Below are 67,840 nucleotides of genomic sequence, written 5' to 3' on the forward strand. Positions count from 1 at the left end.
CCTAACCCCTGCTATTTAAGGAGCATTCTTAGGAGCATCTGCCTAATACTTCTGCTAACAGCTAACATTACCCCACACTGAGGGTGGGAGCCTGGGTTAGTGAGAAACAGAATCTGGGCATTTAAATCGTAAAAACAGGGCCGGCTGAGTGGTGCGTTGGTTAAGAGCTGGCTTGGGACACCAGAGGGCCCCGGTTCGGATCCCACATCAGAGGGCCCCGGTTCGGATCCCACATATGAGGGCCAGTGACACTGCCCTCCACAGCTAAGATGGTGTACAACAGCTCAACCTGGAGCTGGGCTGCCGTGAGGTGACGGCGTAGGCTGCAGCCATTGCTACAGTGGGTTGCCATGGGCTAGCATGTGTGGCCAGCAGCCAGTGTGAGCGGCCAGCCGCTGCTGTGCGCGGCAGTCCAGAGACCGGCGACTGATCTGCCTCGCCCGGGAAGAGTGCAACGATGGTGCCAACTTGGGCCAGTGAAGCAACGTCCTCCACAACTAGACTGAAGAACAAAAGGACAGCAACTTGTCTGTTTCCCTTCCCCCAATTCCCCAATGCTGTTCCCATCCCCCAATTCCCCAATTAAAAAAAAAATCTTTAAAAAAAATGGTAAAAAGAAACAAGACCCAAGGACAGTAAGCACCTTGCAAATATCTGTAATCAGAAGTTGCCTCTGAGGCAGTAGGAGACCCTAGTTCCCTGAACTACAGGTGCCTTGGAGCGGAGTGGGCTGGCCTAATGGATTGCATGGCCCCAACTTAGGAGCTACCTTCAAAGGGGGAGTGAAATAGGTTTGGCTTAATAATGGTGTTCTGACTCAATTTTGGAGTTTTTGTGTCAAACTCCATGGTACGATGATAAATGTAATATTAGCTACTGCCTCAGCTGTTATCTGAGCATAAGGTTGACAAAAGACTTGGTGAAGTGTGTTACTGGGAGCCTCCATGGGTTCAGCCTCCCTCTTCATTAGCTGAGTTGCCTCTTCTAGGATGATTCATGGTTTACTAGTGAAAGGATGGGAAATGTCTTGGATTTCCTTTTGATGGGACCCCCCCACCCCCCCACCCCTCTCTCCAAATCACCAGGAGAAGAGTTGAAACTTTCTGGACTACTTTTGTAAAATCTATTTTGTAATTTTCACTCTTAAATCTATACCTTGATTTTGCTCTGAGGGTCAGCAGACCAAATAACGTAAATTTAGCTTCAAAAATCAGAATTACTCAAATTGTCCTGCCTTCTACCAAACATACAAGGAAACTAAACCAAATGGTGAATATATTGGAGAAAAGGAAGAAAAAGGTTGTATGTGCCACTGATTTCACTTACAGCATTTGTTGCTGATGTAGGACATGTGTCTGCCTGTGAATGTGCACACACAGCACGTTTATGAAACCCTTCAGCTCCTGGAGTGCGCCTGGGCTTCCTGAAGGACTGAGGCGGCACGGTGATGAAACTCACAAACCAGATAGGAAAGATTCATGTATGACCGCGGGACAGCGGAAGGAGCAAGTCAGGAAAATGGGGGAGATTTGGCTAAAATTTGCCAGGAATCTTGGCATGGACACTGCCTTCACAGAATGTGTCTAACAGACTGACATTTCATTTTTCAGTAAGTGTCAGCACAGTGACACAATTCACTTAAGCGCACGCCACTGAAATGTATGTGGATTTCAAGTTTCTCCACCTAAAAATGGGTGTGACCAAAGGAGAATCAAGAAATGGGCGTGAGGGAGCAGGTGTGAAAGGTGACAAACCGCTGGCAACAAGGCCAGTATGGAGCCCAATTTAGGGACCTGGGTGATTCTGAGGGAGAGCGGTGTGTGCTGCGCCACCTGGAGGGAGGCTCCAGGCCGAGTCCAGGCTGTGCGCAGCCTCACTGCCCTCTCAGGTCACGTGTCGGGGCGGGGCGGGGCCTGGAAGAAGCTGGTAGGCCCCGCCTCTTGGGGGGTGGGGTCAGGGCTCGGAGGGGGCGAGGCTCTGCTAGGAGGCTGCGGAGGCCTCTTCACGTGAGGGGTGGGGCGTGCCCCGAGCAGGGGCGTGGCCTCGAGTGAGGAGGCGGGGTTCGTGCCCCCGAGCCTGCAGCTGCTGGGTGTCCAGCTCCGGACGTCAGGGCAGCTCCTTGCTGCTGCGGCCTCCGAGCGGAGCTGCCCTGTCTTCGAGAACTGCAGGCAGGTGAGCGTCCAGAACCCAGTCTGGAGAAGGATGTCTCTTTTCCCTCCAGCTTCCGCACAGTTTGGGGAGGGGTCTGTCTGGCGCACCTTGGGCAGCAGCCCCTTTAGTCCCTTTTCACTCCACAGACATAGAGGCTACCCCTCTGCTGCTTCTCACCGGCCTTTGCAGTCCTGTGCCCTTGGGGTGAGCATAGAGGCGATGTCCAATTTGCGAGGGGGGGGGCGGGGAAGGGCTGGGGGGCGTGGAGTTCACAGAGTTCGCGCTCATCCATCAGCCTCGGAGGAGGGGAGCTGAGTGGCAGGTTTCCTGGAGGAAACCAGACGGACTGCGCCTCCATCCCCCCTAGGAGAGTCAGAGAAGAAGCGCCTCTAGGCTCCAGGGCCAGCTCCGCTCCCGGAGGCACAAGAGGTGCTGAGGACTTGGCGTTCCCCTGGGGTGGGGGGACTTAGCCTTCCCCGCGTTATTCACAACACCCCTTAATGTCGCTAGCTCTCCATCCTCCAGCTTTCAGACGCAGGCTGTGCCCGTCTCCGCAGTCTGCTGAGGTGGGGGCGAGGGGGGTTCGCAACTGGAAAAGGAAGCGGAATAGATTCCTGAACTGGTAGGGTGAGAGTGGGGAACCGAGTTCCCACCACGCAGTATGTTTTCCAGTGTAGATCCTGCAGCTTTTGACGGTGGGTGGGAAGAGAGGTTGGTTTGGAGGACTTGGAAATGCGGTGTGGGTGGTTTTCTTGGAGAAGAAGGAGAAGGGGGAAGACAAGGTGCCACTAGGTTCTGACGTCACCCTTGAGAGACATGCTGGCGGTGTCCATCGGAGGGGCAGGGAAGTTGGGCTGGGGCTTTGCTGTATTCCCGGTGAGTGAGTGGTTGCAAAGGAGGCTGTGCTTGGCATGCATGTCCCCTCCTGCTGGGGGCATAAGGTGCCCTCCAGGAGCAGGTTTCAGGGACTCCCCTCAGTCTTTTCAGATGTGTTACACACGCAGCAAACATTGACTGGGCGCCTGCTATATGCCAGACACTGTGCTAGGTGCTGGGTCTTCTGAAGCAATTTAGGGCCATGGGGCAATTGAGAGGTACACAGTCACACAGCAGGCACTCTGTTAACAGACACCCCCCCCCATTTTGTTACATTGCTTTTGGATTAGAAAAGATGGAACCGTCTGACCTGGATTGCAACCCACCCATCCCCTACCACTATTAACAATCCAGGTCGTCCCAAAGGAACAGTTTGAATTACTTTCCTTGGCTATTTCCTAGGACTTTTTCCTGAGGCCTGAGGAGGCTGCCTGGGTAAATGGTATCTCAAAATGATGAGATGATGACTATTAAAGTGGTTACTGGGGGCTAAGAAGGCACTAGACACCTGGCACAGTGGGGGACTCCATCTCTGGAAGGCAGAAGAGTGCAGTGGCTCACTGTGGAAGGGACGTCTCACCCACTGACCATGTCATGATATCAGAGCTGGGGAGTATGTGTGGCCTGGCAGCTGGGCACTGGGAGGGACTGGAGGGGCAGGGCCGGCAGCCAGGCTTCTGGGTCTCCTCTCTGAGTTGATTGCTGAAATCGTAGCGTTGGAAAGAGTTGTCAGGGATTGCTGTGGTCCTTTCAGAGCCACTGAGGATAATGGGGTGAGAGCTCGGGGAGAGGACCAGGAGGCAGGCTGAAGGCTCAACTCAGGCCCGGGGAGCTGGGGCCAAGAGGGCTTTAGGATATGGGGGAGCTAGCTGAGGCTTTTTATGCCAGGGACACTCCCCCAGGGCTTTGGGCTGTTGGATGGGTTGCTATAGAAACATGGTCTGGTATGGAGTTGTGTGTAGTGTGTGCTGGAGAGGAGTTGTTGGTGTGGAGTCGGGAGGACCAAGGCAGTGAAAGCTGCCTCAGAGTCCAGGTCCCAGGTGGAGGACTGGGAAGGAGGGAGGGGCAGGAGTGTACTGCAGCCACAGGAAGTCGCCGTCTGTTCCCCCTCTGGCCTGCTGTCTCACTGACCTATAATTAGCTCCGGAAGGCATATGGCACTGGCTCACAGGAACGCGGCCCTTTGGGTGCTCATCAGAGTGGAAGTACTTGGAGGGGCCGTGGTGCTAGGCAGACTCTGAAGGGGCTGCTTCGAGGGCACCGTCAGCCTTTGCTGAACTGAGGGGCCCCTGGGAGCTGAGACTGTCCTGGGGAAGGAGTTCTGAGCTGGGGGATCTACCCGCAGGGCCCGGCAGAGCCTGAGGCCTGGCCCGGCTCTCCCAGTGCTTCTGCTCCCCAGACGAGGTCAGCTCCAGCCCCAAGCAGGGGCTGACAGGCCTTGGCTGGGGCTGGTTCATTCTGAGTGCTAGAGGAGTAAATCCGAGTGATGCTCGGGCCGCCCCCAGGCTGTGCCGGAGGCCGGGTATGTGGTCGGGCTGCTCACTCTGGGTGCCTCTCCAGCCATTACTGCGTATCTGTGTTCTCTCAAGGAGGCCGCACTTCTCGAGGGCTGAGCCCAAATCTGACCCGCCTCTGTGTCCATAACCATCCCTAGGTCAGCATTGGATTCACGGGAGCCTCCTCAGTAAGTAATTGTTGGATTAAATTGAAGAGGTCTGGCTTCTTATCCCCTGGGTTCAAAGAAGCAGGGCCTCTTTGCAGCCAGAAAGATTTGCACTGGAGCAGAGGAGTCTCTTGGGACCAGTGCAGGGGTTCTACATCTTGGGGGGATGAGATCCTATAAGCAGTAGGTAAAGTGAAAACCCCTAAATCTCCATGAAACATTGTATATGGGTTTAGGTTTATAACTGAACAAAATGTTAAGTCTAGATGTAGTTAGTATACATTATATATCAGCTACATAAACACATAACGTATTCCATGATTTTTTTTTTTAAAGATTTTTATTGGGGAATTGGGAGTATGGGAACAGTGCTGGGGAATTGGGGGAAGGGGAACAGACAAGTTGCTGTCGTTTTGTTCTTCAGTCTAGTTGTGGAGGACGTTGCTTCACTGGCCCAAGTTGGCACCATCATTGCGCTCTTCCCGGGCGAGGCAGATCAGTCGCCGGCTTCTGGACGGCCGCTCACTGCGGCTGCTGGCCGCTCACGCTGGCTGCTGGCTACACACGGTAGCCCATGGCAACCCACTGCCGCAGGGGCTGCAGCCTACGCCGTCGCCGGCGACTCACAGCATCCTAGCTCCAGGTTGAGCTGTTGTTCAGCATCTTAGCTGTAGAGGGCAGTGTCACTGGCCCTCATATGTGGGATCCGAACCCGGGCCCTCTGGCGTCCCAAGCCAGTTCTTAACCATCGCGCCACTCGGCCGGCCCTCCATGATTTTAAAGAGTGCTTATATGCACTATAATTTTGTAGTTAGTTGTCAGATGAAATAGCTGGTTTGCTTTGCAGGCCTTTATTCTTTTTTTTTTTTTTTTAATTGGGGAATTGGGGGAGGGGAACAGCGTTGGGGAATCGAAGAAGGGGAACAGACAAGTTGCTGTTGTTTTGTTCTTCAGTCTAGTTGTGGAGGACGTTGCTTCACTGGCCCATGTTGGTATTATCATTGTGGTCTTCCCGGGTGAGGCAGTTGCTCGCCGGCCATTGGACGGCCTCTCATGGTGGCTCATGGCCCCTCACGGCCACTCACGGCCACTCACAAAAGCTCATGCCCGCTGCTAGCCAGCCCCACTGCAGCCTACACAGTCACTGGCGACTCACAGCAGCCCAGCTCCAGGTCGAGCTGTTGTTCACCATCTTAGCTGTAGAGGGCAGTGTCATTGGCCCTCACATGTGATCCCAACCAGGGTCCTGCTGCTCAGAACTGGCGTCCCAAGCCAACTCCTAACCAATGTGCCACTTGGCCGGCCCTACAGGCCTTTATTCTTATTTTGCCAGTCAGCAGAGTGAAATTCTTGTACAGTAAGCATGTCTGAAGTACCGTCATGACGACTGTCTTCAGGTAACTCATTTCAGAGGGCTGATGAGCTTGTTCTTCATTTCAGAGAAAACCTCCTTAGGACTTGAGGGCTCCCTCCCTTAGAGCTGAGCTCCTTGGTCCCAAGGGGTAATAAGTAGACGGGGCTGTCCAGATCCTGCAGGGATCAGCACGCAGGACCTCAGGAAGCCCGTCCCAGGGAGGCAGGGGTGGGGTGAGCACTAATGGGCTGTGAGTGGAGGGCCCAGGGGTGGGCCAAGCCAGGGGCTTGGGTAGGGCTGGTCCCTGAGCACTGGACATTCTGGGAGAGCCTTCACTTGTGCATGTGGACCCTGGACCCTGGAGACCCCACAGGGAAGCTCTGATGGGGGCAGTAAGTAGAAGGCTGGGCTGAGCCCGGCTGTGTGACCGCTACTCACATTGGGTCCCAGGGGGAGGACCCGAAACGTTCGGCCCTCGTCAGGAGGAGCTTTTGGGACAAGCGGAATTGCCACTCCTCTATTATCATCTCCACTCTTCCTCCCTATCAGGTTCACACAGGCCAACACCACACGTCTTTCATGGTCATACATAGACTCCCACGGCACCCACGTGCTTTTAGGAGCATACGTGATTTTACGCATGTGCTTGTATGACCACACACGTGCACGCTCATGATGGAACACACAGTCTCTCTGAGGACCACACACTTGTGTACACACTCACTCACACTCTCTCTGTCAGGACCCCCCCACACACACACTCTCACACTCTTTCATAACCACACGCTCACCCTCCTCTGACGCCTGCGTTTCTCTGGGCCGTCCTGTGCACCCTGGCTCCTGACTGCTCCCTCCTCATGTTCCTGGTTCCTCCTGGGTGGCCTGTTTTCTGCTGAGTGAAGGCTCCCTGATCTGAAGGCTGATCTAATGCAGTAACTTCTGAGCGTTTTACTCCAACGCCAGAGGACCCATATATGTCCTGCAGAGGCCTCTATTTTGAAAGATTTTTATTCTCTGAGTACACCCCACTACTATTTCATTTCCTGCCTTGCAACATTATTTGAGGACCTGTCAGTGTTAACCAGCAGCTCTGGTTAGCAGGAGATGGCTAGGGTTACTCGATGACGTAAGCTCGGCCAAAGGCATGTGCTGTGCTCGGTGGTGCAGCGTGTGTGTACGCGTGATGTCTGTTTCACTTAGAATGTGGGACACGCTGGTGGGCCCCAGGGTCCCCTGAGCAGCCTTCCCAGGCTTCCTGCCCTGTCACACTGCGATGCTGCCTCTCTGAGGACCTGCACTCACTGAGTGGGGCCTCTGTAAACAACACTTAAACCAGGGGCTGCCTACCCACTCTTAGACTTGGAACCCTTTATGCAAAAGAAACCTCAATCAGATGTCCAGTAAACTTGGAGTTGATGAGTGTAAAGTGAGAAAGAGCTCAGAGTCTTTTGCATTTGTCTCCCTCCTGCCCTCTTCTCGTCCCAGGCTGCCCCTAAAGCTACTGTCACAAGCCCAGGTTGCGATGGCTGTGATTTGGGCTGTTTGAGAGGACAAGCTATTTTGGGGGTACGCAGAAACTTGTGGCCCTCCATGCCCCACTCTCCTGACGTTAGTCATCCTGGGTGGTGACAGTGGGTGTGACAGCCCCGGTGTCCACCTGTGTCCTGGTGCAATTGTCATGGTGCCTCCGTTCACTGTCCAGAGGCCCTGGGTATGCAGCAACTTGGATGCTCACCCCAGTGACAGGCTGTGTCTCTTGGCCCTTGACTAACTCCTGGGAGCAGCTGGAGAGATGGGCCTCCCAGATCGAGGCCCAGGGGCCGCCTGGTGACATGATGCCTGCTGCGCTGAGGCCTTTCCCCAGGCTGGAGGAGGAGGGCCGGGCTGAGCTGTGCCTAGGCTGCCATTAACCCGGATGAGGGTGAGAGAGGCTGTGGCCTGAAGGAGCTGTGTCCACTCCTGTCCCTCCATCCCTGCCCCTCTCTGGAGTCAGACAGACTGGAATCGAGCCCTGGTCCTTCCTTTTATTCGCTGTGCAAAGTTGGTTACGTGACTTTGAGTCCCAGTTCTCACAGCTGTGAATCGGGACAAAGAATCACGTCTTCTTTGCAGGGGACCAAGAGCATGAAAGGAAGCTGACAGACATCAACTGACAGCACAGTGCCTGGCATGTGCTAAGTACTGACCACACCGTCACCGTTACATTTTCCCTGGGCGACCACCTCCCTGCCCGTTTCCTGCAGCCATGTGGGTGCATGGCCCGTCCTCTTGCCTCTTGGCTCTGAGGGCCCCACCCTGAGGCTCCCTCTTTGCCCAGCTCACAGGCACTGAGACATGAGCACTCCGGCAGCTTGGCCCTGGCTGGTTACCTCGCAGGGGTGGGCCTGCCATCTGCTGGGGCCACGGGGCGCCAGCCTGCGTGTGACCAGTCAGAGCATCCAGCCCAAGTGCCCGCCCCTCCTGTTACTAGGGAAAGATGAGGGTAAATTTGGGGATGCCAAGGAGTTTTCCCTGGTTTTTGCCCAGCCCCTCCCTGTCACACGTGCCCCACTCACTCGAGCCTTCCCGCCCATACTCCTCAATGCAAAGCCCCCACTTGCTCTGGGGGCTGGTGGCTTTTGCCTGTGAATCAGGACCTACGCGTGTCACTGGGATGCTGTCCAGGGGTTGAAGAGGCTTTATTAGGCTGAGATGCTGCTGCTGCTCTTGAAAGCCAGCCCAGGTGCCAGGATGGGCCAGGTGTCCCCATCCCCAGTCCCTGTGCTCACCACGGTGCTGCACTCGACAGGTTACCTGGCCCCACATGGGGGCATTGTGCCAGGGGAAGTGGAGTTGCCACCTGGCACCTGGTGTGCAGGGAGGCTGGGAGAGGGCTGGTGGTACCAGTGCCAGCTTCTCAGTTGGCAGGAGGATACTGAGCAGGACGCATGTCACCCTGGGCAGCCTGAGAACTGCTGGCCCTTTCCTGTGAGAGCATTATAACCCCACCCACAGGCCACCTGCCCCTGCCGCCCCCTGGGCAGTTTATCGTCCCCGTCAGTCATGGTGCCTTCTGTTCTTTCTCCAAGGTGGGCAGAACAAGGGCCGTGGGGTCCATGGCACAGCAGAAGCCTCAGTGGTGGTGACACGGCCAAGGTCACCCAACTGGCCTTCCTTTACTCACTGTAGGCTACTGGGGATCTGTCGGACTGATGCCATTTCCAGGGTCCCTGATCTCCTGGGCACGCTTTCTGCCTTGGGGACCCTTTCCCGGCCTGGTCTCTTCATCTGCTCTCCCATTTCTTCTTGGGGGTGGCTGTGGGGAGTGGCTGTTGATGAGCCTGGAGAGGTGTTGGGGGCCATGGTGGCCTTTCTGCTCATAGATTGGAGCACTGTGGTGCGGGGTCCTGGGCACAGTGGGTGGGCTATGGGAGGAATGACTGTCATTAGCGTCAGTGACAGGGCAGCTCTGGCGCCTGCTGCTCTGGGGGGCCGGCCAGTGTACTACTTTTCACCTCTGTCGCCTCTTGGGACTCTGCCCTCCATGGCGGCTGTCCAGCTTGGGGACAGGACCCCCTGGGCCAGCATCTGTGTCCAGTTTTCATGTGTGGGAGCATGTGCATGGCCACGTGTGTATGTCCTTGGTTTCCATGCACCTGTGCCTACCTCTGTGCACGAGTGTACACACGAGGGTATGTGCACGCCTACCTGAAGCATGGGGCCCTTGGGGAATGGCTGTGGTGTGAGCACACGAGTTCTCAGGCTGATGCCCTGACTTCCGTCTGGTCCAGGCCCACATTCCTCCCCAGCATCCCTCTTGCTGCCCCCCATTTCTGCCTAGACTCCCCCCATTTCTGCCCAGACCGTCAGTACTCTGGTGGAGGGGATGACAGGTGGGTTCAGGTGGGAGAGGTTTGGCCCTTCCCTGGTCCCAATGCCGGGTTCAGCCCAGGGTCTGACTTCCCAGCTCACACTGGGTGGGTCCCCATGTCTCCCATCCTCCCCGACCTTCCCAGTCTGCCACCTAAGGGGTGCACAAGGAGCTGTTTCTGTGTCTCCCAAATGGGGAGGGGAAGGATAAGAAGGGAGGGGAGAAGTGTTCCTGTAGCATGGTCACGTGGGTGCCCGACATCTCACGTCAGGCTGCAGGAGCGGGCTGGGGGTGGGAGCCGGAGGCGGGCAGGGAAGTCCCCAGCTGCATGCTGCTTTCCTCATCACACATCCTTCGCTCTGACCACAGGGCATCCCTGTGCCAGGCTGTGCACATGCTAATGCCCAGCTGGTGAATTCCGGCAGTGCCAGCAATGGGCAGGTGCATGGAGGGAGAAGATTCCCAGCCATGAGCAGGGGCCCCCACCCCACATCGACCCTGGGGCCCCCACTCCAGCCAAGGCTAGTAGGCTGTGAATGCAGAACGCACCCCTGCTGCCCGCCGGGTTTCAGGAGTGGGGGGTGATTTGAGTCAGAGCATTGCCCCTGAGTGATGAGCCATGTTGTGCCAGTGGTTGGGGAGTAGCCCCTCTGCCCTGTATCCTGACCTCCAGTCAGCGCCTCCTGTGTGGGACCCCCACTTGCCGGGAGCCCTTTAGCCCCTTCTGTGCTTGCCTTGGCCTGCGTGTGGGGGGGGGAAGCTATGGGGCAGGGGCCAGAGACCCCATTCCCTCCTGCCCCCTCTCCCACCGCAGGTCCCACAGGAGTCTGGGCAGCTGGCTGCCTGAATCAGTTCTATATTTGGCCAGAGAGCACATGGGTGGGGGACCAGCCAGTGGCCGAACTCTGACAGCTGGAGGTGGGGCAGCTGGAGGCCTGGGCTCTGGCGGTGGGAGAACCTGGGAGGGCAGCATCCCAGTGGGGGTGCCAGCATCCCCCCGATGCTCAGGGCCAGCTTCTTACCCCCACCCACCATTTCCTACATGCCCTTCTCCATCCGGCTGGTCCTCACAGCAGTCTCTTCTCCCACAGACCGGTGTCCTCCAGAAACAATGGGTGTCGCTATATCCAGCGAGGACCCTCTCAGGCTCCAGTGCTCCGTCTAAGCAAGGGTCCCCTTCCAGCCCTGCTCTCCCCGTCTGTCATGGCCACACCTGGCTGCTGCCCACTTGCCTGGGGACGTAGGGCACCCAGCCCCAGCCCTGAGAGCTCAAGTCCAGTCCTCTGGCTCTGCCCCACAGGGGGGCTTCGGGCACCAGGCGCCTCTCAGAGCCAGAGAGACTGATGCCGTGGGACCAGCCCCGGCCCAGCTGTCGCCCGCCTGGCACTGCCCGTCTGGAGACCTGTGCTCTGGGTCTGCCTGGAGGTGCCAACCCTGCGAACCCCTCCCCTGTCCCCCGATGCTGAGAAGGCCCTGCCCGCCCCTACCATGTGTGAGGTGATGCCCACAATCAAGGAGGGGGACCCCCTGGGCCCCCCCCACGGCGCCGACGCTGACGCCAACTTTGAGCAGCTGATGGTGAACATGCTGGATGAACGGGAGAAGCTGCTGGAGTCCCTTCGTGAGAGTCAGGAGGCCTTGGCGGCCACGCAGAGCCAGCTCCAGGACGCCCTCCACGAGCGGGACCAGCTCCAGCGTCACCTGAACTCCGCGCTCCCCCAGGTGAGGCCCGAGCCCAGCGTCCTGGGGCCCTCAGCCCATCTGCGTCTAAGTTGCATGTCAGCAAACGGGGCTCACAGGCGTCACTGCCTTCGTGTCCCCGCCACTCCCAAGCATCTCAGTCTGCAGTTGGCTTCACCCGGAGAAGCGGCTGGACTCTGTGGGGAGAAACCCAACTGCAGCGAGCCCGTTCGGCCGGCAGGTGGCGCCACGGCGGGGAAAGGCCTCAGCGCGGCCGGCCCGCTCCTCCCCAGACCTGTTCTCGCGGGGGGTGGGCGGAGCCTCAGCGGTGCCCAGTCGCCTCCCTTAGTGCTCAGATGAGAAACCGGGAGGCGTCCCGTGCAGAACTGGAGGCGGAGCTGGACCCGGAAGCCCGGGGTCTGCACAGCCTCCAGGCCTCCTCAGCAGCACCATGGCCAGCAGCAAGGCCCCGCCGACGTGTCCTGTGCGCTCAGCTCCTCTCGAAGTTCTCACAGCTGTGAAGCTGGCACTGTTATCGCAGACGATGACACGAAAGCTCGAGCGCAGTGCTTAGTTGCTGGTGACCGCCCAGCCTGCGGGCTCGGTGGGGGCAGCCCAGGAGTTAGAGGCTGGGGGCTCAGCTCCAGGCCCTTTACCACCTGGGGAGGACCGCCTGGGCATGGGTGGCAGAGCCTCCTGCCCTGCTCAGGGTCTTGAGATGCTTTGTCAGTAGGCAGATGGGGTCCTGGTGAAGCACTGGGGTGGGAGGTGGGCCGTCCTACTCCACTGCAGGAGGTCCGAACGGGTCCTAGCGTGGCGGAGCCATCGCCGCCCCGCAGCTCATTAGCAGAACCCAAGTGACTGGAAGCGAGCAGTGCCCGTGACGGAGCACTGCCTTTGGTGGCCTTGTGCTGCGTGCTTTCCATTCATTGGCTCACTGGATCCTCCTGGTGACACCTGAGGGAGACACCTGTGTCTCGCAGATTAGAGGGTGCAGGTTCAAAGACATTAGGTGACTTGTCCTAGGAGTTTCTTGAGGACAGGGGCCACGCCTGCCTTGTCCCTGTGTTCCCAGAGAGCAGCACAGGACCCGGCGTGTGAGAGGTGCTCACGGTGTTTGTGAGTGAATGATGGGTTCCCAAGTGGCGCTGGTCACCTCTGCTCCCAACAGTGTCAGAGCAGGGAGCGCCTCCCCCGGGAGTCTGAGGAGTCCCACCCAGGCGCATCCTTTGAGATGGGCTTTGAAAGATGGCTGTGATTTCCTCAGGTGGTGACAGAGGGCTGGGCTCTTTCATTGAGCAAATGTGTGGCATTAGGAAGGCTTGCTGGTGACTGGAAACAGCAGGGGACCCAGGTCGACCAGGCCTTAGGGTGAACGAAGCTGGAAAGCGAGGATAAGAAGTTTGTGCTTGACGCTGTAGACGAGCTTTGGGACAGCATCTGGCAGAGGCGTCCTGGGGTGGGTGGGCCAGGCAGGGGCTGGGCGGGGAGGAGAGAGCACCCATCCTCTGCTGATGGTGCCCTGACGTGGGGCTGGGGTCTGCCATCGAGTCCTGTCTCTGGGTGCGAGTGTGTCACATGTACATGTGTGAAAGCTCGGGCACGACCCGGACCAGGGCCAGGCCTTCCAGGGCTGAGATGCTTGACGCCTTTGCCCATGGCCTTGGTAGAGAGGCAGTTATCAAGGAGCAGGGTCTGAGGGCCGTGGCTTCTCAGGCTCTGGCCTCTCTGGGTCCCTTGTCCCCTTCCCACAGCCTCTGTTCAGTCACTCCCAGACCCTGGGAAGCCACAGAATTTGGGCCACTTCTCTGAAAACCTTTCTGGAGTGAGGTGATATCTAATGAAATATATAGGATACGATGGGCCTGGATCTGTGGGGCCAGCCTGTCACCTCTGTGTGCTGTCCTAATAGAGAGGGTGGGCTGCAGAGGTCTCTGCAGTGCCCCTCAAAGGGATGCCAGCCTGGGTTTGGGTCAGGCCCAGCAAGTGGCTGGCATCACGGCCAGAGTGCAGCCTTATACCGAGTGAGCAGGGACCCCAGAAGCCAGAGCCGAAGCCACCTGGCTGGCTGGGTGGACCTGCACACTCTCCTTGTAGGTGGGTTCTTCAGTCCCATCTCACTGGCCACTGGCAGCTTGCAAAGCCCTGGGGAGGAGGGAAAGGCCCCTGGGCTCTCACTTCAGAGCCCCCTTCTCTTCCTTCTGTAATGTCCATTAGGCTCTGCCCGGACCTTACTGTGCCAAACCAAAAGCAAAACTCCCCTCCACCAGCTTCTAAAGGGACATGCCATTGGATTGCTGGGGAAAAAGACCCACAAAATGGCAGGGAGGACACCAGGTTACGCTGGTGGCTGGAGGGGGATGGAGCTGCAGAGCAGACGGACTTTCTGGCTCTTGTATTCATCCCTGTCCCCTCACACCCTTGCACCCTCCTGTGCACTTGGAGTGTGTGAGGACCCAGAGCTGTGGCCCCCTTGGGAAGCATGTGCTCACCGTGGGCCTGCCGCCATGCCAGATGGAGAGGGCTGCCTCTGGGCAGGTGGTGGGAGTAAGGGATGGGTGAGAGGGCCCCACCATTGCTTTGTGCATGCAGCACCCTGCTTGGGGCATGTCCCATGCACTGAGGGGCCTTGGGGTTTTCAGGAATTTGCCACCTTAACCCGGGAGCTGAGCATGTGTCGGGAGCAGCTTCTAGAGCGGGAGGAAGAGATATCAGAGCTGACAGCAGAGCGGAATAACACGAGGGTAAGGGGGGACCTGGAGTGTGTGTGTGGGGCTGTGGACCCCTTGGCCAGGTCGGCACATCCCTGCCCTGTGTGCTGGGGTAACGGTTGGAAGTCTCCATCGTTCACATGTAGTCGGGGTTCTAAGAGAGAGGCCAGGATAGCCGGCTTGGGGCGGTGTTCACCTGGAGCAGCAGCTGCTGGCCAGCATGGAAGTATTTGAGCACTTGAACAATGGCACAGACGGGGCACCCAGTCTACCCAGCGAGCCCGTGGGCACTCCGGTCACCCTGTACACAGGCCCACAGCCCTCCTCTCACCTCCCTGCTCCCTGCCAGCTGCTTCTAGAGCATCTGGAGTGTCTGGTGTCCCGCCATGAGCGGTCCCTGCGGATGACCGTGGTAAAGCGCCAGGCCCAGTCACCTTCCGGGGTCTCCAGTGAGGTGGAGGTGCTGAAAGCCCTCAAGTCGCTGTTTGAGCACCACAAGGCCTTGGATGAGAAGGTACCCAGCCTGCCCTGCAGCCAGGGTCCCTGCAGCCTCTGGTCCCTTCTCTGCGATGTCTGTGTCCTGTGTTTGGGGCAAACTGCCTTCTAGCTAGTCCTTCTCCTACTGGCCGTTTCCAGGGGCTCCTGTTAGGGTCCCTCAGTTTGTCTCTTGGCACATCCTGGTCCGCCTCACACCCAGCAGTGGTAGACCCAGCCCAGACTCCTCTAGCCAGAGCCCAGAGGAGCCTCCACGTCTCCCTCCATCTCCCCTTGCCTTCCTACCTCGGGCAGGTGCGAGAGCGGCTTCGGGCAGCCCTGGAGCGAGTCACCACCTTGGAGGAGCAGCTGGCAGGTGCCCACCAGCAGGTAAGCGGCCTGCCCATCCTCCATCTGCATACTGCGGCCCCTGGAGCCAAGGCTGGTGCTCCCCTTTGCCCCGCTCTGCTCCCCATCGGTTTCTCCCCACGGTCCTGGCTGCAGACTGCTGGCCGAGGGGAGGTGGGGCACCTGTCTGGGAGGCGGGGGACCCAAAAGGGTGTGGAACATATGACAGGTTCTCTTGTCTGTGACTCACTGCCCCGGGGGCTGTGCCCTGCAGCAGGGGGCAGGGGTTCAGGATGGAGTGGCAGGAGACGAGGGGACTGTGCAGCTGGGACCGAAACGCCTGTGGAAGGTGGGTCTTGGGGAGCCATGTAGTAGGGGGCATGCCTTCCCTGAGACAGGCTCAGAGGGCCCTGCCCACCTTATTCAGGAGCAGCTGCTTGAGTTAAATGTGGGGCTTTCGCCAGTATCCTCTCTCCTCTTTCTGCCTTCCCCCCGCCCTGCGGAGAAGTCTATAGATTGTTGGTTTAGTGACCAACTCACTGCTAGACATGTCATGTGCTTGTCCGCTCAAATTGTTAGGGGCCCTCTACCTGTGTGTCAGCTTCAGGTGAGGTCCCTTCTCTCTCTGAGCCTTTGTCCCCCTAGTCATGCCGTTCTCGGTTATAAGAGGCGGAGATGGCAGGTGAAACTACAGACTTGCTTTTCGAGAGATACACAGGAGAGCGAGGATGTCTGTCATTGTGTGGAGTGAGCTCTGAGGCTAGGGTAGAGCTGTCCCTGCCCCTACCTCCCTGGGTGGGGCAGGGAGTGGGATGTCCTGGGCTCCAACGGCCAACTGACAGCTCGCTGTCCCTGGAGGATGATGTGGGTCGGGTGCAGGAGCTGCAGGAGCTGCTGGAGAAGCAGAGCTTTGAGATGAGCCAGGCCCGGGAGAGACTGGTCACCCTGACTGCAGCTGTCGCTGAACTGGAGGAGGACCTGGACACGGCCCGCCGGGACCTCATCAAGTCAGAGGAGCTGAGCAGCCGGCACCAGCGGGACCTCCGGGAGGTGGGCAAAGGCCTGGCCTGCCCCCCGTGCCGGGTGCAGGCCTTCAGCCCTCAGGAGGGCAGCCACTTGGATGCCCTGGGTGGCGGGAGGGCCGGCTGAGGACTGGGAAGTGTGACTGAACACTTGGTAGGTTCAGATGGGGGCAGGAGTGGCGGGAGGGACAGGTCAAGGCCAGACACTGGCCGGGCAGTGTGGAGAAGATACAGCTGTTGGTGGGGAGGTGCAGACAGGACGGGGGCAGGGAGAAGGTGATGACCTCCCACCTGTCCCCTCGTCTCCCGCCCAGGCTCTGGCCCAGAAGGAGGACATGGAGGAGCGGATCACCACACTGGAGAAGCGCTACCTGGTGGCTCAGCGTGAGGCCACATCCATCCATGACCTCAACGACAAACTGGAAAACGAGCTGGCCAATAAGGCGTCCCTGCACCGCCAAGTAAGTCCTCCAGGTGGTGGTGGGAGGCCTTGTACTTGAACTTGGGGTCTTGGTCATGCTGGAATCTTCGCTTGGTGGCCCAGGAGCCACTGGGGTCCTGCAGGTCACCCTGGGAAAGGGGAAGTCAGGCCTCTGGGGCAGCCGAGAACCAAGCTTGTTTCTTGCTGCTTCCTGGCCTGGCGCCTGCTCTCTGCTGAAGCTGGGTGGGGCGGGGGGGAGGGCTTCCGTGCTCCCCCTTAGCTCTCCTCCCTGCCCCGCTTTGCCAGTGTGAGGAGAAGGCACGACACCTGCAGGAGCTGCTGGAGGTGGCAGAGCAGAAGCTGCAGCAGACGATGCGCAAGGCCGAGACGCTGCCCGAGGTGGAGGCCGAGCTGGCCCAGAGGGTCGCAGCACTCACCAAGGCACGTGGCCAGGGCCCGGGCTCTGCCTGTGCCCCCGCTTCCTGAGCTCTGTGGAGCCAGACCGTCAGTGCCGGGAGTGGGAGGCTCGTGGGCCACAGCCGGAAACCGCTTCTCATGGTGCGACTCCAGGAAGCTGTCTGTCAGTTGGAAGAGTAGTCCTTGCCCTCATGTTTTCCACCTCTTACATTCCGTAAGAAGGGGTGTAAAGCACTTTGAGAAGTAGAAGAGACTGTATGGATGCAAATTATTTTTATGATTATTTACATTTTGTGGTCAATACTTCCTTTGGTTTGGGTCTGGAGTGGAAAAGTTAGGACTTTCATCTCTGGAAGCATGAAATCTGAGAGGACATAGGATCAAAGTCTACACTTCCTGAAGAGGGTAGGGGTGGAATTTGACTGAACTTATCAAATTGAAGCATTCTACATCTAGGGACCACCCCTGGTTGCTTGAAGGCTGGAGCTTTAGGATGAATAAAAGGGAATATGATTTTACCCAATAGATAGTTAACTTTAAGGAGTAATAATTCGTTAGAGGTGTGCAGGCTGAAAGCTCAGGCTCTGGATGAGCTGGCTGAGGGCATGGATTAATGAAGAGAATTTAGGAGTGTTTGCAGCTGGGCAGAGGCTTTCAGGGGGGCCTCACTGGAATCACCATTGCTACCCTCCAACCCATGGAGAGAAGGAAACCAGTATAGTAAGCATCAGGCCCCAGCGCCTGTGTGGCAGCCTGGGGGCTTTGGGGATGGACCCCACAGCCTGGCTGTACCTTGATAGACCCAGGACCAAGTCTGCTTCTGCCACTGACTGGCCCTGTGACCTGGGAAAAGTCATTTCCTCCCTAGTTGGTGCCAGTGTCATCTCTATGATGTCACCATTGTCTCTATGATGACATCATTGTATCTATGACATCATGGCTATGATGACACCATTGGTTCTATGATGACATCGTCATCTCCATGATGATGGGGCTGGACTTGGTGGTCTCAAAGGACTTTCCAACCCCTACGAATGAAGGGCTGGGTTTAAAGTGTACCAGAGGATGTTACGATGCTGAGCAATTAGCTTTAGTGTGTCCCAAAACTGACAAGAAGGGATGGGCAGAAGTGATTAATTTGTTCCAGTGAGTCACAGTAGGAGGGCTTTCCTGATTGTAAGATGTGTGGTGGTCTGGAATGTCTTGTCAGCAGAAACAGTGGGGTCTCAGTGTCTGGAGACATGTGAATAGAAGGGGAGACCTGTCTGCCTAGGCTGGTATAACAGCAAAACTATTATATAATAATATAGTATAATATTATATAAATATATAATAATAACCATGGCTCATGCTTGTTGAGCGCTAATTGTGTCCTAAGCGTTGGCCATAGATTGTTTTATTTAGTGCTCGCAGTGGTATGAGGCATTGGTGCTGTCATTATCCACATTTTGCAGTTGACAAAACTAATTTCTTAAGAAACTTAAGTTCCTAAGCACATGAGTTACTAAGGGAACTGGCCCAGGGTCACAACTGGGAAGGGAGGGAGCCAGGATTAGAAGGCAGTTCAGCTTGAATCCACGCACTGAGGTGGAGGCCCAGCCATCTGGAGGCATAGATGCTTTCTTTCATGTGAAGTTTTTTTCTGGAAGTGTGTGGGGAATTTAGTCTCTTGAAATGCCAGCTCCATGATGTTTTAAGGCAGGCCCTGAGCAGGAAGAAGGGGTGGTGATGACAATTCTGCTCCAAGATGGCAGGGGAGGGCTGGGCTGTGTTGCTCCCTGAGGCTGTGATCCCCAAAGGCCACCCTGGAACCGGGGTGCATGAGACAGAAGGCCTGAGGGGGGGCAGATGTCTGCGGCTGCGCTGACCTGCCCCTGCCCGCAGGCTGCAGAACGGCACGGCAGCTTTGAGGAGCACGTCCGGCAGCTGGAGGACCAGCTGGAGGAGAAGAAGCAGGAGCTGGCACGGGTGAGGGCCTGGCTGGGCTCTGAGCGTCCTCCCCACCCCACCGCTGGCTTCCCAGGTGGCCTGTGGCTGGGGCTCGGAGGAAGTGGGAGCTGGGGAGGGACTGGCTGGCTGGCACAGAGACACAGGGGGCGGGAGGAGCAGGGCGGGCTCCCCAGGGTGAGCTTGGGAAAGGCGAGCAGGGTGACTCCCAGGGAGGGCAGCAGGATGGCCCTGCGGTGACTCGTGCGAGGCGGGCCGGCTGTGCAGGTGCGCCAGCGGGAGAAGATGAACGAGGACCACAACAAGCGGCTGTCAGATACGGTGGACCGGCTGCTCAGTGAGTCCAACGAGCGCCTGCAGCTGCACCTCAAAGAGCGCATGGCAGCCCTGGAGGAGAAGGTGCTGTGGGCGGGCCCATGGGCGGGGCTCTGTGGAGGGCGGGGCCAGACGGGCCCGGAGGGGCGGGACTTCTGGGAGGGTGGGGTCGGGACTTGAAGGGTCAGTCCCGGGGCCTGGTCTGGGACGGGACCAGTGAGCACTGGGTTGGAGAAGGGAGGAGCTGGCCGTCCTGGAGAGCCGACCCGAGGGACAGAGCCGGGCAGGGTCCGTGGCTCATGGCTGTTCTCCCCCAGAATACCTTGATGCAGGAGCTGGAGAGCTCCCAGCGGCAGATTGAGGAGCAGCAGCATCACAAGGTACCCAGCTGCTGGCAGCCCGCCAGCCTGGGAGGCACGGCCTCCTGGTCCCAGCCGCTGCCCTGGGGCCCGGCACAGAGCAAGCCCATTGCCAGTCCGCGCACACAGTCTCTCACTAACCCTCACTGGAGCGGGCACAGTAGATGCTTCCCCCCCCCCATAGAAAGAAGAGTCAGGCCGCAGCATAAGGCACAGCATAGGCAGCAGAGACCCAGTGAAGGACTCAGCAGAAGGATTTGGTGGTGCCCCAAAGTGGCTGAGGCAGGAGTCCAGTGATTCTGGGAGGGCCAGCCGCTGTGCCTGCCTCCGCAGTGTTAGCGAGGTCTGGAGGGCATGGGCCCTCTGCTGCCCAGCCCTGTGTCCCATGCGGGGTGTGCTGGTGAGGGACCTGCAGCCCTGCTCTGGGAGGGTCCTTCCCCAGGCAGACCCCTCTCCTGTCCTGCTCCCTGCCCGCCTGCTGCTGCCCTTGTGGTCACACTTCAGTTGGACCTCGTCTCTCCTGGTGTGATCCGTGGCCTGGCCTGGCGCCCCTGGCGTTGGACTTTGCAGGGCATTCTTCTGCCTCTCCCTGACTCTGCTGTCCTCTTTGTCCCCCTCTCCCCTCTCTGCCCCACCTGGCCCCTACTCCCACCTGGTCTGCCTGGCACAGGGCCGCTTGTCTGAAGAGATCGAGAAGCTGCGCCAAGAGGTGGACCAGCTGAAGGGTCGAGGGGGGCCGTTTGTGGACGGCATCCACTCCAGGTACTGGAGCGTGGGCGACTGGGCGTGCTGGGATGGGTCCTGGGTGGACCCTGAGGAGAGAGACTTCCTCCCACCAAAAGACCGCTCAGGACCTCAGGGTCCTCCTCCTTTTCAGGGGGAACATTGAGGGTCGGAGAGCTTGGTCGCTGGGCAGTTTGGAAGGGAGCGCCTGGGCTCCGTGGGGTGCTCAGAGGCATGCAGACACAGGAGCCCTCCGCGGAGGCCACGGACACAGGCCGTGCTTCCTGACCGAGGGCTCACCCGTGCCCCCGGCCTGCGCACGGAGAGTGTCTGGCTCACTCTCGTTCATCTGAGACAGCGTCTCAGGGGTCTATGGATGGCTGTTTCCTTGAGGACCACCTAGGTTCAGGAGGCAGGCAGAGATTGGAACGAGGCATCAAGGACGTCCTTACTGTCACCCGCATAGTTGCGACACCCCTTTTCCTGAAAACATTTTAAGAGATGGTGAGTGGAGCTTTCCACTTCATACTTGAATTAGGCTGGTGTTTCAGGAAACTTCTGGATTTTTCTCCGTATTTTTGGAGACATCGACACTGAACTCAGACCGCGAGGCTGCTCTCATTAAGTACCATCTTCATGTTTGTCAGGAATTGGGTACAGGAGTGTGGAGAAAAGCGGGGAACGAGACAGAAAACAGCAGCTAGCCTTCCTCCCACTTCTCCCTTCCCATAGGTTGCTCAGAAGAGACTAGCCACCCCCTCCTCCATGGATGAGATATGGTCCACAGCACACCAAACTTTCCTTAATGGTTGGGGATTCTTGGCTTTGACCATAGAGTCACTGGACTCGGCCTGGAATTGGTGCTGCGTTCCGGGGGGGTGGGGGGAGGTAAGGGAGGACAGGGAGAGGCAGGAGCTCGCCTTTCCCTCCAGCTGCCTTGTGTAACCCGTTGGAGGTTCCCCCCACCCCCGTCCCTTTGCTCTGGGCTTGCCCAAGGGTTCCAAGCTGGGAGGGCACCCAGACATCGCACAGGATCATTACTGGGACCCTAAAATCTCAAGGTTGGAATAAACCCCTGGGGCAGTGTATGTCCCTGGTGCAGTGTCAGGGCCTCCTGAGGCTTCCTGGGACTGGGGAGTGTGCCTGGGTGGAATGTTGGTCAGGGCGCCATCCAGATTATGGGGAGACCCAAGGAAAGTTGCTGGGAAGAAGACCAAGAAACAGACCCTCAGAGTTCAAGGCCCTGAAGAGATCACCCCTTCCGACCTCTCGGTGCCAGGAGCCCTTCCACACCATCTTGTCCGAGGGCCGGAGCGCCTCTGCTCGAATGCCTCTTCGATGGGAAGCTCGGCTTCCTCACAGCGCCCAGTTGCATCATGAGCCAGGCTCTGGCATTCGAAGGTGCTTCTTATGAATGGAAGGCTGGCTCCCTAGAACGTTCCCCCGGAGCACCAGGGAATAAATCAAGCTCTTGCTTACATGGCGGCCCCAGAACACATCACTCTCTGTCCTGCTAAGACTCCTCGAAGCTGAAGACCCTCCAGTGCGTGGGCCCAGGGGGTGTGAGCTGGGCCTCAGGCCTCAGGGCTGTCTTCTCTCTCCGTCCCTTCCACGCAAGGTCGCGCCCGGGCAGTGCGGTGGACGTGCGGTTCTCCCTGAGCACAACCAGCCATGTGCCCCCAGGCCTGCATCGCCACTACTCGGCACTGCGGCAGGAGCCTGCCAAGGTGAGTGGCGAGCGGTGGGCTGAGTGTGGGGGCGTCCCCCGGGGAGTGTGGGGTCAGTTCGGCCGTGTGCCTGGCTCCAGTTTCACAGACGGCTGGCGTGGGGTGCAGATCCTCTCCCGGCCCTCCCCTGTGTCAGCGACAGCTGCAGCCCTGGGGCTGGGGCCTTTGTCAGCTGCAACAGCTGTGTCCCCCTCGCCTCAGCCTCCTGGTGGGCGAGGTAGGGGCTGGCGGGCGGCCAGCCATCCTCGAGGCCCCACTGAAGCGTGTGCACGTGTGCCTGAGTGTGCGGGCGTGTGGTCGGGGCGGGGGATTCAGGGGCATGACAGAATCAGCAAGCTTTCTGGAACAAAAGCTGTGGTTGTGGTTGTGGGAGATGAGGGCCGGATGACAAGCTAAGTGGCCCTTGGGTGGCTCCTTACACGTCCTGAGAAGCAGCTGTGAGTCCCTGCTGGGCCTGCCTCAGGAGACAGAGGACCAGGAGTGATAGGGGCAGTTGGGTGCCTTCCTGGCCCTGTAACCGTTGGCCGTGCTGTGTCCTGAGCCTGTTCGTGCCCCAGGGCCCTCGAAGGTGCAGGAGTAGCAGGAAGGACACTGGGCTGGGGTTCACAGTCTGAAGGGGCCTCTTCTCTGTCCCCTCACTCCTTTCCTCTTCCTCTTCCTAAGAACACAGCAGCTGCCCAGGAGCCCCTCTGTCCCTGCCTCCTTCCTTTCCTGCCTCGTCCTTCTGCCTCTCCCAGCTTGGTTCTGTGTGCTCTCCTCTTCCGGGCCTTTGTCCACCGAAGAGGTTTGCAGGATGGTTTCTGAGACGCTCCCAGAGGGTCCTGCGAGGTGCTGGACCTGGGACAAGGACAGGCCTGCTGGGCCTTCTCTGTTCCCTGGGCCTTGTCTCTATGAACATATGAACATGCCAGCTTGTGCCAGGCCCTGTGCTGAGAGCTTCAGTCCTCACAGGTGCCCGAGCAGTAGGTACTGTGCCCCCATTTCACACATGAGAAGACTGAGGCTCGGGAGCCTAAACCACGTTTCCATACTTTTCCATGACTGCACGGCTGGTGTCTGGGGGAGCCAGGCTTAGGCGCAGCAGCCTGCCCAGCTCCCAGAGGCGATTCAGTAGCATTTCTTAGACTTTGATGTGCAGATAAATCACCCTGGATCTTGTTAAAATGCAGATTCTGCATGTTGGGTCTGGGGTGGGCCTGAGACTCTGCATTCCTAACATGCTCCCTGGAAGCCCCGCTGCTGCTGGCCTGGGTGGGGCGGGTCCTGCTCCTCAGCCGCGGGGACGTCTCATTGCCAGCCTTCTCCCCTCCTCCTTTGCCAAGGACTGGGAGCTGTCTCCACTGCCTGGAGCGCTGGCCCCCACGGCCACCCCTGCGTTTGACTGTGACCCTGAGATATCTGACGTGGAGGAGGGTGAGCCCGGGGGTCTGCGTGGCTCCCTGGACATGGCCTCCCCCAGCAGCCACTCTGACGCCCAGACCCTGGCCATGATGCTGCAGGAGCAGCTGGACGCCATCAACGAGGAGATCAGGTCAGGGCCGGTTGCTGCGGGAGGACGTCTGCGTGAGCTGGTTCGCCTCTCACAGTGGCTCCTTAGAGCGCCAATCTAGGGGGCCTGCATGGGGCCAGGCCGTCCTGGCCCAGGACTGGCCCTGAGGGGCAGGACTTCCGCTAGACCTCTCAGCTTCAGTCCCCTCCCTGTAGTCTCCCCCACTCAGGCCGCCTTGAGATGAGCACTTAAGATGCTGTTGTCACTCTAAGCACAGCTCCGGGGGGAGGGGGGGGGGAGGCAGCACTGTGTCCCTTTTACAGACAAAGGAGCACAAACTAGCGCCCTTAACTGATTTGCCTAAAGTGAGTGGCAGAGCCAGGCTTCAGGCTGGGGCCTCAACTCAGGGTCCGTCCCTACAGAAGCCTGTGGCAGGGAAAATTATTGATGGCATTCTGTAGAGAGTTTATTAATGTTTATGACCAACGATGAGGGAAAATCTGAGCAAGAGAACTTCAGCTTTTCAGGGCTGGAGGCGTCCGGGACGTTGGTTCCCACACCGTGGCTCTCACGGGCCACTTGAAAGAAAACGTTCCACACACAGAGAAGGGAACTGACACAGGACCGCCAGCTTTATTCCACCAAGTAAAACACGCACGATAAGTGCTATTTCCTGCCATAGCCATTCTGCACAAGCAGAGCATTTAACACCCTAAAGTTGGAAAGCCATACTCGTCATAAAGGCAAGTCCTGCTCCTCAGGTACAGCTGGCATTGCTACATCTGCGTGCGTGGCACATGTGTGTGTGAGACGGGCGTACACATACTCCTCTCCGAGTGCTCCCCCCCCATACCATGTTCTCATTATTCTCACTTTTCCTGAACTGGGAAAATGCCATTGGGTCAGCATCAGTTAAAGGTTCTGTGTTTGGGGACGTAGAGCACTGCTGACATTGGGACGCTGAGCCCAGGCAGCCCAGTGCCTGATGGGTCACCCCACAGGAATCTGCCTTCAGGGTGGTCTGTGCCGCCACTGCCTAGAAGGCACCCTCCTGGCACCCGCCCTGTTAAAGTGGGGAGTTTGTTGCCTAAGCCAGCCAGCGAGAAACGGGAGCGGAAGCTGCGGCGGCGCGGAGCCCGCTGTGCCTGCCGGCCTGCGTGCCCAGCGGGGTCAGGACCGCCTGCCTCCCGCTGGCCCCGGGGGCTGACGGTCCCGCCATCTCCAGGATGGTCCAGGAGGAGAAGGAATGCACGGAGCTGCGGGCAGAGGAGATCCAAACGCGCGTGACCAGCGGCAGCTCGGAGGCCCTCGACCTGATCCAGCTGCGCCAGCGCGGCCCCATCCCCACCTCTCTGACCGCCCTGTCTCTGGCCAGCATGTCCCCTGCACTGAGCGGCCGCTCCAGCCCGAAGCTCACCTCCCGCAGTGCTGCCCAGGACCTGGACCGCATGGGGGTCATGACCCTGGTGAGAGTCCTGGGACAGCAGAGGAGCAGCCCTGGCACTGCTGGGCTCTGCTTTGGGGGCTGGCACAGGGAGGTGATTGGCGTCCTCTGGGTGTGGGATAGGCCTGTGTCGCATCCTCCTGAGCCCGTCCTTTGGACAAGCACAGGACACTTAGGAAACCCAGCTGTTGCCCACACCCCTTCCTCTCTTCCCGAGCTAGCCCTGATTTACTTTCCAGGTCAACTTTTTTGAGCTGTGACATTGTCTTTAGGCCTGTGTGGGGCACTGGGTCCCCTCTTCTCATACCACTGGGCTCCCCTTGGGGTTCACTTTCGGGCTCCCAGAGGGGGAGTCCGAGTTCACCCTCCGCTCTCTCTTCCAGCCCAGTGACTTAAGAAAGCATAGGAGGAAGCTGCTGGTGAGTGCTGCCTGAGGCCAGGCCCGGCCCTGTGCCCCCCACCCTGGCCCCCAGGGACTCCCCACTGCATTTCCCACACCCCTCCGCCTCAGTCTGGGCTGGGTCGGCAGGCCCCAGCTCTCCCTCCACCCCTGATGGCTCCACTGTCTGTTCAGTCGCCAGTGTCTCGGGAAGAGAACCGAGAGGATAAAGCCACCATAAAATGTGAGACTTCTCCTCCTTCCTCACCCAGGACGCTGCGGCTCGAGAAGCTCGGCCACCCGGCCCGGAGCCAGGAAGAAGGCAAGAGGTAAGCGAGCGGCCCCACTGCTCCGCCCCCAGGGCCACCTCACCTGTCCCAGGTGTCTGACCGGCTTACTTCTTGAAGCACCGTCAGGGAAGGACAACCCCGTGTCTGTCTTGGTCACCCTCTCTGATCACACCCCCTCACCCCACCCCAGCCGTGGCGCTGTAAGTGCTGAGGTCTGCCTTCCGTGTCTCCTGCTGTGATTTAAGTGTGTGTCTCTGCCCTGCTCCTGGCTGTGCCGTGCAGTGCTGTGGAGGACCAGGCTAGCAACCCCAGCAGCAGCGGCAGCAGCCAGGACTCCTTGCACAGGGGCACCAAACGCAAAGGCATCAAGTCGTCCATCGGCCGCCTGTTCGGGAAGAAGGACAAGGGCCGGCCGGTGCAGCCGAGCCAGGACGGAGCCGCAGGCCACGGTCTCTGTCCCCTTCCTTGCACATGGGTGTGAGTAGAGGGGGGCCCGAAGCTGGAGGCTGCCCTCGGGCCGCTGTTTACAGTGGGAAGGGCTGCCTCCCACGGTGGCTCCTGCACTAGTGTCAGGCAGCAGGCGGAGGGCTGTTACCTGGTCCGCTGTGAAAGGGTCTCTGTGCCCAGTGGCAGTTGGACCCCTGAGGGCTGTTCTGATGTGCTGTGCTCAGGACCTTCCGGAGGGCCTTCTCGGCTTTCTCTTCAGGAGAATCAGGTCTGGATTAGAACTTAATTCTAGTCTGTCTGGCCTCCAGGACTCAAAATGCCACCCTGCCTCGTTATGGCTTAGTAGATGTTACATTCAAGTAAGTGCCTAGCTGGAATTGCACCCCCTGTGTGATAATGAAGTCCTCGTACGTGCTTGGCACGTGGTAGGTGCACGGTCAGTGCCAGCTGTCTTCCTTCCCTCCCTCCATCTATTTCCCTCATCTATTCAGTCATTTGTTTAACAGGCATTTATTGAGTAACCCGTGGACACAGGCTTAGTATTAGGTCCGTTCCTTCAGGGAGCTCTAATGAAAGGGAAAAATAAGTGATAAGTCCAAGACAGTGCAGTGACAGCAGTGTGCCCGGTGCTTCTGGGACTTAGAACTCAGCCATGGTGCTGGGGTGCCCACGCGCAGCCCTGGGGCTGAAGCTGAAGGAATTTGCCAAGAAGTGGTGTCTGTGGAAAGAGCGTGGGTCTGAGAAAGGCACAGACTCGAGAATGGCAGAGTCGTGTCTGCCGTTGAGTCTGTGTGAGTGGGGGAGGTGGGTTGAACCCTAGGCTAAGGCCAGCTCATAAGGTCTTTGCAAACTCAGTGGAAGAGGTTTACACGTCCCCAAGGTGGAGGAGCATCAGTGACCTCATGCAAGAGAGAAGCCTGATCAGGGAGAAAGGAACCTTGGACCCCAAGGCGTAATTGCATAATTATTCCTTCCTGCACCCAGGAAGGTGTGAATCAGAACACAGCTAGCTGAGCTGGGAGGAGGAGGAAGAGAGGACGGGCACCTGTGCTCAGGGCATGAGCCTCCGCCAGGGACCAGGTGGAGCCGCCGTCCTCTGCGCACAGCTGCTGAGAGGCGAGGTCTGCTTCCGGGAAGAGGCATCGAGTGAGGCCTTCTGATGCCTGTGTCTCCCGCAACGTCGGCACCTAAGACAGCATCTCAAAGTGGTTTCTGGGTGAAGCACACCCACTGCCCTCTGTGAATTCTAAGAGGGTCCCCTTGCCATGAGCTTTCTAGCATTCTGGCATCTGTTCAGGGGACCCTTAGCAAAAGAAGGCAGAGCCGTGCACTTTCCGTAGGCAGTTTTGTGCCCGTGAGACACCCTGAGAAAGACACCGTATCCCCAGCCCGAGCCAGGTCAGGAGAACCCTCTCTGAGCCTCGCAGCCCTTCGTGTACAGCTCTCGGGTCTCCTTGGCACCTTGGTTTGGAGGAGGGACAACTTCTGTCTAGGATTCTGATGCTGTTAGGGTGGCACATGTCACTCCATCCAGCTGGAAAATGCCCCAGGCTGACTCCCGGGGGGACTCTGGGCTGGAGCCACCCACTCAAAGCTACTCTGGGACCACTTAACTGCAGACACGCTGAGTGAGGCTCCAGGAATAATGGGTGGTCCCATCAGGCTCCTGGGTTGTCACGGCCTGCCCCCCAGTCCTGGCCCAGGCCAAGGGAGGAGAAGCAGAGGGTGTCACTGACATGTCATCGCTTCCCTTCCAGTTCTGCTGACAGACTCTGAGCTCGGTGTGCAGGAGCCCATGGTGCCCACCAAGCTGGGGACCCAGGCAGAGAAGGACCGGCGGCTGAAGAAAAAGTAAGCGCCACAGGCCAAGCTGGGCCCCACCCGCGGCCCTGCCCCTTGCTGCTGTGGGACTGAGCTCAGGCAGCCAGAGCCCAGCAAGGCCATCTCTGAACTGAGCTGGCCTGGTCTGTGTAGGCACAGTGGGGCCAGCAGCCCAGGGGGCTGAGGTGTCTGGCACAGCAGACTGAAATGCTGTCGGGTCCTGTCACACAGTGAGATCCCCTCACCCTCGGGGATACACAGGTGTTCCTTCCCTGTGTCTCATCGTCACCGCTCCAGGCACAGAGCAGAGGTGGCAGTCCAAGGGTGGGGAGCACAGGGAGAGGGAGGCCAGCGTTGGGCACAGCCAGGGTCCCGGGAGTCAGCTCGAGGACAAGGAAGGACTGGTGACTCTGTTCCTCTTCCTGCAAGACACCAGCTGCTTGAAGATGCGCGCAGAAAAGGAACACCCTTTGCCCAGTGGGACGGCCCTACTGTGGTCTCCTGGCTGGAGGTAACCGGGGTGGGGCGAGGACGCCTCGGCACGCTTGTCCCCTGCCAGGTGCACACATGCTCCCACACTTACCCGTCCCCCGCGCCCAGCAACACACTGATTACTTTGATGCCGCTGAGTTTGGATAAAGGGCACCCAGTCATCGCCGAGCCATGACTCTCACAGGCTGCTTGAGCCTTCCTGTAGGCTGCCCCCGGGGAGCTGGTCACCCCTGCGTTGCCGGGAAAGCCCTTCACCTGCCTTGGTCTCAGGTTTTTGTTGTAAAATGGGGAACAGGCGCTTGATGGTGGTCGTCTCCACATCTCTCAGTTCCTCTGCTCTGTGTCTGTCTGTTGTGACCGCGGGTGAGGCCTGGCCTCACCTGTCCAGAGGAAGCTGAGTGACTGTGTCCTGTGTGCAGCTCTGGGTGGGGATGCCGGCCTGGTACGTGGCTGCCTGCCGGGCCAACGTCAAGAGCGGTGCCATCATGTCGGCCCTGTCGGACACGGAGATCCAGCGGGAGATCGGGGTCAGCAACGCCCTGCATCGGCTCAAGCTGCGGCTGGCCATCCGGGAGATGGTGTCGCTGACCAGCCCCTCCGCCCCGCCCACCTCCAGGACCGTGAGTGGCCTCCCTCACCTGGGACGTTTTCAGAGGCCCTGGAGTAGTCTTCGCAAAGCCACTGTTGGTCTCTGGGAAAATGGTAGCAGAGTCCTGTCCCCGTTCTTCCCGTCCCCACAAAGGGCTTCACGTGGTTCCAGGAGGGGTGACACTGATGCTAGGACGGTCCCACATTCCACCCAGTGGCCCCACCTTTCCACCCCCTGCTCTGCCAACAGTTCAGATCTTGGCAGCATTCTTAGGATAGGATTTGCGGGGCTCTGTGTTGGTACCAGATTGGGGTGGCAGAGGGATGGGGCGTTGGGAGGTCTGTCTTGGTCCTCTGACCTCTCCCCGGACCCCAGGATGAGACCTCGCCGTCGTCCCAGGCTGCAGCCCTCATAGCCGAACATGCCGTGTGAGCTCTGAGCACCGGGCGCTGAGCTCAGCGGTGGCACACGGCAGTCAGAGTCGCTCAGAGCTGGACGGTGCAGAGCTGTGGGCTGGGCCTGTGGGAGGACTCGACAAGCTTTGTCCTTGTCCTTGGGGCTCCAAGCCTGATGGGGACTCCAGGGGCCCACATGGGGGACCAGCTAGGTTCCCTCTCTGCCTGCAGTCTTCCGGGAACGTCTGGGTCACCCACGAAGAGATGGAAACGCTGGCAACATCCACCAAAACAGTGAGTGTGGCTCTGTGCCTGGGTTAGGGCTGATGTCCTCCAAGCATTGAGGGGAAACTTGTGGGCAGTTGATTGAATATGAGATGGGTGACCCCGATGTGTGACTGGGTGGTTCTCAGGGTGGAGGGTTGGTGGGAAAAAAGCGAGACTAGCAACTGTGTGCACGCATATGTTTCCCTGTGTTATGTGTACGTGTGCACATGTGTATGTGTGAGTATGCATGCATGTGTGCGTGTGCGTGTACTTGCGTGTATGTGTGCATGTATGGGCATCCACAGCTCACCCCAGGAGGCTGCCGCTGGAGCCGGGGTGAACAGAGCCTTGTGGGGCTGGATGCCCGGAGCCGTCACCCTCAGCGTGTGCCTGGCTCCCACTGGAGACACAGGGCGGGTTGGGGCAGCCCGGCTCCCATGCCAGCCGGGGCGGTGTACAGGAGTGTTTTTTGCCACACGCACAACCTGCTCCCCTCTCAGTGCAAACACAGGCTGTCGCACCAGCATTCTGTTTGTCTTCACCACCTGCTGCACTTGCCCTGGTCACCCACCCTTCTGGGGGTGGTGACGCCCTCTGATGGCTTGTTTCCCTCACACGCTGCTTAGGACGGTGAGGAGGGCAGCTGGGCTCAGGTAAGACCCCTGCCCAGGACCCTTGGGGCAGTTTCTTCTCCCAACAGGTCTCCCCCTGCTGGCCCTGCCCCTCATTCATTTGTTGGGGTTTCTCAGGTGGGTGGGTGGCAGGGCTGTGGCCGCACGCCTGCCTCCTGGGGAGTAACTAGATGTAGAGCGGAAGAACCCCCTCCGCCTCCCAGGGGCCCCTGGGCTGAGCAAAGGCCCTTCCCTTCATCCACTCAGTGAGCGAACTTGTGCTGTGCAGCTGCTAGGCCGAGGCCTCAGGAGGCTTTGGATACAGACGTGAACAAGCCCAGCTCTCGGGGGCTAATATCCTCGGGGAGAGACAGGCAGAGGCTTGAGCACCTCACTGCAGTCAGATAAGTGCTGTGAGACCAGTGGAGCCGCACTGCTCACGCTCACAGGGGACCGTCTGCCGGACGGGACAGGTTGGTCACAGTGTGTTCCCACAGTGACACACGCAGCAGAGGAAGTGGATGGAATACAGTGTCAAGTGAAAAGGGTGACCCCCCCGGAAGATTTGCAGGATTTTACTCTAACACTCCAAAACAAGCAAAATGAATAGTATATTGCTGAGAGAATTCTACTTTGGTGATTGTGAACACTGTTAAAATGTTTTTCAGGCAAGGGACGAAAAGCTCGGCACAGCAGTCACCTCTAGAGGGGAGGGGACACTGTGTCTGGCTCCCTTTGGCATGATGCAGCCGTCATGCAGCCTGTCCCCTGGGCGCTGCGGGCGGGCCGTCGGGCGTGCCTGACAGGGAGGCAGGCCTGGCGCAACCACAGACGCAAAGGGAGGGGTCCCATTATCTGCTGCCTGGGTAGTTGCTTCTGTTGCTTCTGTCATTAGTGCAGATAATGGTACGGAAGTAGAACCATATCATTTCGAGATCCTAAAAAGTTCCATTTAAAACCCCTCCTCCCCCACCCCAGCCCCGAGGCAAAGAAGCTGGAACTTGATTGAGCTGATGGAGGATGCGGTCGTGTTTCCGCCCACGGCCAGGCCAGCTGCGACCTGGCACTGCCTGCCTCGCCACATCCCTCCACCTTGTTCCCCCAGACCCTGGCCTACGGGGACATGAACCATGAGTGGATCGGGAACGAGTGGCTGCCCAGCCTGGGGCTGCCGCAGTACCGCACGCACTTCATGGAGTGCCTGGTGGACGCACGCATGCTGGATCACCTGAGCAAGAAGGACCTGCGTGTCCACCTGAAGATGGTGGACAGCTTCCACCGGTGAGCAAGGTGGGCCGGGCCATCCCAGCAGGCCTGTTCCGCCAACATGGGGGCCCCACCGCCACCCATGGCCCGGTCTGGCCCCCTCCCTCTTGGGACAGCGGGAACCCCATGGTGCCCTGCAGCTTGAGGCCTGAATCCTCTCACCGCCAGCCCTCTCCATTTCTCTTTAGCGTCACTTTCTTGGAGTTCTCTCCCCAGGTCTGAATTCCATGACCTGTTGCTGGGCTCTCTGAATCCCGTGTTACTCGAGAAGACTAGGTTAGGTGACTGAATCCTTCCGCGTAGAGGGGAACGGTCCTTGTGGGCCTCTGCCTGGCTACTGTCCCCCATCTGAGCCTGTGTGCTTTGCACCCACATCCTTTGTGCAGGATGTCATCTAGTCCTTTCCTGTTTGCTGGACAGGTCCTCCGTTCAAAGGTGTCTGCGGTGGAGGTCCCCAATCCACAGCCCACGGGCTGAATTGGCCCACAGATCTGTTCTGTTTGGCACACGTGGTTCCAGCAGTGACAGTTTTTAGGAAGTTCTTTCTCACATCCAGCTTCAAGTCGCACAGGTTGCTAGTTCCCAGAAAGGGTGTCTGAGATACGGAGTGATTGTCCCAGGGAGATGGGCTGCCTGGGTAAGCTGAGGGGACAGGAGGAGGGGGACATCTGCGTGATGCAATGTTACAAAGCAGTGGCCTCGCTAATGAAGAGCAGCAGGTGTGGTGGGCAGGCACTGTCTCTGTTGTCCTCAGCTCTGTAGATGACAACGCCGGGAGAGGAGGGGTGACAGCCGCGTTCAGGCCTGGAGCAACAATGATGTAGAAAGCTGCCTCTAGAGGCAGTGCATCCGTCCAGCGGTGGGGAGGTGCAGGTGCTTGTGCTGCTCAGAGGAAACGCTCCAGGTGACTCCTGCTTTAGGCGGGACCCTGCGGGGGTGGCCTCGGGTGCCACCTAACCCATAGCCTGTGGCTCTCAGCTTGGTGCTCCTGGCACCATACAGCACCTGCAGTGCTTTACGTGAAAGGCTCCGTTTCATTGACCAGCACTGATGGCCATTGTGTGCTGGACACTGTTGGTGGGGTTTGAGATTCATCAGTGAGGAGGACAAAGTTCCCTGCCTCACGGAGCTTCTATGTTAACTGGGAGAGACAGACAGGGGTTAGGAAACGTGCGAGGAACCAAAAGTGGTAGGAAACAATTAGGGGGTTGGGAGTGTGGGCTGGGGGTGGTGACATTTGAGCAAAGACCGGGGAAGAGTGTTCCAGGCAGAGGGTGCAGCCAGTGCAAAGGCCCCGAGGCGTGTGGGCATAAGGGAGATCACTAGCGTCTTACAGGTCGTTGTGAAGATTCAGTGAAACGGGGATACAAAGGATTATCTTGTTTTTGCTTTTCCTGTGACTGGTAGGGTCTTTGGGTCTTTGTCGCTCCAGGGCCTGGAGAGGGAGGAACGTGCTGCTTTCTCTTTGCTGCTGCTTCTTCACCTTCTTCTTCTTTCCCCCCCCCCTTTCTTTGGGACATGCTGCGTTCATTCAAAGAGCTGCCTCCAACATCAGCCCACCCCCGGGCTGAGAGGGAGCACATGGGGCAGACTGAGAGGGAAGTGGCCTTGGGTGGGTCGCGTGAAGCCCTGTGGGCAGAGCAGAGGGGGAAGCTCTTTGTGCCGGATGTAGGTCTGCACATGGGCCAGTATGGCCAGAACGTGGGCCCTGAGGCTGTGTGTGCCCACAGAACTAGTCTTCAGTATGGCATCATGTGTCTGAAGAGGCTGAACTACGACCGGAAGGAGCTGGAGAAGAGGCGGGAGGAAAGCCAGCAGGAGATCAAGGGTAAGCGGTCAGTTCAGCAGCCTCTGAAAGGTGTGGGGGGCCTCAGGCACAGTGGACGCTCCAATCTCAGCGGAAGGTACAGCCCGACCTGAAGGAGTTGGGCCCTAGATCTGATGAGGGGGCCGTGTCCGTGCCCAAAGGACGCTGCCATTTGGTGGAAAAGAAATAGCCCCTGCTCCGCCGTCTCAGCTGTCACCGCCACACCAGACAGTGGCACCCGCGGGACGGATGCAGTGAGTCCCCAGGACGGTGCTCAGGGAACTTAGGGGTCCTAGTGGGAGGGTAGGAAAGAGACCTTGAAGGCAGGAAGAACAAGGAGGCCATTCCAGCTTGGGGGCAGGGAGGGGCCCGTGCCAGGGCTCCGGGGAGAGTCAGGAGCCCGCTGGCCTGACCCTCAGCCCCATGGCTGGCTGTCCAGGAGCCCAGGTGTCAGGGAGGATGGGCCCTGGGTCTCGGGAGCCCTTCTGTCCCGTGGGCCTGGGTGGGCCGCCTCCCTTCTGCCCTTCTCGCCCACCCGCAGATGTGCTGGTCTGGACCAACGAGCAGGTGGTTCACTGGGTGCAGTCCATCGGGCTCCGGGACTATGCAGGACACCTGCGTGAGAGTGGCGTGCACGGCGCCCTGCTCGCCCTGGACGAGAACTTCGACCACAGCACGCTGGCCCTGCTCCTGCAGATCCCCACGCAGAACACCCAGGTGGGCGTCCCTGTCAGCAGCTCCTGCCCTCACACACAGGCTTCTTCTGGGGCTTGTCCCCAGTGGACCACAGTGTCCCCGCACCTCTCGAGCGCCACGTCAGTCCCTCGCCCCCCCCCCATCTCCTCACACCCCATCTTTGCAGCTGAGGCTCCAGGTCCTCCTTTTCCTCAACCTGCTCCCCTGACCTGATTTTCTGAGGAGAACGGGCACTGGGTTCCCAGGAGACCACAGAGCACACGTCTCCTTTGTCTGCCACCCTCGGGTCTGCTCCTGGGCCCAGGCTTAGACTAAATGGACCCAATAACGCACCCCAGAGCCTCTCCATGCCAGGCACCGAAGAGTTCACATCCCTGTGAATTATGTCATCACTGAGGGGCTGTGGTCCAAGAATGGATCTAAATTCTCTCGAAGCTGTTTGTCTGGCCTCCCTCACTTCCTGTGGGTAATGGACTCTGGAAGTACTCAAGATGCCCCTGTGAGGCCCCCAGGGTGCCCGTCAGCCTCCCCCTCGTCGGGATGACTCCTGGGTGTGGGAATGGTGTTGTCTTCACCGGTTCTGCTCTTGTGGTTTCATGAACTCGTGGTGTTGCCTCCGGGCTCGAGCCTCTGTGTCTCTAGACAGCGTCTGCATCTTTCTGCCTTTTCTCATGGAGACGCGCCCAGAGCCCTCATTGTCTCAGCTGCCCTTGACTGGACTGTGCAGCTGTCGGGCCTCTGGCAATTCAGCCCCAGAACGGCACAGGCTATTCCAGTTCTGGCTGGTGTGAGGGTGGTGCTGTGCGGTCTCGTAATTCTGGTGGTGTGATGGCCCTTTGGGGTGACGGCCGCCCACAGGGCCAGGGTGTCCTGTAGGCTCTGTGCCGTGACCCCCACCAGCCCCTCAGCAGGGCCAGCACAGGCTCCTTCCTTTTGTAAGGGAGCTTAGATACTTGAAAATTTGCTCTGCTTCTCCTTGCTGGTCATTTATAAAAATGTTGTATTCCCGGGGCGGACAAGGACTGTCCTTGCTAGCAGTGGGGTGAGCGAGCTTGCTCTCTGCAGGTTCCGTTTCCTGCCCCTGAGTGCGTTCGTTTCTGTGGAGAGCAGCTGGTCCGTAGGCAGGGCAGGGTCCCTCTACAGCTGCCCAGCCTTCTTGGTTTCCTGACCCCTTCGTGTCGCCCAGCTATTAGCGGAAGTGGGATCTGAACCAATATGGAATCCGTCTTTTAAAATGGTGAAAAATATCTGGTGGCAGTTTTGAAAACTTTCTTATTTCTCCCAAATCTCCTGAGTTAAACTCCCAGGGGGCCTCTGTGCGCCAGTCAGCCCAAAGGCCCCCAAATCCACGACTGAGCAGTTTTCCGGGGCTAAATTTTCCATGCGCAGCCTTATGAAATGTGTTTCTTTAACCTAATAAGTTATATCCCTACTACCTATGGCATACATGCTTATTTATTCCCCCCCACTGAAAGGCAAGATTTTCCCTGAGACAAAGTGTGGGGTTTTTCCCCAAGAGGTGAAGCCTGTCCACCCATGTGTTCTGTGAGCCTCCTTTTTAAAAAGATACAGTTTTCTAATTTGCTTCATATGAGAGAATCCTAAGGTTTACAGTTGACTCAAGAGGACACAGAGATTTGCTTCAAGGAGCAGAGCAGTTAATGGGTTACATGCACTGAAACCGCGTCTCTGCCCTCGGACCCCTAGGAAACAGGTGACAGATGGCACGGCGGGCGCTAACTACAGCCTCTCCTGCCTCTCCCTCTCTTACCCTGTGGGCTGCAGGCACGCCAGCTGATGGAGAGAGAGTTCAACAACCTGTTGGCCTTGGGCACAGACCGGAAGCTGGATGATGTGAGTGTCCAGCCGTGAATTAGGGGCCCTGGGATTTGGTCATTGTTGGTTCAATGGATTGAAGTTCATGGGCTGATGTTGGCGCGGGGGTGGCCCAAGGTGGCCCAAGGGATGAGAGCCGTGGGGATGGAGATGACATCAGGGTTTGGGAGGTAGGGCCAGGCCTAGCCTCAGGCTGGAGAAGTGTCCGAGACTCTTCCTCGAACACAAGCTGAACACAAGCTGAAAGCCGCTGTGTGTTGTCCCTCCAGCACCTCCAGCTCTGTGCCCTGCCCCTGGCCACATGGGGCCATAGGTGCCCCCAGGGGCATCTCTGTCTCAGACCCCGTCTCCTCAGTGCCGTCAGCACAGCTCATTCAGGTTCCAGCCCGCCCTACAGCAGTGTGGTCTTTGGGAGGCAGACATGATGCTGAGGCATCCTCAGGTGGCAGCTGGACACGTGGCCCAGGCTTCGTCCGGCAGCTTTCCCTCCAGCTTCTGTCATGTCTGTCTTCTTACCAAGTCAGGGTTTCCTCTCTGTGCCTCCCACTGGGTTCCGTCAGGCCTGGTCTGAGTTTAGTTTATGCTGAACTCTCCACGAAGACCCTGAGATGCCTGAGGACACAGCCGCCCCGCCCTCTGCAGCCTCCCTGTCTGCTCTCACCCCACCCTTGTCTGTCAGGTCTGCCCTGGACCCTTGGCTCTGAACAAGTTCAGGAGAGCCCGACTGTGCAACTGCAGCTCCTCAGTGCGGTCGGGTTGCTTTCTGATCCCTGTCGCCTGTGCAGCTCCCCTCTTCCTCACCCCTGCCCCTCGCCGTCTCTGCTGAGACTTCTGGCCTCTTTGGGACACGATCAGTGCTCCCTTCTCAGAGCCCAGCTTTGTGGGGTGACTGCTTGGCCTCGGTAGAGAGGACATACTCAGGAACACACAGAATGTGGGGGGCTGTTTTCTCCACAGAGGTACCTTGAAATTTGGAATTCATCACACATGCGCGCGCACACACATCAAGGAGGTAAACTGCAGACCCACTCTCAGAGACTGGAGTTTTCCCAGCGGCCCTGCCGTGTGGGCCCCCCAGTCACTCCCCACACACCTGGGTCTTTGCTCCCTTTAATGCTGTCTGAGAAGTGACTTCCGGATATCTCAGTATGCTGCTTCCTCATTTAGGAAGATACTTACTCCTTCCACCCCTACAGCACGCTTGTCTGAAGGCCTCCTCTGGGCCAGGCCTGGTGGTACCATGGTGACAGCTCGTTCGTGCTGACAGTCATCCTGTGTGACAGGTCACGGTTGCACCTGGCACATGAGGAACTGGAGCTCAAAGAGGCAGCTTCGTGGTTGTCATAGGCTGTGTGGCGGCCAGGACTGGAGCGAGTGTGCATGACTTCTGTGCTCCCCCATGTGCCACTGCCGCCCTGTCACGCGTCAAGCTCTGGCAGAGTTGCCGCATCGGCGATGGTGGGCTGGCAGCACCGTGTGTTTCCGGGATGCATGTGGGGCGGGGCTGAAGGGGACTGGCTCCTGCCAGGAAGCTTCAAGCAGAAGGGCGGTCCCAGGAGGAGGGCGAGGAGCTGCTGCTGGGCACGTCGTCGGGCCTGGGGAGGCTGCCCTTGTCCAGCCACCCAGCACGTCACCAGCAGCCTGCAGCTGCCTCTAGCAGCCATTGCCTCTGTCAGGTGTGGCTCTCAGGTTTCCCTCTCAAGCTTCAAGGCCCTGGAGGGCTGTGTCCATTCCCCCCCTGCATGGAGATCAGATCAGGACGCAAGGGGGCTGAGGGGTGGGGCGGGAAGGTCATCTGACTCTTAGGGGATGAGGAAGGCAGAGGCAATCCTTAGGGCTGGCTGAAGGTGGGAGGGGGGCTGTGGGCTCAGCGAAGGGCAGGGTCCAGGAGGACGGAGGTGAGGAGGGGAGCTGGCTCACGGAGGAACGCCTGTGCAGGGAGCCACGGCCATCCACTGCGAGCAGTGTTTATTCAGTGCCTGCAGCGTCCCGGGCACTGCTCGGGCTGGGACAGAAAAGACCATGGTCTCTGTCCCATGGAGTACAGAATTTGAAAGGATGGAGAGATTAATGAAGTCGTCTCATACGTACACGTAACAATGCTGCCAGACCACGGCTATGACAAAGGAACTCGAGCTAGAACCAATAGGGCCACCTCCAGGCACGAGCAACAAACCCAAGGGGTTGGGGCTGAGTGGGGTTGTTGAGGTGAGGACAGGTGGCTTAGTGTCCCCTGTTCCTGCTGGTGGCACTCTGCCTGCCCCAGACCGGAGAACCCAGGGCGGAGGGTGACTGGGCTGCCAACAGGGCAGGGTGGGGAGGTCGGGGCTCAGGGATATCGTATGGGCTGCGGCCCTGGGCGTCCTTCGGCAGAGAAGGTTATTGTGGAGACTTGGCTGGCATCAGCGAGGGGGCATGTGGCAGGGGCTGCCTCTGCTGGGCCATCTGCCTGGCTGATCACTCAGCGTTGTCCCCTGATCCCATTAAGGTGGCAGCTAGAGTCAGAGGTGGGTTATGTTGTTCCTCCTTTACAGACAAGGAGCTGGAGGTCACACTGAAGCCAGGTCTCCCTTCTCCAGACCCATCCTGAGGCCCGAGAAGGGCAGGAGGGGTGGGTGGGGGCTGCGTGGTGACCACTCTCCACGGGTCAGTCTGAGACCGGTCACTGGGCCTCTGAGCTGGCTTTGAGATGACTGGGGCCTCCAGGAAACATTTCAGATGCCCTCAGAGGGACCCCTGCCACCGGAGACAGGACCTCTCAGAGTCGCAGGGGGTGGTGCCCACTTCAGCCCAATTCATTTTACAGATGGAAAGGCAGAGGGCCGATGTTTGCCCCCTTCTTTCCCGAGGGACGGGAGTGGTATCCCCGGAGCAGCCAGGGCTGCCCTCTCCCAGGCGGGGAGCTGGGTGGCATCTCGGCTGTGTCCCCCACGCAGGGGGAGGACAAGGTGTTCCGCCGCGCGCCCTCCTGGAGGAAGCGCTTCCGGCCGCGGGACATCCCCGGCGGCGTGCTCAACGTGTCCACCCTGGGGTCCCTGCAGCCTCCACCGGCCCCGCCGAAGAAGGTGGCGCCCGAAGGTGAGTGCTCGCTGCGCATCTGCGCGCTGACCCTGGGCCGCCCCGCGCGCGCACTCACCGCCGCCTGCGAACCCGGCTGCCGACTCCTCCGGCCGGGACGGCGGGGCGCCGAGCCCGGAGCCCTCCACGGCGCGGACCCGCTCCTGCTGACCCCCCTGCCTGGGTCTGCCGGGCGCGCCCGTGGCCGGGGTAAGAGGGCCAGGCCCAGCGCACGGCCTCCCGGGCCCTCCCGGCCCCACCTGGCCGCCCGCCGCGCCTGCTGCGCCCTCCGGGGCCGTCCACGCCCACGTGGGGCGCGAACCCGGCTCAGGCCGCTGTCTCTCTCCCCCAGCTCGCTCCCACTATCTCTACGGACACATGCTCTCCGCCTTCCGGGACTAGCCGGCCCTGGATCTCAGAATACACTCGTCCGCCCCTCGCATCGCATCCCCCCCGCAACCCCCGCGTGTCCTTTGTAAGTCTCGTGGACGTGGCTGGGTTTGTGCAGATTCTGGAGGACCGCAGCCCCCCGTGGGCGGGGGAGGGGGTGTGTGTGTGGCGCCACCCGCCCTCTCCTGGACCTGGTGGGTCTGGACGGCGATCTCCACTGGAGACCAGGACGCTGTGCCACGGGCTGGGGACGGCCCTTCTAAGGAAAGGACACTCAGACTCCGCCTTGCTTGGGCTGTTTGGCCCCTGGTCCCTGTCCGTCCCCTGGCGGTGCCAAGTGGCCCGCCACCTGGGTTGGGCACCCCTCAGCATTCGTCTTCCCTGAAGTCCTCTGCACAACACAGCCCCTGCCTCCAGGAGGCGCACTCTCGGGGTGGTGAGGCTGTGGATGGGAAGGCTAAGCGGAGCCCCCAGAGGTGAGCGGGAGGAATCTGAGGGAAACGGGCTCCTGCGCTGCGGGCCAAGGGCAGGCATGGGGAGCGCAGGCAGCCCACTGGAGGCGGAGCCGATGGCCTGTGGTGCCTTAAGCCCGAAGGCCTGTGGGTACGCCTTGTGGCCCAGCCGCGGGCTGGGGGCAGGGATGGTGTGGCTCAGCTTGGGGGCAGAACTGCCAGCTACGCTCCCAGCACCCTTCCCTTGTGGCTGGCTATGCCCATCGTGTGGTAACCCGAGCCCCATAACGATATGCCTGATGGGTGGCTACACTGACCTTAGATTCTGGGGAAAACATACCCTGAGACTCCCTTGCCCTGACCTGGGGAGAAAGTGAAGCTTCCTTGTCAGTGAGTCAGGCCCCAGGTCCAGGTTACTGAACGTTGGGGAAGGCTGTTGCTCTCCTGCTCACCCCCAAACCACCTACCCCTTGTTCCGGGCTCTCTTGGTGTGCAGGCACTGCCCCCTCCAGAAGCTTCTGAGATCTGCCCAGCCCCTACCAGTTTACTGCTGTCGCCACCATGCAGCATGGGGGCAGCTGAGGCTGGAGGATGCAGGTCCTGGCTTGGTAGGAATGTCATCTCCAAGAAATCCTCTTCCTCACCCACCTCCTCAGCCTGCCAAGGTGCCTGCAAGTGTTTAGGACCTGCGTTCAGGATGAGTGGATGGAACCCAGGGCTTCATCTAAGTGAGACGAGAGGAAAGTGTTTTCAGCATGTTTCCTGGAAAGGGGCCAGCGCGGTGCCATCCTACAGGTGGCTGAGCAGCTGGTTTGTAACCCGATCGACTCGGGTTCTGAGCAGGGCTGCACTAGCAGGTGGGGTGAGGGGTCAGAGCGCCCTGTCCAGGAGTAATGGAGCCTGAGGCAGTGCCAGGTCTCAGAGGCTTTGGCCACTTTTCAGTAGAGACCCACCATGGTGGGGCTAGCTGGCCCCGCAGCCCTGGGCAAAGCAACCACCTTTCCTGCTGTCCCTCATTATCCCCTGCACCCCCGGTCATCAGGCCACTGCAAAGGGAGCTGGAGGAGCTCATAAGCAGAAAATGAGTTGGCGGAGTGAAAAGGCCCCATCCTGCACGACAGATAGTAGATTAAGGAGAATCCCCAGATTTCTATGATTGGTGGAACTGGTATGTCAGGGGACTCGATGGGCTAGCCTGTCTTCTGCATCCTAACCCTACATGGTTGCCATGTCATAAGGCAGCAGCTGGTGGGACCCAGGTCCCTTGAGGACATCTTTGCAATATTGTTTGGAGCTGACGGAGCAGAGAACCCCAGAGGGAAGGCCGTTGTCTTGGGGCATCTGTTGCCTCACAGTCAGTGTACTTGTTTGGAGAGTCACCAGTGACCTGAGCCCCCTCACCAGCCTCCTGTACTTGTCAGGTCCCTTCTCAGTACTGTACTGTCTCAGTGCATCAGGAACGGGTGTGTGTGCGCGCGTGTGCGTGTGTGTGTACGTACCAATAAACAACCCGGTTTTAAGACAATTTACAAATGGCTCTGGTCATTTTAAACTTTGAGCTTGCCTGAGATGCCCACCTTCCTGCACAGTCCTAAGGGTTAATAAACACCAGGGTTTTAAAAACAACCTGTAGTCAGTAACCTGTTTACTCACACAAGCATGGGATTGATGTAGAGGCTGCTGTCTGGGCTGCTTGTGCCACGGGACTCAAGTGGCTGGGACGGAGGGGTGAGGAGCCCCGACTGCTGAGCTGGTGTCCTCATCTGCCCCCTGTCTACTCACCTGGTCCCAAGGTCCCTGCTCCTAGATGTCCTCTGGTTCCCCCACCTCTAGTTCAGGCCTAGTGCCTTGGTGTGGCATAGAAAACTGTCCATACTTGCTCCAGGGCCCTGTGTCTCCCCCCTCACCCCGCCTCCCCAGTGTCAAGTCCACCCAGCCTGTCACCAGAAGGCAGCATGGGCACTTCTGTCCTGCTTTTTGCAGCTGCGAACCCTCTGGGCCCACTGCAAGCACCACCTGGGAGGTGTCATTGGCCCTCCCAACAGGCAGACAGCACTCTGTCCCCCCCCACCCCCCCGCTTCGTGAGGCTGTCCACATCCCGCACTGGACTGTGAGGAAGCCCCTTTAGGTCAGTCTGTTGGTCCCTAGATGTGCATACTGGACAAATGAACCAGCCTTGTCTCAGGGTTTTTTCTAAGGATTATTAAGTAAGTCTCGACATTGTTGAGAACTACTTTGTGTCAGGTGCTGCTCTGAGCATGCTCGGCGTGTCTTCTCACCCTCACAACCCTGGGACGTGTTATCACCACCATTTTGCAGAACAGGACACTGTAAGCCGAAATGTACACAGCTGGTGAGAGACAGGTGTGGGTCCCAGAGCCAGGTCCTGACCGCACTATCTGTCCTCAGCGGCAACGAGTGTGTTGGAACGTCTGACCCAGTGCCAGGACTGCTCATCACGTCTAACCTGATTCTCTCTAAGGGAGGTCAAACGCTGCCCCTCAGCTGAGCCTCCCCGGCTTGCTGTCCCAAACCCCACGTCTGTACCACCCGTGCAGTGGCTCCTGTCACCTTCATGGGGCCGTGTTTCCTCTGCCTGCATAGTGAGCTCTCTGCAGGCAGCATAATACACTGTACATCCTTGTCTTCTCCAAGGCTGACAGTGTCCTAAACACTGACAGTCCAGGATGGCAGCGTCTGTGGCATGGAGCGAGACACGGCAGCCTGTGACCCAGGGAGAGCACATAGACGAGGGGAGGTGCTGGCCTGGTGCCTATTGGGTTGTCGGAAAAGTCATGACACATTTATCAACGAAAAACATGGAAAAAATACGTCATGACTTTTCCGACAACCCAATACAAGCCTCTGGGGCCCCTCCCATCCTCTCCATGATCAAAGGTAGAACTGACCAGCCGTGGTGACCAGCTGGCTACAGGAATGAGAGCTGAAGGGACCCAGAAAATCTTCAGTTTCCCATTGTTGCCACCCACTGACTGGGGGTTGTGTTAAGAGCAGACTTAGCGGTGATGTGAGTTTGATGTTGGACATGCTGAGCTTCAAAGGAGACCCCAGCATCACATTTCTGTTGGAATTTGTGCAAAAGAAAGAGAATGTAGGTTTCCTTTCCTTTGCCTCTCCTACGAATTTCCAAGCATCTGGTGGCCTGTGGCTGAGGGGAGGCCCGGCCAGCATCGCCGTGGGGTGAACATCGGGGGTTCCCACCTCAGCCTGGGCTGTGCCTCCTTAGGCAAGACTCCGGCCCAGAGCCTTAGCTCACCTCCAGGCACCTGGGGCCCACAAGCTAGGAATTCAGACAAGCAAGGGACGTGACATGTCAGGGATGGCGTTTTAGCCATGAAACACATCTGAACCAGGGGGCGCCACTATCGCCCTGCAGTGTCCCCCTCCACCCACCACCTACGACACCTGCCACACTTAGAAAGGTTTTCCAGCTGCCAAACAAGATCACTTTGAAAAGTTACAGATCCGAGAGCATTTATTGGGAGCTCGACAAATAGTGCTTTATGCACTCTGGAAGTCACACTCATTGTCTAAACGCTCCAAGAACTTCCTATGTGCACACTGGCAATTTATGTCAATTTCAAGTACTTCTTATGTTTTTCTCTAGGGAACCCCCGAAGTCTGTATCTGGCAGCATTTAATTTACCCAGTTTGATTTATTGCAGGTGCTCCCTCTGGAGACGGGAATTAAAGCTAATTTCCCTAAAGAACTCCTGCTCATTATTCATTAATCCTCATGTGTAATTTAATTGCCAAAGCGAAGCCTCTGTTAATTTAACAAAGTCCCTGTGCTTTGGTGACATTGGCCAGAAACTGTTGACCCAATAACTGTCACTTAGGACTGTTCATTCTCCAATGGGACCTCAGTTTACAACATGATAATTGAAGAGGAAGAAGCCTCAAAATATATCCTGCAGCCTGGAGCCTACCAGCTCCTTAACAAGGGGGAAGTGCGCTTGTTGACCAGCGCCAGCCCCCAGCGAGGGGGCAAATGAAGGCGGGGTGGCGGGGAGACTGTCACCATTGGAGCTTGGGAGGTACCGAGTAGAGGAAATGGACCTGAGTCTCCAAGGGCAGTGAGTCAGGGAGGACCGAGTGCTGTGGAGAGGACCTAGGCTTTTCCTGCAGCCCTTCAGGAAGGTGAGGCCGTAAACACAGAGACGCCAACTGGTAAGGAAACCCCACAAACGAGGCAGCTTGGGCCGGTGTGACTGGTGTTTGGGACAAGCGGCCGCCCCCATTTCTGAGTCTGCTCTGAGGCCTCCTCCTTTTCCTTACTCAGACTTTCTGGGGGAACCCTTGGAGCTGTGTGTTGAGCCCCCTGTTGAGGAGCAAACAGGAAGTCAGGTGTGGGGCACACGGCCCCGCGGAGCCCGTGGGCCCCAGAGCCTGCTCAGTAACCCTGGGTCAAGTCTGTTAAGGGCCTGAGAGCTGAGTGGGGGCTGGAACCTCCAGACTTCTGTAATGATTCTGAAACTTACAATTTGCATGAAATCAGACAAACTTAGCCTAAGGCAATTGGAGTTAATAAAGTTTTTAGTAGATGTTCATGCTCCATTCAGATTCTGGCTCCTGATATGGCCCCAGTTAGTCCTTATGTAATCGCTGTCCAAAATCTTTGTTCTCAATTCTCCACCCACCTTCTCCCCCCAGGAAGCCAGTCTTTGCAAAACAGCATCCCATCGGGAGAGAACCCAGTTTCTCTCCCTTTGACTGTCCCTTGTGGGCACCCCCCTCCCAACCCCAGCAAAACTGCCTCCGTCCTCTGAGCTGTAAGCAGGAGCCAGGCTCCCCTTATGCCTGCAGGATTGGCTAGTGTGGTGAGGGACATGATAGCTGGCCTGCGAGGAAGTGACAGTGTCTGACCCCACTTCCCTGCAGGACTCCCCCTGGTAGTGTCACACCAGAGGAGTGGCAGGGAGGCGAGGGGAAACCCACAAGTTCCAGCTCTGCCCCTGCGTGCTGGCTGAGGTCTGAGCATGGCACGTAAGCGTGTGTTCAGGTCCTTGGAGCACCTGTCGGGATGTAAGATGGAGTGACCAGGTCTGTGAGTTAGAGTGCAGCGGACACTCAGTGGACACCTACATGCCCCACACGCTTTCTGTGGGCCCGGATTCCTCTGTAGGGGCAGAAAGAGCAGGGGGCCCAGTGCCCCACCAGCTCCGGCTCTTGGATGCCTGCCCTGGGGGGCGCTGGACTGGGGGGAAGGCAACAGCAGCAGGCACCCCCTCCCTCTACATCATCATGAGACCCTTCTAGCACCCAGTCTTTATTCATTTTTTAAAAAAGGAAATCCAAATAAGTTAGCAAAAAACAAATTACAAAACAATGGCAAAACCACACTATGCTTAGTTAACAAAAGAAATCACCCCCAGACACCCCCACCCCACCCCGCCTGTCTCTGGCAACTTTGCACAGGACACCTTGGTCAGATGGCAGCTTTACAAACAACACACAAAACAAAACAAAACAAAACATAGACCACTGGAAGCTTCCCAGCAGTCACTGCAGAAGCTTGGCCCCCCAGGGACTTGGGAACAGAGGGTTGTCCCTTTCTTCTCTCTCACTCGAGGGCAGGCCCAGCCCAGCCACTGGCGTCAGGAAGAGATGGGGACAGGAGGTGCGCACAGCTCGTCCAGGGCAGGACACTGTCTTCATCGCTGAAATCTTTCTGGGGCAGTGGAGTTGGAGGCTGTGCTAGGATCAAAGCGAAGGTCCTGAGTTTGCCCCTGGCCGGGGCGTACACAAGGGGCGCTCTGGTCCCCTGTCTTATCTTCCTGGAAATGGGGTGCCTGTGCTCTGTGGCGTCAGCTAAGTGAGAGCAGCCATTCCCTCTCTGGGTGGTGAGCCTTCTATAGATGAGGGGGTAGGCTGGCATTTGGCGGCCCCACGGCTGGCTTCCTGGCAGCAGGATAGCCGGGCTTAGGAGGCCTCTGCTGCACAGGTGGTGGCATCTGTGGCCAGCTGGGGGGCCCTCCCGGACGCCCGGCCTGGCAGCAATCTCAGTTGGGCATGGTTTCGTCTGGGAAGGCCACGGAGACGTCCTCCACCGTGATGCCATCCACAATGGAGGTGAGGGAGTGCAGGCTGTGGGCATCTGTGGGGTCGGCTGTGAGCAGGTGGTCTGTAAGGAGAAGGTGGAGGCTGTTACCTGGGCAGTGCAGGGGGTCTCAAGACCCAGGACGGGATGAGCAAACATCAGGAGTCCCGCTGCCAGCCTGGGGGTGTGCGTGTGTGCCGTGCCCATTCCTGGACGCCCCTGGGGGTTGGGACATGGAAGCAACTGTTCCAACTGTGTGGCAGGTGGAGGTGGGGCCAGACGGGTGCGTCCGGGGAGACTGGCACTGCCTGTGCTGGCGCAGTTGTGCGGCACTGACTCAGCGATTCCCAGGGACCCCTGGGGCGGGGACAGTCTCCAGCTCTCCAGCTTATGGAGGTCAGCCACCAGGCACCCGCTGGGGAGCAGCAGGAGGCCGGGGCCGCTTCAGCCTGGTCAGGCCTTCGAGGAGGCACAGGGCCTCTCAGCCCACCATTTGGGGCCCTGGGCTCAGCAGATCCCTGGAGAGGCCAAGGGAGGAAGACTGGAGCAAGGAGCAAGGTAAGGGGACAGCTGTGCCTGGAGACAGGCTGAAGGGTTTGAGCCAAGGTCAGCAGGGTGCCCGCCTCACTTACCTCCTGTGTTGGGGCCGAACTCCAGTGCGCTGCCCCACTCCGGACTGCAGGAGGCGCTGTGGGAGCCGCATTCACTGGGCACCTGGGAGACAGCGAAGGCGCAAGGTCAGGCACCGTGGTGCCTGGTGGTGTCCTTTGTCCAGCCCCAGGGAGGTGGGAGGGAGGGGAAGGCCCCCGGGAGGCCCCCCTCCTCACCTGGAGTCTTCACAATCAGCTCCTTTCATGCCCCCACCTGGCCCCAGAGCCCCTGCTCCCTGGCCTCCACCCTGGGTGGGGATTCTGCCCTCACTGGACATCCGCTCGAGGGGTCTCTGGTTTTCATGTCCCTGGGACAGGGTGGAGGGGGCAGAGCATCCGGCCCAAGCAGGGCCACGCCTGTGCAGGTGCTGGGGCTTCTCTGTGCTCAGCCCCACCCAGGGCGGGGTGGGGTAGGGGCAGAGCCGCCCTCTCTGTCTGCTCTGTGTGCCTGGCCTGGCCTTTTGAGACCATCCCCAGGCACTGGGATTAATGCTAACCTCCACCCAGGCTGGCTCTGGACCCGTTCCTTCAGTCCTCTGCCACCCACCCCCCACATCGGCCTCTCCTCCCGCTGCCTCTGTCTCGTCTGGAAAGGACATGGGGACACAGGAGGTCAGCGGGACAGCCCAGCTCTGACAGAGCCTGCCTGGCACCTGCTCTCACAACCAACCCAGCCTCACCATGGGGTTCCCTCCCCGGGCAGGGAGCAGGGGGCAGGGGGTGGGAGCCACTTACCCCTGGTGGGGGCCCGCCCGCACCCCGGTAGCGCAGCTCACGCTCCTCCTGGTTGAGGGAGCTGAGCAGGGCCTGCAGGCGCTCGATGTACTGGATGGCGCCGCGCAGGATCTCCACCTTGGGGAGCCGCTGGTTGGGGTTCAGCAGGGTGCTCCTCTTCAGGGCCTCGAAGGCCTCATTCACCTTCTTGAGCCTGCGTTTCTCCCTCAGTGTGGCCGCCCGCCGCCGGTCCACGGACACCGACTTCCTCTTACACACCTTACACGCCCACGGCAGGCACTGGCCTGGGCAGTGATCTGGGGTCCCCAGCCCCTTGTCTTCGAGGGGCCCTCGAGCCTCGGGGCTCAGGCTGAGCTCAGTCCGCTCATAGCCCGGCGGCTCAAAACCCTGGAGGTGGACGGGCAGGTAGTTTTCCCCGTCGTAGAAGTGGGGTTCCTGGTAGAAATAGGGGGGTGTCTCATACAGCTCCATGGGGTCGGAAGAGACTTGTTCCTGCCACCAGCCCCCGAGCTCCTGCAGCCCCTCACGCCAACTGTTAGGTGCCATTTAAACCCTCCCCGCTGGCATGGAACCAGAGATAAATATAGCCAACGCCACGGAAACCCGAGCCCCTCTAAGCTGTTGCTGCACATCAAGAGTTCACAGCGGCTTAGATGTGATTCCCTTCCCTCGGCCCGGCCCCCACCCTGCCTGGCCAGCCTGCCCCAGCCCGGACGGCCAGCTCCTGTGCACGGGCAGGGAGGCCGTCCGCTGTAATTTGACTAGTTTTCATTTCTCAGCAGCCCCCATGGGGCAGGGGAGGTGGGGGGACACACATTCCCCTCTCATCTGCTCCTTTCAATTATTCCTGGTGGGGGGCTGCCTGCTGTCTCTTCGTGGTCCCAAAGAAGCTGGGTGGGGGGCAAGGAAGGGGTGGGTTTAGGCTGCAAGGGGTCTTAGGTCAACCTATCTGTCCCCCTGCCTCCTGACAGACTTGAACCAGACTCTAGCAGTGACATGACCCCTGCCAAAGGGCGAGTCTGCTGCAAATTTGGGGCACGTGCAGGATCACTGGCCAGGGGCAAGGGAGGTCAAAACTCAGAGGGCAAATGGACTCAACGTCTGGGTTTCCAACGCAGCTTTGACATCATATATCTCTTAGGTCTCATGTGACTCGAGGCAAGAGGACATTTTTGGTCTTGTTCTTCCTTGATGGCGGGGTCAGTGGCAGTCTTCTCTTTAATATGCCGGTCAGGGTCACAGTAGCCTACACGTCGCCACCATCCCCACCGTGGCGAGGTCAAGATCTAGGAAGCCCTCCGCCCCCTCCCTCTCCCTCTGGATCTCAATCTGTCCTCCTATGTTGCCTCCTCAACTGTTTCCTGCCTCATCCAGATGCCAGGATTTTCCTGACTGCTCCCTGTGCCTGGAGACAGAGCCCTTCAAACTCAGTACCTCTCCCCTCTTCTCGAGCACCGGGCTTGCTTCTGTGTCCTCCTGTCAGAGCCGTCCTGCATGTCTCACATCGGGTGGAGGAGGGATGACTTCATCTTTGGGCTTCTCGGTCTGTGGTCACCCATCAGCGAGGCTTTGGGGTCCAGGAGGACTAGTGCTCCCCACGCGGTGGGCAGGCCTCAGGAGCCAGCAGTGCACAAGGCTCGCCTGAGGGCAGAAGGGTTACTAGCGTGCCCAAGCCAGGGTTTTCCCCGCAATGACATTGTCACCTGGTAGACCTGCCAGTCGTCTACTGGGTTGTCGGAAAAGTCATGACGTGTTTTTTCTCTGTTTTTCGTCGCAAAAATGCGTCATGACTTTTCTGACAACAATAGTTCTACCCAACCCCAGTGCCAGAATCCCCGTCCCAGGTGGCCACTGTCCAGCTTCTACTGACCTCGCAGGGCAGCCCATTCCATGGATGTACTGGCCGAAGGGAGGCCTTCTGGATTTCGAACTGCAATCTGCCCCTTCTGCCCCTTTTTCCTTTGGTCCCAGTTTTTTTCTCTAGGACCCCGTGGACGAAGTCTGACCCCCCTTCTGTGACCGATGAGGCTGATGCCGTCAGTGTCAAAGAGTGGCCAGGGCAGTGGAGGAAGGGGAGCAGCGCAGGGGACTCGGGGACGATGTCACAGGGGAGGTGAGGTCTGAATGCAGCTAGAAGGGTCCGGCTTTCCTTCCTCTCGTTGTCTACAGGGAGGAGCCAGGAAAACGCTGGTGTCCTTTTGGGGCGGGGAGGGGGAGACATAGCTGGACAATAACAATCCCAGCATGCCGAGGGGACCAGTGAGGTCTTCATCTGGTTCTTGGCCTCACGAATGTGATAGAAAGTGGCAACATGGGAGCTGTGGGTTCTAACCCTTGTTTGGACCCCAACCAGCTGGACTTAAGATGCCCCCAAAAAAAAGAGAAAAAGAGAAGTTTGCCTCAGTTTATACCTTAATCCTGTGAGCCCTGAGATAGGAGCGATGTTGAAGTTACCATGGGAACCCAGAAACTGCATCGTTTTGTCCTTTGGGGACCCAATCTGCCTTACCTCCAAACTGCGTGTCCACATCCTCTAGAAGTGGGCAGGAGAACCGGGTGTGGACACAAACGTGAACGTGAAAGCACCAGGCAAGAGCGGGTGCTTCAGTCAGCAGCAAACATGGGGGCCATGGTCAGTTGCAAATGAGTGTGCAACTGACAGACACTCAGACAGGTGTGTCGGGAGCTTGTGGAGTCAGAAGCCCTGGAGGCCGGGCTCTGTGGAAGGTGAGCTGGGGAAGTCTGGGGCCTGCACTAGAGGAGGAGCGAGGGGAAGGGGGCACTGGGCCCCAGGTTGGTAGGGGCTCAGGGCTCAGGGCTCAGGACAGGCCTGCAGAGACAGGAGGAGGCCTGCGGGCCACGGGGGGACGTGACAGCTGAGGCGAGGCGGCCACACAGAGGCCATGGCAGCAGTTCGAGACCAGACACTGAATCCGAACGTACTCGGGCAGGAGGAGGGTTCTGTGTGAGGTGTGAGGTGTGAGGTGTGTGAGGTGTGTGGTGTGAGGTGTGTGAGGTGTGTGGTGTGGGGTGTGAGGTGTGTGGTGTGAGGTGTGTGAGGTGTGGGGTGTGAGGTGTGAGGTGTGAGGTGTGTGAGGTGTGTGGTATGGGGTGTGAGGTGTGGGGTGTGAGGTGTGAGGTGTGTGAGGTGTGTGGTATGGGGTGTGAGGTGTGGGGTGTGAGGTGTGTGTGGTGTGTGTGTCTGTATGTCTGTGTGTCAATTCATTCCCTCTTTCAACCCAGAAGCATGTATTGCTAAGAGCATGGCTGCGGGTCAGGGTCCTGCCTGAGGTGCTGGCTGTGAGAAGGGAAAGTGCTGGAAGGAGAGGCTGGGAGAGTGCAGGCGTGACCTGTGGACACCGTCATCCGTGGAGCCCTCTGCAGACCCTGGGCCCCACGAGCCCTGGGCACATCACCTGCCTCCACTCAGGTGACCGTGGTCTTCTGTCTGTGTGACCTTTGCCTCTGACCAAACAAGATGGCTGGAGGTCGGGGTGACCTTGTGTGTCTGGCTTTCAGAGATTTCTGTCTGTCCAGGTGTCTGTGTCCATGTGTCTGGGGACAATGTCAGGGTCTAGCTCTGGGGCACAGGCCCTCCCAGGACTGAGGCGATAGGGCAGCCAGGTGTCTCTGATCTCAGAACCCCGATGTGGGGACTGTCCCTTCACCCACTTTGTTCTTCTCTCAGAGCTGACTGTGGCGAAGCCGCACCTGGAGGCCCGGCCTTGGTCCCCCTGCACACTCCACCCCCCACAGGCCACCGTCTGATGGATGGGGACACATTGGTGCCGCACAGAGCGGCCTTTGTGCTCCCAGCAGCAGTGATCCATCAGCTCTAACCTGACAGCAGGGCGTCAGGCCCTAATCCCCACCCCACTGGCCTGGCACGCGGCCGGCCCCTCAAGCCGCCCCAGCAGTCCTGCCCCCTCCAGTGGAAGCCCCCACCCTGCGTGCGTGCGGGCTGATCTCATGTGCATGTCGGACTTCACGGTGCTGAACCCCTTCACCTGCACCCCGCTCCTTCCTTCTTCCTCGGGGCACACCCACTCTCGCTCTCTGACTGCCAGCACCTTCCAGTCCCTGCCGACCTCACAGGTGGGCTGACCTGGGCCACCAGGTGGCAGGGCTAACATCAAAGTAGTTTTCCATCCCAAAGAGGAGAAGGGGCTTCAGGTGGCCCCATGTCCGTTTTGCTGGGCTGCTCTCTGGCCGGGGGTGCGTGTGCGTTCCCCGTCCCCGTGCAAGAACACGGTTGCCATCAGTGTTCTTTGTGGGGTGGGAGTTCTGCAGCCGCGTGAGAATAGGCCACAGAATCATAGGCTGGCCGAGCAGGACGGCAGCCCGAGGATCAGCTGGTCCACATCTTCCTGGGAAACTGAGGCCCAGACAAGGGAAGCGACTTGCCCAGGGCTGCGCAGAGCCCTCGTGTTGGGGGCGTGAGGGTGTGGGCTCTGGGTCAGCCACAGCTTAGGCCTCGGGCTGAATCCAGGTGCCTCCTGTCCTTCCCGAGGCTGACAGGTAAGGTGCTGCAGGTGAGCACATGCTCTGCAGGTGGGCCCAGGACCACAGGCAGGGTGCAGCCAGGGGACACAGGTGCTGTAGCAGAGTCCAGGTGACACTGGAGAAGTAGTAATGAAGAGATGAAATGGAGGGTCAGAGGCAGCAGGCTGGTGAGACAGGGACCTTGAGGCCCTGAGAGGAGGGGTAAGGGGAGCGGGGAGGCCAAGCCGCGGGAGACCCCACGCCCCACGTTGTTCCCATCGAGGACTGAGCATCAGATAAGCACCTGGGTCCAGGTCCGGGCCCGCTGGGACTCTGGAGCTCAGAGCCGGGCTGGTTCCTCAGCAGCTTCTGGCCTGGGCCTGGGGACGGTGAGGCCTGGAGGCAGGAAGGAAGGACTCCCTGGGGTGCGGGTCTCACAGGGAGGTGACCAGTGGACACAAAGCACAGAGCTAGGTTTAAAACTAGCCAGAGCAGGGCTCAGCAGTGTGGCCGTGTGAACCTGGGGGCCTTTGGAAATGTGGGGGTTTCCTGTGAGCAGCCCCTTTTCCTCTGAGAGCGGGGCCTTCAGCTCCCAGCGGAGACAAACATTATCGGGCGGTTTAGGGCAGGGGGACAGGCAGCCTGGATGGAGAGGGAGGGCTTCTTCTGTCCGCTCGCCACTCTTGTTCTCCATTCCCCGTTTGTAAGTCAAGATGCTGGACTGAATGACCCATGTGGCTCTTTGAGAGGTGACATGCTTTTCTGATTCAGCAAGTGGGTCTGGAGGAAGTGCTCATGGACCCGGCATGGGGCGGGGGGAAGGTGGGCTCCCGTGGCTTTTTGTCCTGTCCCCATCTTCATACCTGCCCCCGTCCGAGTCTGTCGGCGACGCAGCCGGGCAGTTGCTTGGACCCATTTCAGCCTACCTAGAACGGCCCAGCACGTATGCCACACTTACCTCCGGACTTAGCCCTGCCTGCCCCTCCCCGGGGGCTCAAAAACCCAGCACGCCACACCACCCGCTCCACTCCCTGGACGGACAGCTTCTATTTCTGCCTCTTTGACAAGTTGTGACATATTTGGGAGCAGCTGCTGCCGGGGTGGAGATGCCTTTGCTCGTCTCCTGGCTCTGTCTTGTCCCCCTCAGCCCTCTCCCGCAGCCGCCCTTCCCAGAATGTGCCGTGAGACCCCCCTGCATTCTCTTCCCAGCCTCCCTGCCTCCTGCAGGGCTGGCCAGGGCTCGGGTCTGACACAAAGGGAGCTTTCTGGGCTAGAAGCTCAGGGGCTGGGTGTGCGGTTCAAGGCAAGTCGGCTCCCCCTCTGGGCTTCATTTCTCTATCTTTAAAATGGGGGTGATGAATGATGTCCTCCCTGCCGACCTAACGAGTTTTGTTGCCTGTTATCTGTCAGAACTTGGAACTCTTCCTGGCTACTCTTTTTTTTTTTAAGATTTTTTTTTTAATTGGGGCATTGGGGGGATGGGAACAGCGCTGGGGAATTGGGGGAAGGGGAACAGACAAGTTGCTGTCGTTTTGTTCTTCAGTCTAGTTGTGGAGGATGTTGCTTCACTGGCCCAAGTTGGCACCATCATAGCGCTCTTCCCGGGCGAGGCAGATCAGTCGCCGGCTTCTGGACGGCTGCTCACGGCGGCTGCTGGCTACACACGGTAGCCCATGGCAACCCACTGCCACAGGGGCTGCAGCCTACGCCGTCCGTCGCCGGCGACTCACGGCAGCCCATCTCCAGGTTGAGCTGTTGTTCAGCATCTTAGCTGTGGAGGGCAGTGTCACTGGCCCTCATATGTGGGATCCGAACCGGGGCCCTCTGGCGTCCCAAGCCAGCTCTTAACCAACGCGCCACTCGGCCGGCCCTTCCTGGCTACTCTTGTCTTCTCTAAGGACTTCATTCCATGCCCCTCTTTTTCTCAAGTGTCTTTAACTTCTCCCCCTTTCTGGCCTTTCCATGCTGAAGTCTCTCCCGTCAACCCTCTCCCCTGCTTTTCCACGGAGCCCCCTCAGCTTTGGCCCTGTCACTAACCATCCCTTCAAGCAAGACCTGAACACAAGGCTCGTTGGGCAGCCCCCTTGGACCAGACCCGCTGTCGCTGGTCAGCTGGAATCCTTGTAACCACAGTGTCCCCAGACGGTCAGTGATGCCCAGTGGCTCGCTTTTTCTTGATCTTTTCCTTGATAGACATTTGCGCCAGACTGCCGGGGTTCTGATCCTGACGCCATCACGTTCTAGCTTTGTGACCTTGTGTGGGTGCCTTGGCTTCTTTGTGCCTCCATTTCTTTATCCTGTGCCTGTTGGTGCATAGATTAAATGACTCATATCTGAAGCGCTTGGCACACAATGTGAACTCAGTAAGTGTCAGCTCTGTGATTATTACTGAGCCTACACTCTTCTGTCCCCACTTCCTCCATCAGATTAGGAACTGCCTGAGAGCAGAAGTTCCTTCCATCACTGTCACCCTGAGAGCTCTCCTGAACAGTGGGGGCTCCCTGAGGGCAAACTGAGTGTCTGCCCCCCAGACAAGGGCAGTGCTGTGCTCTCAGGCTCTGAACTCTCTGTTCGCCGGCCTCAGTGCTCAGGACAGAGCTGCACAGCACAGGAGGTACAGTGGGGCTCCTGGGCACTGAGGGTGTCACAGCAGGGGCCCCAGTGAGGGAGCCATGGGGTCCTAGACAGACTCCTACCGAGGGCAGGGTGGCCTCAGGGAGACCTGGGCAGCTCCAGGCCACTTCTACCCTAGGGGCGCAGAAAGTGGGAGCTCTCCGGAGACCCTGTCCACACCAGCGCAAGGATACCAACCCTACACACAGCCTTGCTCTTCTCCCCGTTGGAGGACGGCACAGGGCAGGGCTCCCACCCAGAGGGTGACGACTCCTGGCCCTGCTGCTGCTTCGCTGTGTGACCTTTTATTCAGTTAATGGCTTGGAACCATCATTTCTTCATAGGCAGAGTGGTAACTAGGAAGCCCATTTCTCTAGGCTTATCATGGACTCAGTGTCTGTTGCATGAATGAGTGCATACTCACTTCCTTCCCTTGGGGGCGTTTAGGGAGCCGTATGACCAGCCCCGCCTCTGGTGGTTTGAATTCTAGCATCTGAGGGCCGAACAGGTCATCGAGATGACATTTAGTTCACTCCCAGTCTTTAATCCGTCCCAGGCACACACTTAAATAAGCTCCCAAAATGGAACCCTCGGTGATACACCCTTATGCTTTGGTCATGAGAAAGTCCCTTCTAACATCACTGTCCCCTCCCATACCGCCCCTGGGTGCCTCATAGACTGTCTTCTCCTTGACTCTGTCTGTAGCTGGGTTGACGATGTGGTGTAGCTTACTGGGGCAGGACGTCAGGAGGTCCGGATTCTGCTCCAGCTCTCAGCTCTGCTTTTGACCCCTGTGTGACCTTGAGGAGTGGAAGTTCATGTGTACTGAGCCGCTAGTATGTGTGGCTGCACGCATCACGTCACTCATTTTTCACAAGTCTGTGGAGTAGCGACAGGGTTCCCATTTTACAAAGGAGAAACCTGAGGCTCAGAGAAGTTAAGGAACCGTCACCAAATCACACAGCTCTTAAGTGGCAAGTTGTGTCTTCCTGATGCTGTAGTCTCTTCCCATTGTGCTATGCTGACTTCTCTGGGAGCCTCAGTCTCCTGATTTATAGAATAAGGGAAATGGAGTCAGTTTCTGGAGGGTCCCCTCCAGCTTCTGCATTCGTGGCCATCTGCTCAAGGCTTGGGGAAGGTGACCTGGCTAGGCCTCCCTGCCCTTCCCCACCTGCTCCTCTGCCTGTCTGTCCGCAGGCCCTGCTCAGATCCTCTGCAGGGATCCATGTGAAACAGGAAGCAAATGTTCCCAGGAGTTGGGTGGGTCCACCTGCTATGGTCCCTGCGTGAAGGGCTATGGGACCCCGGTGCCTGGGCTGTTCTTCCCAAGCCGTATTTTCTGTATCCCCAATCTGTAGGCCAACACATGGCCTCCTGAGGGTAGGGGTAGGGTTGGGGGGCACTTTTCCTCAGTGGGCTGTTTCTATCCCGGAAAGGCCGAGCCTCACAGCACCAGTGGAGTCCCCATAGCCAACATCACCGAGTCCCGTGCTCCACGTCCTCTCCGCCCAGTGACATGCAGCCCTGCCCTCCCTTAGCCTGCGGCTTCCTTTCCTGCATTTACAGATGGTGAAGTTGAGGCCTTGGGAGGTGGGTCAGGGGACCGGGCTGGGACTGGGTCTCACGCCCCCGCCCTCCCCCTGCCGGTGGGGACCGAGTGGGGACCCTGTGTTCCATTAGAGCTGCTTTCACAGCACTGTGTCTGGCTTCCCACGTCTCCAGTTGCCTGTTCCTGGTCTTTAATGGCTGTAACCACATTTCTGGAAGCGACTGTTTCCTTTGCTGGTTCACGAGGCTTTCACGCTGCCTGGTATAGGACAAAGAGCAAGGTCTCCTCGGATTCCTAAACCCAGAGCCAGCTGCACTTTCCACGTGGTGCCAGCCGGTACGGGTCGGATGGTCAGGGGAAGTACCCTGGGCGCAGGGTAAGACTCACTAAGGGACAGTGTGACAGTTATCACCAGGTCGTCGTCACTTGGGACTTCCTGTTTACGGGCACTGTGATGAATACTCTGCACACATGAATGACTGAGTCCCTACGATGAGTCTATGACATGTGTGTCATCACTCCGGTTTCCAGGCAGGGGGTCATGGTTAAGAAACTCGCTGATGGCACGGACAGAAGGGAGCTGCAGGATGAGTGCCCAGCCTGGCCTACTCCAGGCCCTGAGCCGTCTTCTCCCTGGAGGCCCACAGCTGCAGACTCAGGCCCTGGACAACCTAGGCGACCAGCTCCTCCCAAGGGTGGGTAGGTAGCTGGCACTCACCGATCAGCTCCACTGAGAGACGGGCCACCTCATCAAAGCAAGTCCCTTCTCTGGCTGGCACGGAGTGAGGCTTCAGGGCCCTCTCTCCTCCTTGGGGTGATCTGGATGTCATAGCCTGCGTGCCCTGCTAACTGGGGTGAATTCCTGGGCCTTTGGACACCGCTGGCACCTATTGGGAAGAGATGAGGGTGTTGTTCAGGGGGCATAGGACTGTGAACTGTGGAGGCAGGGGGCTGGAACCCTTGGCCTGCAGAAGGGCTGTTGTAGCCTGAGCCGGTGAGAGCTGCACCAAGCTGCCTGAGGCTGTTTATTCCGAGACAGGCAGCCTGGAGTCGTGAATGTAGGAATATTCCATCTACCCGCCTGGCACCAGCCCCTGCAGCCCTGCGAGTGGGTGTGGGTGCGATCGCGGCGCTCATGGCCCCACTCCCGCCACACGGAGCAGACAGCGCCTTCCGTCTTCCCTCTTCCAGGCTGTCCTCGCCGGGGCTTGGCTCTTGGCCTTGGGGGCTGGTAGCCAAGAGCTCGACTTCTGACCTCAAACCTCCCGCTCCCCACACTGGCTGGTTGCAGTGAGATCAGAGCTGCAGAGATGATCAGAGCTGGGAAGAATCACAGACCACGAGGAGCCCTGAGAGCTAGAGAGGAGGAAGCGACTTGCCTGAGGTGACAGATGGCAGTCGAGGAAGAAGCTGTCCTGGGCTCCAGCAGCCTGCCTGCCTGGTACTCGGAGCCAGGAAATATGCATTGAATCAGCATTCAGGGCCCTGTACGTATAACCACACGGCCTGCGCATGGGTGATCGCCTGGGTGTACGCACACTGCTCCCGCAGCCCCCACCTGCACGCATTGTCTCGAGCCTCCCTCAGCACCTCTCCCGGGTCCTCCCCGTTCCCTTCCCCACACCCAAAAAAGCTCACAGTCCAGGCTTCTGTCCCTTCAGGTGACCTTGCCTCTTTAGGTGGCTCAGGGCTGATGTGACAGCGGGGTCTCTCCTCCGTCCCGCACAGGCCAGGGGCCAGGCAGAGGGCTTCACCACCTATAGCTTCAAGTGGGGAGAAGGCACTTAGCTTCGTGCCTGGTACCCAGTCAGCTATTATTATTAGAATGACTGTCATCACCCCTGAACGCATTGGTCCTCAGGAGGCTCTCCCGCCCAGCCTGGAGGGTGGGCACAGGCTCCACGGCCTTTCATCAACGACCCTCCCTCCTCCTGGGGGTCCTTGAGGAGGCCTCAGTCCCTCCCTGCCCCACCAATTGTCAGCCAAGCCCCTGGCATCTCACGGATCTCAGCTCTGTCTGTTATGAGATATAAATAATCCCTGACATCTGTTCTGCGAACCCCCAATACGAGACCAAGTGCAGACGCTTCCTGGATCCCTGTCTCCATCCTTCCCCATCTACTGCTTCTGGCAGGACCTTCTTCTCTCTGCTGTAGGTTTAAAGCTCTTCCCTTGTGTGCCTCCTCCCCCAGTTCCAAGCCTGTGTGTGACTCTGCATCTCACCGCAAATCTCAGGGGAGTGGCAACCTTAGGAGGAAGTGCCCATTTACAGAAACTGCACAGAAGCAGTGCGGTCCCTTCTCAACCCTGGGCCGTGCAGGCCCAGCAGCTGCAAGGTGGATGGAATGTGCACAGAAAACTTGAGGGGACTGTGTGGCAGCCGCCACCCACAGAAAGGGGCTCGGAACCCATGGCTTGCTGAGTCCCCAGAGCCAAGCAAGCCCTCAGCCTTGTTGGGGGAATGGGCTGAGAACCCTCGGGACATGTCTTCGCTCTCACTCCAACTCCCCCAAACATATTCTTTGTAAGTCCTGTGGGCCTCAGCCCCTCTCCACCTGCAAATGATAATTAGCTAATTTGGTGGCTGTGTGCCATGGGCTTAATGTGCGTGTCCCCCATCCGTGTGTCGAAGCCCTGACCCCCACTGTGATGGTGTTTGGAGAAGGCACCTTCAGGAGGTGATGAGGGTTAGACATGAAGGTGGGGTCTTCACGGTGGAATCTGTACCCTTGTGGGAGGAGACCCAGAGAGCTGGCTCTCTGTGCGAACAGACCGAGGAAGGGCAGTGTGCTCCGAGCTAGAAGCAAGAGTGTCCCCACCAGGAGGCAGCCATGCTGGGACCCTGGTCTTGGATATCCATCCTACAGACTGCGAGGGAATAAACGTCTGGTGTTTAAGCCCCCAGCCCGTGGTGTTTTATCACGGCAGCTCGAGTGGACTACTAGGCTGTACACACGGACAGCCAGGACTTTCCTTTTCTCAGGAGCGGTACTGCAGCAGGGCTCCCTGGAGGCGGTGTCGGTGACGGGACTGCTCCTCAGCAGGCTGAGCACAGACCCAGCCATGCATTTTCCATCGCGTCCGAAGACTAGGTATGCGAGGCATGCAGTTTAAAGGTTGTGTCAAATTTTACTAAATAGAAAGTATTACTTGTAAGTTATAAGATAAAAATCACGTCGCAACAAACACGCATATCCCCACATTTCACTACTTTGCGTTCTCGGGGCAGAGTGCGCTTTATTTCTACAGCTGTCATTAGCTGGGCTTCCCGGATGGGGAACAGTCATCAGGGATCTGTCCTTCAGTCCTGAGACACTTCCGGCCGTTGACTCTCCAAATGGTGCTTCCGCCCCTTCCTTCTCTCACGCCTACCAGATTGCCAGGTAACCTTTCTCTCATCATTCCCACCTCTTTGCCTGCGAACCGTGTTCTGGATAATTTCTTCAGGCCTGTCTTCCGGTACAGTGATTCTCACTGCAGCTTTCTCTAGTCTGCTGTTAAAACTGTCCACTTCATTTCTAAAACATTATTTAAATTGGGAAACTGTAACACAATTCAGAAAAGTGCAAAAATATAAAAGTATACCTGAGCATTTAATTATCAAACAAACACCCAGAAATAGAACAGGACCAACAGCCCAGAACCCCCGGGAGTCCTTTCCGATCTCCAACCACCCTTCCACCAGAGGGAACCACTACCTCGACTGTAGTGTAATCATTCTTTGCTTTTCTTTATAGTTTTACCAGCTATGTCCATATTTGTTTGTTTTCTTTTTAAATAATAATCTATGCATATTTTGGGCCTTGCCTCTTTCATTCAACATAATGTTTGAGAATTAATCCATGTTTGTCCCTGTGGTTCATTGACTCTCACTGCTGTAGGTAGTCTGTTGCATGAATATATTATAATTTTTCATTGTTTTTGATGGATATTTGGGTTAGTTCTTTTGCTCTTTTCAATAACAGTGCTGTGGACATCACTGCATATGTATACTGGCACACATGTGTGTGCATTTCTCCAGGCTATGACCAGGAATGGAATTGTTGGGCCACAGATTATGTATAGCTTCAATTTTACTAGATAATTTCACAGTCTTTTCCAAAATGTTTGTGCCACTGAATTTTTACTTTCAGTTGCTTTACTTAATTCATTGTTAGAAATTTTTATTGCTCTTCTTCAAATTTGCTTGATAATATATATTCCCTTGTTCTTTACTCATATTTAAATTTCCTTGTTTATTAAAGTTTATACTTATACTTATTATACATTTTCTTTCCCTGACAATTCCAAGAGAGAAGCTTTGCAGGTACGATTCTGCATCTCAGGGGTCCTCAACCTTGGCACTATTGACATCTCAGGCCAGGCAGCTCTTTGTTGTGCGTGGCCATCCTGGGCACTGAAGGATGTGTAGCAGCACCCCTGGCCTCTACCCACTAATACCAGTAGCACACACATCCCCTCCCAGTTGTGACAACCAAAACTGTCCCTGGAGGACAAAATTGCCCTGGGCTGTGAACCACTATGCTCTCTAAGGTCTCTTGTGGGACCTCACTCATGGTGTCCTCTTTCCTTGTGTTTGTGAAAAATTTTTTTATTGTGAGATCATGTTTCTTAGAAATATATCTGTGAAAATTATCTGATTCTAGGTCAAAGGTGTTTTCCTCCAGGACTGTTTTTCGTTTGCTACTGCCAGGCATCTGAGGGCACTGTTGGTTCAGGATCATATACACAAAATAAATTCTTGGCTGTAGATATTTTAAACCACCAAGACTGTGAATGTGGGCAGCCAGTCTGCACAGTGCTAGCTGCTAGTTATTAATTCTCCAGAGAGATGTTCTTCTATCTTCTATACAGTGTCAGGTCTAAGACAGGTTTGTAGGGCATGGATTTAGTTTGAATTCACCCTTTTAATGAATTGTAGCCTTTGGGTTCCAGGTTTATGGGTTTATGCGGGAGTGTGACCCCCTATTAGATGCCTCACTTTGACAAGCCCCTCATGCCTTGCAAGGTTTGTGAAGACAAGCTCAATGTGAATGCCGACATCGGTGTGAGACTTATCTCTCTTGGCTCCTGTTCTCACAAGATTTTAGGCTTCCGAATTTACCTTTCATTCCTGCCCAGTCTATTGATGCATTTTAAAAAGAGGTTTTCATTATTTTGTCCAGTATTTTTAGTTTTCTTTACTGAGAGGATCTACCAGTAAACTACTCTGCTATACCTTAGAAACTGAAGTCCATAACTTTTAAAGATCAGTAACAATAGTGAAGCTAGCTGAACAAATTTATGGACTTTTAACTGCAACACAAAAGCAGTACCAATTGGATTAGCATCACCTATAGAGAAGTGCACTCCTATAGGCCTGTGCTGGATATGGGTAAATTTCAAGAGAACCCATGGGGTCCCCCAGGGCAGGACAGTATTAACAGACAGAAGCGGCTGAATACATCTCAGCACAGGCTCCAGACGGACATCATTGGTGATAGCTCTCAGCGTCAGCCTCCGCATTTCCTGAGCTACAGAAAACATTGCCCGGTGATAGACCTCAGAATAGGACATTTCAGGTTTGGGGATTTATTTATCCAGTGCTCTCTAACGCTCTTGGAAAGTTGCATTTTCTTGGTGAGCATAATTCACTTTCACTGTAATCAGTTCCCTAGAAATGAAGCCCCTGACAGGGCTGACGCTCAGCGACTCAGATCTTTCCTGCATTTACAACGTGGACAGCACTGACGTCGGTCTGCTGGGCTGGAGCCCAGGCTCCCGCTCAAACGTCTGTCTTCTCCGTGTGCTGTGTCTCCATCATGGCATGACACCAATACTGGAAACCACCCCACAGGTGTGTTGTGAGGCTCGCGAGACACGCCTGGACCAGTGCTTGCCCACGAGCTCATAGTGGACGTCAGCTCCAAAAGGAAAAGTCCAGAAACTGGAAGCAAGACTCACACTCATCAAAATCAGAATTTGTCCTAGAATGTGGCTGATTTCGTTGTGCTCAGAGCGGGTTCCAGCGCCTGACCACTCAGTTGTGTGTGTCGCATGTCCAGCCTGAGCCCGACACAAGCACGCCGCCCACCCAGTGTGCTCACCACGTGTCACTTTCCAGGTGAAAGTGTTGGGGGCTCTTGTCACAGGGGTCAGGTGCGAGGTCTGACAAGACGGTCCTTCAAAGCCTGTCCCATAGTGGGGAGCAGTTCAGCAGATCTTCCCGACGGGTCTCCATGTCTTTACCTCCGACAACATGGCGTAGACAATGTCTCCTGGCTCTACTTCTTCCCAAATTTCAGTACATTGACAGTAGTCAAAGCGCAAGAACAAAGAAAATCCACAACCTGGACGACTTCCTCCGTGGTACCAGACAAAGCGCATGGGCCCCACTCTCCAGATGGACGATGGCTGCAAAATCCCTTTGATGGGAATGACCTGCCAGGGCCCCTGGCGCCTTTCTCTCCGCGGGAGTCCAGGTACAGCAGTGAGCTCAGGGTGTGTATGCTTACAGCCACATTCTCTTCTAGGCAGCCTCTTCTTGGGAGGGTCAGGTCTAGTTTTGTCAAAAGTCTCTGGCTGACCACCTTTCAGGGCCAGGAGGCCACACATTCCTCTCTGGTCTCATGGAGAGAGGTGACCTGATAGGTGTGAATCTCGCTTTAAGTACCTGCACTTTTTACTTGTTTTGTTTGTTTCAACATTTATCAGGTACTTACTGTGTGCCAGGCAATATTTCAGGTGCTTTCTGCGTGAATTTCTTGAGGGAATCCCTCCGTCCCCACCCCGTTAGCCGCCCAGCGTAGGGTCTTGCTCTTTCTCATCAGCACCCGTACAAAGCACCTCTAAGTGATGCTTCTCCTCTCCACTGTGCCCTGCTCCCACCCAGTGTCCTCACTGCCTTCAGGGTTATCGCTAAAGCACAGATTGGAGTGTGCGACTGCCCTGAGCAAGCTTCTTGTTGCCCTTAGATAAATTCAAGGCCTCATCTCTTGCCTCTGTCCCTCCTGAACCCTATGTCAAGCCACCCTGAATGGTATTCTGTGCGTTTAGGCCCCAGGGCCTTTGCACACGTGCCTTCTGCCTAGGATGGTATCCACTTTGCTCTGCCTGACAATCTCCACCCATCCTTTGAAACCCAGCTCAAATGTCCCTTGCTGATGAAGTCTCCTGGGGCTCCACAGCCTTCAAAGGACTAGACATCTACCTGAGCATTTCCTGATCGGCTGCATTGCCTGCTCACATATCTAAGCCCCCACCTCTGCTTACCCACTAGACTCTGAGTCCTTTAAAATCCTGACCTGGGTATTCCTAACTTCCTGGCGGGCTTAACAAATACCAGAGGGAAGGGGACGGAGGTGTACATCTTCTGTGTACAGCGAAAACTGTTTTCAGCCCAGACGGCATGGTAGGTGAGCCCGAGGTTAACACTGTGGCGGCCATGGTGCTGAAGACGGCCCAGCTCCCGAAGCACGGATTTCCCTCCAGTCTCCCTCTTCTCACTGCTCCCTCTTTTTTTCTTTCATTTATTTTTCTTTCCTGCTCTCTTCTTGTTGCTGTTTAACTTGCACAGTAATCATGTTGCACGCACCACAGTGGAGGAACCCACAATCCTGCTGCTGCAACAAATCTGATTGTTCTCATCTGTCTGTCTTCCCGTCCCATCCTTATGTGCCCACATCATTTTGCATAATGTTTGTAATCATAATGCAGTTTTAATTTTGTAGTCTACTCTTTAACTTAATATCAGAAGCATTTCCATGCTCCCACAGTCTTCCTAATTATCATTTTAATGGCTGCATAATATTCCATTGAATGGACGTGCCAAGTTTTACTTAACTGTTTCCTTCCTGCTTGACAGTCCAGTGTGCCTCCCCGTTGGAGAGAGAGCAAGGTGGGAGTACGCATGCAACACGCATCTTCTACTTTTCTCTTTCTTATTCCATCCTGTTCACTTCTCTTTCACCTCTACCTTCTTCACTCTCTTTTCCATCTCCGTCTACCTCCTTAGCCACAGCTCTCTTTCTGAGAGCACTCATTTGTCCCTAAGTGGATATAAAAATCATCTTAATGGGACTCAGGATTTTGAAAAAAAAATTACTAAAATTTTGTAATAAAATGCTCCTGAGGACACTTCTGCTGTTTCTGTACCCAGAAATCTCCTGTTCACAGGGTTAGGAGCACAGAGCAGGCAGGACCAGGTTGCAGAAAGCTCACGCCTGTGACGGGACACAGCGTTTGTAATGGGGGAAAAGGGGAGGCCGCCCGAACGTCTGTCCATAAGGAGATGGCTGAATGAAGCGCGATGTGTCTGTGCCGGGAACGGTCTGTAGCATTTGGGGAGACTGCTGTCGACCCATTTGTACTGATTTACACAGATGAGACTTTTTTTTAGTGAATTTAATTGCAGAATATTTGTAGTTTACAATTTAAGTAAAAAATAACAGCAAAACCTAGACACACATGATAGTACCATGTATTTTCTGTAGATACATCATGCAAATATATAGAAAAACAGGTAATAATGGTCATCTCTGTGTTTAGGGGAAAGGACCTAGATTTGAGGGACTGATCAAAGGATCTGGGCCAGAACTGCAATGGTTTCAATCTTTTTTCAAAGAAAGTAGGCTCATATATTGCTTATATCAAGGAAATTCATCTAAAAGGTGTCGCCGCTGTTGTGTCTGTGTGTTTCTGTTGTGCACTGACCAGCCCCTGATTCAGGCCACAGATACGTGAAATGCAGTCAGAGAATGCCACGAACGTGCAAATGCCCTTGTGGGAGGGGTGAGCTTTTGCTTTTCTCAGGCTGGAATGCAGGTCGTTCCAGCCGTGCTGGTGGGCCTGGGACGGAAAGGACCGGCTGCTCTTCCAAGAGAGCGGACCCTGCCCCTCCGCCAGCCCTCCCACCCCCGTCCTGGCAGGTGGAGGTTGGGGGTGCTGAAGTTTAGTCTGTGGCACCCAGTCCTGGATGGAGGACAACAGATGGGGCCACACAGCATTGCTGCTCAGAGCGAGGGGAACAGGTGGAGGCTCTGGGGCCAGAGTGTGAATGCTGGCGATTCATAAGCGGTGTCGGCAGGCGGAGTGCCCAGCTCAGAGCCCGTGACAGCTGGGCAGCACGTGGGTGGGGCGGCAGCAGGGGCGAGGGGGGGGGCCTCAGCCATGGGGGAGGAGGCACGAGAGCGCAGGAGACGAGGGAGGGAAAGAGGGGCGCTCCTCCTCACCTGCCCCCCAAGGCTGGGCAGGTGTGAGGTCAGAGGCCGCAGCTGACCTGGCAGGGTTGGGAAGCTGCAGGGTGAGGGGTCATAATGTGAGACATGTTCCTCAGCTGCCCCTTTACCCCCGTCCCCCCCCCCCCCAACGCCAGCTGTCCTGTGCCTAACCCTGAACCCAAGGCATTTGGGCCATTCCAGCAGCTGTGCCAGGCCTTTGGCTGGGTCAGGGCCCAGGCAAGGGAGAGAAACAGCTGCCACCCCTCCCTTTGCAGGCAGGAGGTAGGAGCACAAGCAGGTGACCGTGTTGGGCACATCGGAAGCACATGACAGGACATTCCACACTTTTCTGTCCAGAACCCTACCTGTTTACTGTCCCTCACCCCATTGCTCTTTAAGTTGGAGTGACAGAGTGAGAAAGGTCAAAGCGCTGCGAAAACAGTGAACTTCATCTCTTGACTGGACAAGTGCTGCTGTTTTCACAGCACGTCCCGGAGCCCCCCCACAGCCCACTGCGAAAGCCCCTTTACAGGGAGGAAGCTGAGGCTTCTTCATCAGACACCAGAGGTGGGACAGAAGTCAGATTTGATGCTAGAGACCAAATTCATAACCCGCGAGGAGGACCGAGCTAACGAAACGCCAGCTAAGGGCCAGGGCAGCGGCATCGAGAGCAGCCCGATGAGGTGGGAGGAGCACCAAGGAAACTGGAAAACCCTCTTCTCTGGAGATTTCTCTGAACGGGACGAGTCATCCCTTTGGGCTGGTTAGGAGGAGCGGGCACAGAGCCCCTTGGGTTGGGTGCCAGGAGACCTGAACGTCGCCCCTGTTTCTGCAGTGCTGGCCGGCCATGGTCTTCAGCTCCCCGGTGAGGCGTGAGCTGGCAGAGCCTCAGCAGGTGGGGCAGCGCACCTGCCGACCGCGCTGCCCCGGCCTCAGGAGCACAGCTCCTCGCCCACGCCCAGGCTTCTGTCCGCCAGCAGGGGGACCCCGAGCCCCAGGCAAGGGCCCTGCGCAGGCGGGGCTCCTGGCCCCGCAGCCATCCCACCGCTCAGCAGAGTCGCACATGCCCCAGAGCCTCGGTTTCCTACTCTGCGATGGGAAGAGGTCGAGTTCTCGGCCATGAAGCGCTGATGGTCTTTGTCGTTGTGACTGTGCTCCTTCAGCACACCACCCGACGCTCGGCACGCAGGCTTTGAGCTCTGATTTCCAGCCCTGAGTGACTCCCGTCCAACTCTTGGGCCTGGGACAGTGGCAGGAAGAGAAAAACCCAGTGCCCCTCTGTGAGGGCCCCTCTGTGTCTCCCACTCCACCTGACCAGCCAGATGGAGCCGATGTCTCTTAGGTGGAGGACAACACCTTTCACAAGATCCTGCTTGTCCCTCTATTCTGGAATTTGGGACGTTGAGTGGGCCCTCCGAGGGGGCTGGGAACCCAGGCCGCAGCCACCTCTCCACCTGGACTGTAGGAAAAGGTGTGTTGACCTTTCGCACACCCGGTGCTGGCTGGTGACAGGGCCTTGGGTTCGGGGCGGAGGGTCAAGGCAAATATGAATAGAACAACTCCAGACTAGCATTTCAAGTTCCGCTGAAGATCAGGGCAGCAGGGCCCGGTGAGACTGGAGCTGAGACAATGGGCTGAAGCCAGAATCTGGGGCCAGGCCTGTGTTTTCCACAGGTCTCCTGCCTGTTCTTTTCCCAGGAATGTTGACCAGTTCAGATTCCTTAGTGTGACGGGGTGACCCCTGGCTTCCATCACACCGTCACTGTGAACACCTGTGTGTGGTGGGTTCTCTGACAGGCTCCCAGGGTCCCAGTGGAGGACAGGGGCCGTTCCACCCATCAGGGTTCTACCTTGCTCCTTCCAAAAGGCCTCTGGCTTCAGTCTAAGCCCTCACCCCAGGACACAGTCCACAAAGCACCAGATTAAAAGTCGCAAGTGACAAGGCGATGGCTGCTTTCCCAATCCCATCTCTCTTGTCCTCTGGGCTGGACTGCAGACTCTGGGAGGGCGCCTTGTGACGTATTGCAAAGAACCCTGGACTGGGACTCAGCGGCCTGAGCTCATTTTTTCAGTTCTAGCATTTTATGGCTCCAGGACCCGCTCTGAGCCTCGGTGTTTTAATCTGTTAAAGGGATCATAATAGCTTCCCAACCTAGCAGCATGAGGACACAGGAGGTACATGTGAGAAAGGGCCAGACACGTGGTTCTTCTCTTCCTTCTGTCTGTACCCACCCAAGACAACTGAAAATATATGTTCCCACAAAACTTGTGCATGAATGTTCACAGCCGCATTATTCATAAAAGTGGGAGCAACCCAACGTCCATTATAAATGGGCATACCACAGGCGGCCCACACACTCATGGACTATCGCTCAGACACAAAAGGGGTGGCACAACACAGGTGACCCTCGAAAACGTTATGCTGAATGAAAGAAGCTGGATACAAAGGCCATGTGTTATGTGGTTCCATTTATATGAACCGTCCAGAATAGGCAAATCCAGAGAGAAAGGAGATTAGTAATTGCCAGGGTCTGCGTGGGTGTGGGGAGGGGTTGGGAAATGAGTGTTAGCAGGTGCAAGGTTTTTTTGGGGAGTGATGAAAATGTTCTAAAATTAAATTATGGTGATAGTTGCACAATTCTGTAAATACACTAAAAACCATGGAGTGGTACACTTTAAATGGGTGAACTTTATGATATGTAAATTATATCTCAGTGAAGCTGTTAAAAAAGCTTTTAACTAGGTGTCCTGAATTTCATCGGGCAGCTCTATTTCTGTCCTTCCGT

General features: G+C 57.4%; 2 protein-coding genes and 2 long non-coding RNA genes across 16 annotated transcripts in view; 2 read left to right on the forward strand and 2 right to left on the reverse strand.

Moving 5' to 3' along the window:
- The first annotated feature begins 2,033 nt into the window (after window positions 1-2,033).
- PPFIA4 (PPFI scaffold protein A4) lies at window positions 2,034-41,295 on the forward strand. 12 transcript variants are annotated; one of them, XR_002123504.1, is made up of 31 exons: window positions 2,037-2,172; window positions 10,986-11,616; window positions 14,217-14,318; window positions 14,635-14,799; window positions 15,075-15,149; window positions 15,337-15,456; window positions 15,966-16,157; window positions 16,444-16,590; window positions 16,857-16,991; window positions 18,852-18,935; window positions 19,182-19,313; window positions 19,547-19,609; window positions 20,259-20,350; window positions 21,930-22,038; window positions 23,361-23,569; window positions 24,753-24,993; window positions 25,355-25,390; window positions 25,546-25,679; window positions 25,923-26,089; window positions 27,845-27,938; window positions 28,338-28,419; window positions 28,820-29,020; window positions 29,616-29,678; window positions 30,278-30,304; window positions 31,368-31,543; window positions 33,259-33,356; window positions 33,877-34,052; window positions 35,817-35,885; window positions 38,804-38,945; window positions 39,277-39,399; window positions 40,263-41,295. XR_002123504.1 is itself a non-coding variant. In XM_019638101.1 (31 exons), the coding sequence occupies exons 3-31, from the start codon at window positions 11,383-11,385 to the stop codon at window positions 39,324-39,326; spliced, it is 3,615 nt and encodes a 1,204-aa protein (XP_019493646.1). In that variant the 5' UTR covers window positions 2,037-2,172; window positions 2,298-2,355; window positions 10,986-11,382; the 3' UTR covers window positions 39,327-41,295. The 12 variants fall into 12 exon arrangements, 11 of the variants coding, with proteins under 11 accessions (XP_019493656.1, XP_019493646.1, XP_019493645.1 ...); XM_019638101.1 differs by adding an exon at window positions 2,298-2,355 and having other exon boundaries at window positions 39,277-41,295; XM_019638100.1 differs by having other exon boundaries at window positions 39,277-41,295.
- Window positions 41,296-45,041: 3,746 nt separating this feature from the next.
- Window positions 45,042-47,757, reverse strand: MYOG (myogenin). Its single transcript, XM_019638003.1, has 3 exons — window positions 47,214-47,757; window positions 46,461-46,542; window positions 45,042-45,912 (listed from the first exon to the last, which is right to left on the reverse strand). Exons 1-3 carry the CDS (start codon window positions 47,682-47,684, stop codon window positions 45,791-45,793), a joined length of 675 nt encoding a protein of 224 aa, XP_019493548.1. The 5' UTR covers window positions 47,685-47,757; the 3' UTR covers window positions 45,042-45,790.
- A 9,509-nt stretch (window positions 47,758-57,266) lies between these two features.
- On the forward strand, window positions 57,267-58,945 carry LOC109380426 (uncharacterized). Its single transcript, XR_002123471.1, has 3 exons — window positions 57,267-57,344; window positions 58,050-58,381; window positions 58,841-58,945. It is a non-coding gene; the product is annotated as an uncharacterized LOC109380426 (long non-coding RNA).
- Window positions 58,946-67,723: 8,778 nt separating this feature from the next.
- Window positions 67,724-67,840, reverse strand: part of LOC109380485 (uncharacterized) — a 5,039-nt gene continuing 4,922 nt past the window's right edge. For both annotated transcript variants that reach the window (XR_002123499.1, XR_002123498.1), the window contains one exon: window positions 67,724-67,840. This exon is cut by the window's right edge. This is a non-coding gene — a long non-coding RNA (uncharacterized LOC109380485).

Source organism: Hipposideros armiger, unplaced genomic scaffold, assembly GCF_001890085.2.
Source record: "Hipposideros armiger isolate ML-2016 unplaced genomic scaffold, ASM189008v1 scaffold_37, whole genome shotgun sequence".
Classification (NCBI taxonomy): domain Eukaryota; kingdom Metazoa; phylum Chordata; class Mammalia; order Chiroptera; family Hipposideridae; genus Hipposideros; species Hipposideros armiger.

Excerpts from the sequence above, each read along its gene's own strand:
- PPFIA4 (XM_019638101.1), top strand. The coding sequence starts at position 11,383 with ATGTGTGAGGTGATGCCCACAATCAAGGAGGGGGACCCCCTGGGCCCC. Across the intron at positions 14,800-15,074 it reads ACAAGGCCTTGGATGAGAAG|GTGCGAGAGCGGCTTCGGGC; the intron begins GTACCCAGCCTG and ends TACCTCGGGCAG. Across the intron at positions 29,021-29,615 it reads CCCCGCCCACCTCCAGGACC|TCTTCCGGGAACGTCTGGGT; the intron begins GTGAGTGGCCTC and ends CTCTGCCTGCAG.
- MYOG (XM_019638003.1), bottom strand. The coding sequence starts at position 47,684 with ATGGAGCTGTATGAGACACCCCCCTATTTCTACCAGGAACCCCACTTC. Across the intron at positions 46,543-47,213 it reads CGGGCGGGCCCCCACCAGGG|GTGCCCAGTGAATGCGGCTC; the intron begins GTAAGTGGCTCC and ends GCTGTCTCCCAG. Across the intron at positions 45,913-46,460 it reads GTTCGGCCCCAACACAGGAG|ACCACCTGCTCACAGCCGAC; the intron begins GTAAGTGAGGCG and ends TTCTCCTTACAG.